Here is a 72,089-nt window from a genome sequence, read left to right as displayed (position 1 = left end):
TGGCAACTTCAAATCTCAACAAATAAATGCTCTGCCTTATATATTGACAAAAAAAATCAGAAAATAAAATGCAGGCTGAATAGTCAAGACCTTGTTGATGATCTAAACTCTGTCAAGGATCTTGGAGTACTCATCTTTAATGATCTACTGTGTTTCTCACAAAATAAGGCCGGGCCTTAGTTTTTTTTGACCCCCTCAAAATGGCTAAGCCATCTTTTCAGGGGTGACTTAATTTCCCCCCCCCCTTGCATCCTCGGGTGGGTGGGTGGCGACGGCTTGGATGTTGACCTCAGTGTTGGTGGGGCACTTTGTATCAGGAGAACTTCTGCCACCGGTGCTTTCCTTTCTCCCTGTGCTGCCGCAGGATTTAGAACAATGCCACGAGAGGGCAGCCCAACCCCACGTGGGGGGGTGAATCTCCCGGGGCTGCAGCGCAAGATCGGCCCACCCCAGGAGAAGCCCTGGTGGAATGAACAGAGGGCCCAGCAGGGAGGCGCTTGCTGCCTTGTCGAGAGCTCCGTCACTGGCCCGCCTGGCGCCCCAGGTGGAGCTCTTCATGCTCTGCCTGGCACCAGGCAGGACGGCGGCTGGACGCTTCTCCCGGGGTGGGCCGATCCTGCACTGCAGCTCCGGGAGATTCACCTCCCCATGGGGGTGGGTTGGGCTGCCCTCTCAGGCAGGGGAGGCTTTGTCATACCAGTAGTAGGGCGTCATTTTTAAAAGAATTGGCTTTATCTTTGAAGGTGAAGGGAAGGAGCACCTGAGTGTCTCCACCGGGCTCCGGTTGCAGGGAAGAGCCCTGGCTGGCCACGCGTGGCTGTGCCAAATGCCATGGCATTGCTCTAAATGCCACGGCAGCACAGGGAGAAGGGAAAGCAATGGTGGTGGAAGCTCTCCCCACATGAAGTGCCTCACCAATATCAAAGTCAATGCAGGCAGCACCAAATCCAGTATGCAACAAAAGTACTTCCTAACGGCAAGCCCCCCCACCATTCCCACCCATTTCACATATTTAATATAGACCTTAATTTCGGGGAGGGGCTTAATTTGACTTTATGCCTATAAAACATGCTGGCTCTTCCTATTGGGGGAGTCTGTACTGTTGGAGAAACACTGTAACTACATAGCCAAAAAGGCATTAAGAGTTGTTAACCTAATCCTACATAGCTTTTAATCTGGTAATATCACACTACTAACTAGAGAATAAAAAACATTTGCTAAACCAATACTCAAATACAGCTCATCAGTCTGGGACCCACATTATGTAACTGATATTAATACAGTTGAGAAAGTCCAAAAATATTTCACAAGAAGAGTTCTCCATTCCTCTACTCGTTGCAGACTACTTTATGCCACCAGACTTGAAATTCTAGACCTAGAAAACCAAGAACTATGCCGCCTTCGGTCCCATCTAAGTATATTATATTATCCGATCTAAGCATATTATATAAAATCATACATTGCAATGTCCTACCTGTCAATGAATACTTCAGCCTCAACCATAACAATACAAGAGCATACAACAGATACAAACTCAAGGTAAACCACACCAAACTTGATTGCGGGAAATACGACTTCAGCAACAGAATGGTCAATGTCTGGAATACTCTACCTGACTCTGTGGTTAGTTCCCCAAACCCCCAAAACTTTAACCTTAGACTGTCTACTATTGACCTCACCCCTTTCCTAAGAGGTCTGTAGGGGCATGCATAAGCGCACCAACATGCCTACCATCTCTGTCCTATTGTTTGTTTTTTTTCTTATATGTATCCATGTATTCATAACTATGTTTTTACTTATACCTATTATCTTATAAGCAATTGACAAACCAAATAAAATAAAATAAAAATAAATAAATAAAGGGTAATTTTCTTTCCTGTATTTAACATTTAGCACATGTTTTGTGTTTCATGCTTGAAAGGTCTTTATGAAACCCTAACCCTAATCCATTGACAAGCAAGCTCATTTAATACCACCATGCTGAATCAATATTTATGATGGGAAGTCATGGTTTTACTTGAGCTCCTAAGTCAGTCTCAAGTGAGTTATGCCTTTTGGCATTCCTTTCTTATTTGATAACTTCTCCAACCTTCACAGAAGCAGTTATTCAGAGTGATTTATCAATTGTACATTACATCAAATTATAATTAGCAAAAGCCATGATTTTCCAGTTTACTTTAATATATAGCTTCTGCTTTGAAGTTAACTGAGAGATGTTACACTAAACTAGTCTCTCCTTAATCATGGTAATAGTGTCTGAACTGTGCTATGCATAGCCTTGATAATAATTGTATTATGTCTGCCATATAAGGGCCATATACATAAATTGAATAGATTTTTATTTCCCACATCTATCAAAATATGTGCATATCTATAATCATTGTTCCATATATTCAAGAGTTTCAGCTGCTACATGGGGATCATTTTCTTTACATAGGATGCTTTTAAACATGGTCACATTGAAGTTTGAGAAATGAATGAAATGAATGAATTAACATCTGTTCATACAGTTCCAACAACTGGAATTCAATGTTTCTCTGAAAAACTTGCAAAAATGTATTTTCATGCTGCACATATCTGACACTGCACAATGCCTTATCAAGATCAGTAGCTGTTCCATGTAAAATATTCCTGAATAATTTCCAAAGCCATAGTGTGTGGCAGGGTAGCTTTGGAATAGAGGCAGAATTTGCTGTGAACTTGTTTTCAAGAGTTGCAAGCTAAAATCTTGATATATAATTAGGAGGGAACATTTTTCATAGCTACAACCAAAAGAAAAATCCATTTTCCAAACTTTAAAAAGAGTTAGGGGTGCATTTATTGCTGCCTAAATACCTTGTTCTTAGCTATGTTCAGATCTCCTGAATGCAGGAAAAGTTGAAGCTGTGGAGGGGCAGGTAAACCATACAACCATGAGATGGCTTTATGATGTGACTTAAGTAAATGGAAGAAGAGCTAGGATTACATATAAAGTCACTCAAGGCAAGAGCTCCATTTGTTTGCAGATTAAGTATCACAACAAAATATAAATAGGAAGTACTAATTAGCATAAGAAAGTTAAGCGTTTCATAGTGATTAGAAACTAAAAAAGAGGTAATCATTCAGTTGCCATTTTCTCCTCCCCCCCCTCTCCCCATCCCTCATTTTTCAGGGGAAAATGTTGGCATGGTGCCTGCATGCTGTTAGGCAAAAATGGAGTCTTGCCAAAGTTTGAGTCCTCTCACTTTTCCCTCTCTCAAGAGATGACTGTCACTGGGTTCTTTTCAAGCAATCATTGAAGCTCAGCGCTGTAGGCAACTGCACTAAAGGGAGAGTTTACCTACAAACTTACAAAACTGATGTCTCCCCCGTCACCAACACACTTTATCCCATCTATTATCCTTATTTTCCATCAACTTCTGAGGACATTCAAAAAAATTTTTTTTTTGAATTGCAATAGCTCCAGAAAAAGAGGAGCATGCAAGAAAACCAAAACCTAAACCCTCATGAAAATATGAAACCTGGATTTGGTGCAGAAAATTAAGCTTGCTGCTGTATGTTTGTTTTCCATGACTTTTTACTAAGTCATGGAAGGGAAAAAAATGGACGGTTTAGTAAAATATGTGATATTGGAAGTAAGCATCAAAAACCACAGCATCAGCCAAAGGGCAGGTAAAAAGCAAGGTAAGAATTAGGGCCAAAGATGAAAGTAATGTTCTGTTGTCTGAAGAAGTCCTTTATTCCCTTCTTATTCAGAAAATTCCAATAGTTCACCTAGGTGAGAATTTGAAGAGTTGTGTCTGTGTGTGTGTGTGTGTGTGTAAACTGCCCCTTCCTATTCAGTGTTTAGGAAGCCCCCACTCCCCAGATTAAAATATTCTTTATTCTTAATATTAAAAAGAGGCAGGATTTCCTCTAATGGAGAAAAATCTTAACAAAGGCAGAAAGCAGTGCTGGTCTTCCTGACATAGGAAAACTGCATCAAGCAGAAGTGTGAAGAGGCTGGTCTATAAAGATGTGGAGATTTTATACGCATTCAGAAAGACTGGGCCAATCTATTCATAAGCAAAGAGACTCCAAATAAGCAACACAATTAGGTAACTTAAAGCTAACAAGATTAACTCAGACAAAGACCTAGGATTTACATTTCCCCCTTTTACCTGTAGAGTCAACCTTGTCCCCTACATGACTCCATAGGAATCTGACAACAACCATTAAAATATTGAAGGACATATTCTTGCACAGGAATAGGCATCTGAATCACAAAGCCCCAAAGAATGTCTGAAGGCCCACCTATTCTCAACCCTCTTTTGTCAGCCACCCCAGAAACATGCTGTTGTTGTTGAAGTTTCTGGCTACCAACTAAACAGAGATCTTCTTTCCTGCAGCCTGCCTCCATTTTATTTCCAGAGTATTTCTCCTGGATTGGAACTGGACTGGATTTTTCTTCCAACAAGTGATTCCCAGCTTACATGATGCTTAATATTTACAAAAAGCTGTACAATATGACCAGTAGTGCCATCAGTGGTTTGCTTAATGACCATGTAAAAGTAGTTGTAAAAACAGGTCCAGTCATGTGATAGCTCACTTAATGGCCACATGGTATAGCAACAGAAATTCCTGTCCAAATTGTACTCATCAAGTCAGGGCTACTTGTAGTCCCAGTCACCTGAGTTAGAAATCTTTTCTATAGAAAAGAGAGAAAAACACATTGATATGCGGTAGTTTAAGTGCTGTGTATTGTAAGAAGAAATGAGACACTCAGAACAACAGATTATTTTAAAAAAAAACTCATTACCTTTAGAAGTGACTGCATTAAATTCTCTGATGTCTGAACAATGGAGATACTCTTGCCACTTGTCAAAAGCAATTCAGGTGTATTATAGATCAAAATCTTTTGAAGTATTTTAAAATCACACATTTTTTTGTCTGAAGGATCTCTTTTAAACAATTATTCCTAGTATCCTACATTTGTGTGTGTGTGTGTGTGTGTGCGTGAGTGCGTGCATTATTTAATTAAAATAATTAAAAACAATACATTTTATGTTCCCAGCTTGAACCCTCTAAGAATATGTATATATGTATAGGTGCAGAGAGGAGGAACAGCAGCTGTCCTGAATCCCTTCATGCTGTATCTCTGATGTTTGGATGTGTTTGCAGTGGTTAAAACATACTTCATTTTCCTTCTACTTCCAACAGTGCCTTGTTCTATCATGCAGTAATCATTAAACAACCCATGATTCATTGGGTTATCCTTTCAGAGATAGTTTCTTACCCAAACAAACAAACAGAATGATTGCTTTTGTTTTGGTTTTTAAATTAAAGAAGAAAATGTGTAGCAAGACAAATACATATGCTTTTCACTTAACACTTAACTTTTGATGATCTGCCATCGCTTAAGAATACTCTTAATGGTTTCATTTCTTTTTCCTCAGCTTACAGGGCATACAGCTGATCATGTTGGAATACTTCTTTCTGCTGATAAACTAGCACATCCCTCTGGTGCTTTGTCCTTCAGCTTTATGTATAGTGAGAGCAAAGCACGATTGTATTGGGAACTGTGTCTGCTGAAGAGAGACATCTTCAGCTTCTGAAAAATTGAGTGTAATTCTTGGAATCATGACAGTATCATTTTTGAATGCAAAATTTTTTATGAGATGCCTGATGAGTCCATGATCCACTGCAGAAGATTCAAGTCCTCATTAAAATGATGGAAGATCCTATCACTAATTCCATTTTATGTGGTGGCAATCCAAGCAGTTCAACTGAATCAAGGAGTTTTGTTGGAAAATGAGCAGTGTTAGCTCTTTTGCTGTCAGCATTGAAGGAACAATATACTTTCATCATTCTACTGAAGTATCTAATGCAGGTGGAATTAATTTTTCTCATATTTCACTGAGGGCAACCAAAATAGAGTTTTCTGAGAACAGTTCTGCAGGATTGTCGAATGCTGGGTAGATGGAATCTATACAGTTTTCTAAAGTTTTTGCTGGCAGAAACATATCTGTGGGTAATTCTATGTCATTATTTTGATTTTTCTGAATTTTGTCTTCTCTAACACCAATTAGAATTCAGAATATCTTCCTTCTCCCTCACTTAATTGCATGTTTCTTTTCAATTGAAACTTGACAAAGATTCTCTATAAGTATGGGTTTTTTATGCACAAATAGATCAGCATTATTTCTTCTTTTCTAGCTAGTAGAAACTGACAGAAATTGCCACAGAAAATGCTTAAGATTCTTCCAAAGGTCTCATTTTTGCTATTTATAGTACAAAGAGTTTAGACTGTGGCTTCAAAGTTCTCTCTCCTAGTCATAGGGCTCTCATCCCAGACAATAGCCCTTGCAATGTCAAAGCGCATTTGCAGTATGAGAGGTTTTTTGATGTTGCAAAGAACATTTCCATTTACTTTGAGGGATATCCTGAATCTTGAATGTGCTGTACCACTACCAGGCATCAATGTTGCTGTGATATCAGATGATGCTGCAACATTGTGGAATACATCCATTCCCAATTCTATACTGTCTTGAAGATCTATGAAGTAAATTTGAATAACTTTGGCTTGCTGGTTGGGCTCTGCCATTAAATGTCGAATGTAATAATGGATTTGTCCTTGAATAATCACAGAAGGATTCCATCCATTCCTCATTTGAAAGATTTCTTTGGCACCAAAGGATATCATTTGGAAGAAGCAGTTATATCATCTGATGTTCTTCCTGAACTGGTTTGGAATACGTTTGTTAGGAATATGAGTCACCTAACAGCTATTTGGGTTAGAAATATATAAACCAGGATAAACATTTTAAAACTGTATTTTTAAGAAAATGCAAAACTGTAATTAGCTGTGGTTTCTCAAATGGCCATAAGATGGAGCCAGAAACCTGGGTTGTTTAGTCTGAGTCTCAGAAGAGAGTGTGAGTAAGTCTCTCTGTTTCCTTCTGTTGGAAAATATTGCTTTTCCTCCATTTTTCCTAATTGACTGATATTCATGGATTTAATGTAAGTCTGATACTGAACTGTTTTTGACACTGGACTTTGATATTTGGATTATCCCTGGATTGAAAACTGACTGATTTAACCTGTGAATGATTTTGGATTGCTTATTTGGACTTTGCTTAGCGTTTCTGGAAGTAAGAACCTACATTTACTGTACAGTGTATCTGTGTGCTATATGTGTATTATTCAAACACCACTCTCAGATACGTCTCCCTGTACGCGCTCATTCTCCTAACAGGGAATTACCTCAACAACGTTCATCATTGCTATATAAATTGATGAATCTATTAGGTAGAAGTTGCAAATTATGTATAATGACCTTTTCCCTTATATATAGCAGAAATTGGTGGTTTCCCAGGAAATAAGAATGCAAGATGGTGAGGACAGGCTGTGGCCTTGGCACCCATATCAGTAGACACATTACATTGTGTCTATAGAGATCCTCAGTCATCCTAGAATAGAATAGAATAACAGAGTTGGAAGGGACCTTAGGCAGGAAACCCTATACTACTTCAGACAAATGGTTATCCAATCTCTTCTTAAAAACTTCCAGTGATGGAGCATTTACAACTTCTGGAGGAAAGTTGTTCCACTGATTAATTGTTCTAACTGTCAGGAAATTTCTCCTTAGTTCTAGGTTGCTTCTCACCTTGATTAGTTTCCACCCCTTGCTTCTTGTCCTGACCTCAGGTGCTTTGGAGAATAGCTTGACTCCGTCTTCTTTGTGGCAGCCCCTGAGATATGGGAACACTGCTATCATGTCACCCTTAGTCCTTCTTTTAATCAAACTAGACATACCCAGTTCTAGCAACCGTTCTTTATATGTTTTAACCCCCAGTCCCCTAATCATCTTTGTTCTTCTTCTCTGCACTCTTTCTAGAGTCTAAGCATCTTTTTTACATTGTGGCAACCAAAACTTGATCCAGTATTCCAAGTGTGGCTTTACCAAGGCATTATAAAGTGGTATTAACACTTCACGTGATCTTGATTCTATCCAGTTCATAGTTGTTCCAAAGGTGCTTTTTCAAGAGGCAACTGGATTTTCATGTTTTTCTTTGAAGAAGCTTCTTGGATGAGAAGTGAAACATCTTCAAAGAAAAATAAGAAAGTCCATTTGCCTCTTGAAAAAGCATCTTTAGGATAGGATTACATTCAAAATTAAATAGGGGAAACTAGATTTACCGGGGATTTCTGACTCCTGTCTGGTATATCTTTCTTATATGTCCAGCCATGTATCTCACCTTCTCAGCCTAGTCCTGGGGTTTCTGATTGTGAGAGAGAATCTGAGTTTACATCTCTTTGGGATAATAAAGTCACTATTATTGTAGGGAAACTTTCTGCTGTACATATGGCATCTAACTGACACATAATACCAGCTTAGAAGATAATGCAGTAGCATAAAATCTAGTTTTGTTAAGTTACAGACTATGTGGAATGCCTTAATTTAATTTTGGAAAAGCTGTTTGGGCATTTTATAATCACTTAGATAAGATTGTCATCTTGCATTATAAGAGTAACTTTTAGAGTGAGAAGAACCCCAGCTTTGGTAATTAGGCAGAAAATGAGTTCTTATAATGCTAGTGGACCAAAAATAGAAAACCAATTCATATATGAGTCTCTTTACATGCAGGTATTTATATCACCTTTGCCACCATTCTTGGCTTCTTTAAAAATTATTCAATATTAATCCTAATTGATGGGGAACTTCTGGGAATATTTAAATTCACTTTTCAGAGAATATCACAGTTATAATTTAATGGAATCGATCTAAAACAGAGTGTGAAGCATTCAATTAAATCATTACAGATTTGCACAACTGATAAATCCCACTAAACAAATAAAACATCAAAAGCGTTTATTAACTTAATTTGGATACATCATTGGTGATGTCTATAGGGGATGGGCAAAAAAAATCAGGATTATGGCTGTGACTGAGATCAAAGCTAAGTCTTGGAGTTTCAACTCACTATTGTAAGTGCCATTTGTTCATATCTCACAAACACACTGATTCATTGTGCTGATTTTGGTTCACTTCACAAGCCTCCCTTTCCCACTTTGTACAAAGAGTTTATAAACTAATAAAAAAAAATGTTTTCTCTTGCCTCTTCATTTAGAGTTCACTATTATGTTGCATACAGTATCAACTCATGATAGCTTTATTTGTATCCCAAGCCTTTCTTTTTATGCCTTTGTAAGATTATTTTTTTAAAAAAACATTTTAATTTCTTTTCATAGTTCTCTACTATTATTTCTTTTTGTAATAACATTTCATTCAATTTCCAACTTCCTTTTAAAAATGAAATTCACTGGATCATGGACTGAAAAAGTCTTCAGTGGCATCTCTACTTCATGAACATAAGAAGCCAGTTTCTTCAAAATCCAAATCATGTCTATTGAAAAAGATCTGTTCCTTTCCAACAAATAAGTATATGCTTTTGAATTCCCACTTTTGTATCTCAATAGAGTTGTAAATTGTCCATCTATTAAAATAATCTTTTAGTAATTTACCTTGTGTAGTCTTAATATTTTTCTCAGAATTCTATTTTCTTTTAAGGAAATTATTCTATTCTAGTCTGATATCAGATACCAATTTTCATTGGAAAAGTTAATTACCTGATTTTTAGGATTCTTGCGCTCATTAGTATGTGGGTTTTTTATAGATAAATGATAAATAGATAGATAGATAATAGATTAAAAAATTGGCAACCCTGTCTCAAAGGATTTCTGTATAGCATAATAATCAGTTGACACAATGAATAAAAAAGCAATATATACTGGATAGACAGATAGATTATATATACATATACATACATACATATAGATAGATATATACATACATACATACACATATACATATGTATATGTATATATAAACTTTACCAACATGTTAAGTGCCCAACCAGGGGAAAAAATATATGTGATCATATGTATTTAAATATTAAACATGCTTATAGAGAAAAACCTCTTCCCCACTTAGGACAATCAGACCATTTCACCCTGCTTTTATTACCAGTCTACACTCCTCTTAGGAAGAGAACAAAACCTAGAAGTCAAACTATTAGATGCTTGCCTGAAAATGCCCTCTCCCAGCTTCAGGATTGTTTTGCCCACACAGATTGGAGCATCTTCAAACAACAGGACTTCAAGTTATACACAGAGACTGTGCTTTTCTCCATGAAGACCTGCATAGAAAATGTCACTGTGGACAAATGCATATGGACCTTCCCAAACAGGAAACCCTGAATGACCAGCGAAGTCCAGATTCTGATCAGGGTCCATGACCTGGCTTTCAGAGCAGGTGACACCTCACAGTACAGTACTCCCAGAGCTGAGCTGAGAAGGGCCATCAAACATGCTAAGGAGATGTATAGGAGGAAGGTCGAGGGCCACTTTACTGACCCAAGGCAGATGTGGAGGGGGATACAGGCCCTGAACTCTAAATAAAGGCCAGGGCCTAACAAACAGCAAGAGCAGTAACACTCTGGCAGAGGAGCTAAACAGCTTTTTCGCATGCTTTGAGACCACCAAGAACCTGGACATACTGCCTCATGAGGACCACGACGCAGCACCTCTTTCTCTTCAGGTGCATGAGGTGAGACAAACACTGAGAGCAGTAAATCCCAGGAAAGTTGCTGGGCTTGATGGCATTCCTGGTGCAGTAGTTAAAGTGTGTGCTGACCAGTTGGCAGAAATACTTATAGAGCTGTTCAATCTATCTTTAATACATGCCATCATCCCACAATGCCTGAAGGCTGCAACCATCATCCCCGTTCCCCAAAAAACAAATATAAACACTCTCAATGATTATAGGCCCATAGCGTTAACAAGCTCCATTATGAAGGTTTTTGAGCGACTAGTTTCACAGCACATCAGAGACTGCCTCCCGCCCTCCTTTGGTCAACATCAGTTTGCTTATAGAGCAAACCGATCTACAGAGGAGGTGTTGGGTATATGGATACACCAACCAGGTTTGGGTTGAATAAATATGTAAACCTAGGTTTAATTGTTATGTAGCTTTAAGCACAAGAAACTGCAATGTCATTGTGGGTGCGGTTGCAGGCAGCCATATAGGTAGGAAGGGAAACGTAATAGATCCCGGCTTCTGGATGCACCTGGTTCTGTTCCTGGTCTGCTCCTGCTGTGCTGGAACGTCTATCTGTTTACTTTTGGAGGCTACTGTGCCAGATACCATTTCAACTGAACACAAAGACTGTTTGCTTGGTGAGCTGAGGATTCAGCGTTGTCTTTGAGATAAAGGTATCGGGAGGAGAAGATTTACAAGCAGATAAGGACATTGTATTTACTGTTAATGGACTTGATAACTGGATGGATATACTGGATAATGATATATGGACTGAATGACACTTCTTAATCTCTGTGTGCAATAAATAACTATTTTATAACTACAAACAGTGTTTTTGTCTCCAGTGTGTGTATACTCTGGGCCCACTCTCTCTCTCATTTGCCTGCCTGGCTTGACTGCTGCTGCATACTCTGCTTGGGGTTTATCCCCAAACACTAACATTGGTTTATGGGCCCAGCAGTGTGCACAGTCTAGCTAACCAGGTTATATCTGAGAGTTAGATTTTTGGGGTGAGTTGCACATTGCTGTAAAGACAAACTGTTTGTTGAATAGTTATTTTTCAGCAGAGCAATGGCACAAGTAAATTTGCCAAGTCTGTCCATGATATCCAGGTTAGATGGAACAAACTATGTTTCATGGTCAATGAAGTGTAGTTTACTTCTACGAAGAGAAGGTTTGTGGGACATAATTACAAACCCACCAGATGTATCTAATTTGGATCCTACTGTTGATGAGGATGCCAGAAAGATACAGGACTATAAACAAAAGAATGAACAAGCTTTGTGCATCATAGGACTGACTCTCTCAGACCAGCAACTGATACATATTCGTGGAGAGGATAGTGCTGCAGACTGCTGGGAGAATCTTAGGAAGATTTATGTTCGAGACAGTGTAGGAGCTCATATCAATCTTACACGGAAGCTGTTTAGAACACATCTTGAGAGAAATGGAGACATGTTAACTCATTTAAACTGTATGAAAAGCATTTTTCAAGAATTACAAGAAAAAGAGCTTATATTTAATGAGTTGCAACAAGTATACATCATATTGTCTTCTTTGGATCGAAGCTATGATGATTTTGTGACTGCATTAGAGGTATTGCCAAAAGACAGTTTATCAGTAACTGAGATAACCGGCAGGCTATTAGAAGAAGCCAGAAGAAGGAGTGAACGTGACCAGCTGAGAGCAGATAAGTCTAATGAAGAGAAATTATCTTCAAAGTTTGAGAGAAACCAGCTGTGTAAAGTAAAGCACCCGGAAGAAGAGAAGTTATCTTCGACGGCATACACAATTAAAAAGTGTTTTAATTGTGGAGGCAGAGGACATTTGGCAAGATTCTGCAAAAAAGTAAAAAGCCAGAATGTAAAGAAGCCAAAGAAATCCTTTGAACTGGCCATGTTTGGCAACTGTGATATGAAGAATGATTTATGGGTGGTGGACAGTGGTGCATCCCACTGCATCACGAGGGATAAGACAAAGTTTATAAAAATGTCTACAAGTTCTCAACATATATCACTCGCCAATGGTTGGCACCTCAAGGCCAAGGGTGAAGGTATTGCTTATTGTCCATGTTTAGACCAGAATATAAAAATGTTATATGTACCACAGTTAAAGATGAACTTACTTTCTGTAAGAGTATTAGATAAACTAGGATATGTAGTTACATTTAAGAATAATAAGTGCATACTGGAAAGAGACGGCAAAAGGGTAACTGCAGCTTTAAGTGGAGCATTATATGTCTTACATGATAGTAAGAAAGGGGAGGCACAGACTGTATTTAACAATATCAAGCCTCATGATGAATGTATCCATTTATTGCATAGGCGTTTGGGGCATGTAAATTTTAAAATGCTAAAATGTACAGTGGAGTTATCTGAAGGAATAAGGTTAAAGCCCTGTGATAAGTATTTTGCTTGTAATGTCTGTTGTGAAGATAAGAGTAAAATATTGCCTGCAAATAGGCTAAATGGTTTCAAAACTAAAGAACCTTTAGAAGTAGTATTTGCAGACATTATAGGTCCAAAGAAACCCAGTATGGGGGTGCTCGATATATACTGAGCATTATGGACCATTACTCTAGATATGGGTTTTGCTACCTAATGAAAAGCAAAACTGAAACATATCAACACTTCTTCAATTGGTTAAGGTTTGCTGAAAGAAAACCAAACGGCAAATTATAACCCTGGTGACAGATAATGGCACGGAATTTGTTAATAGCAAATTCCAGAATAGATTAAAGGCAGCTGGAATAGCTCATAAGACATCTGCACCATACAGACCACAGCACAATGCATATGTTGAAAGGCGAGGCCAAACATTGCAGGCGATGACCCGTACTATGTTAACTGATTCTGGGTTACCTGATTCTTTGTGGGGAGGCAACAATGTGTGCTAATCATTTATTAAATAATGTGGTTAACTCAACCACTGGTGAAATACCATTCACCATGTGGCATGGCAGGAAGCCTGATCTGAGTTACCTGCACACATTTGGTGCACCAGCATCCCTACACAACTCAGGCGTAAAGGGCAACATAGAGCTAAACAATTATTCTTCGTTGGTTACCAAGCTAACCATAGGGCATATAGATTTTGGGAGAAAGGCACATCTAAGGTGTTATGTAGTGCTAATGCCCAATTTCTAGAGCACGTAGGATGGGATAAGTTAGAGCAGGATAGCAATAACGAGGTGATTATTGAATCACACAGAAATCCCATTAAGTATCCCTGTAACTTTAAAAATAATGTAAAGGAAGAAGTACAGGAAGAAGTACAGCCCCTAGAGGAAGAAATAGCTGAAGATGAGGAACAGGTAGTAACTAAACCAAGCCCAGTAATACCCAGAAGGACTACACGTATTTCTAGACCGCCTGATAGATACCAGGCTAATACAGTGTGCCAGGAAAATAGAATCCCAAATACTGTGGATGAGATTAAAAGATATCCTTCTAAAGAGAAAGAAAATTGGTATGCAGCAATCAATAAAGAATTAAAATCTTTGAAGGATATGAAGGTGTATGAAAACGTGAGATTACCTAGTAATGAAAAACCCATTGGCTGCAAGTGGATTTTTAAAATAAAAACAGATAAGGATGGAAACACAATCCATAAGGCAAGGTTAGTAGCCTGGCTTTAGACAAAGTGCAAAAGACTATGATGAAGTATTTGCACCTAGTCTGAAAGCAGCAACTTTAAGGGCAGCATTAGTGTGGGCAGCAAGCAAGCAATATATAGTTAACCATTTAGATGTGGAAACTGCTTACTTGCATGCTCCACTAAGACATACTGTTTATATGAAAAGGCCTAATGGATTTAAAGGAGACAATAATAATGATTGTTGGTTATTAAAGAAGAGCCTCTATGGTCTTAAACAATCGGGCTATGAATGGAACCAGTATATTGTGAAGGAACTGACCAATATAGGGTTTAAAGCTGGTTTAGCCGACCCATGTCTATTTAAGAGGGAAAAGAATGGGAAGATATCATTATTATTGTTGTTTACTGATGATATTGCTCTGATTATTAAAACTAATGATGAAGCAAATGAAATAATAACATCATTAGCCAAGAAGGTAAAAATCAAGCAATTAGGGGAGATAAAGAGATATCTAGGTTTGAATATACTGAGAACACAGAAAGGTTTTAAGATATCTCAAGAAGATAAGATATCTAAATTGCTAATAGATTATAAGATGGAACTTTGTAAGCCTGCAAAGACTCCAATGAGTCAGGATATTTGCAAAATGGATACACAAAGTCCCAAATGTGATAAGGAACTATATCAATCCTTGGTTGGTAGCTTATCATATATTAGCAATTGGTCAAGGCCAGATATTGCTTTTAGTATTAATCAGCTGGCACGACACAATAATGATCCGCTTCAATGTCACTGGATAGCATTGAAAAGAATCTTAAGATATCTTAAAGGTACATTACACCATGCACTGTTTTTAGAACCAAAAGGTGATCTCATATTGAGTGCTTATGCAGATGCTAGTTTTGCAGCAGAAAGAGATACTAGAAAGTCAACTTCAGGAACAGCCATAATGCTGGGTAAGACATTAATTGGCTGGAAGTCTATAAGGCAACAGCATATAAGTTTGTCTACTATGGAGGCAGAATTCTCCTGTTTATCTTTATTGTGTACTGAGTTAATTATGTACAAACAAATGTTGAAGGATATGGGTATAACTGTAACTTACCCCATAATTGTACATGAAGATAATCAGGCAGCAATTCAAATGGCCACTAATATTGCAGTTAAAACGAGAAGTAAACATACAGATTTGAGGTATCTTAATGTAAGACAGTCTGTACAGAGTAAATTGATACAGCTGGAGTACTGCATGTCGGAGGACAATGTAGCTGATCATTTTACTAAAGCCCAAGGTGCTATTAAGCATCTAGAGAGTTGTGAAAAATATGGGTTTAGAATGTAAAGGCATTACATATTTATATCACCCAAAAGGGGAGAATGTTGGGTATATGGATACACCAACCAGGTTTGGGTTGAATAAATATGTAAACCTAGGTTTAATTGTTATGTAGCTTTAAGCACAAGAAACTGCAATGTCATTGTGGGTGCGGTTGCAGGCAGCCATATAGGTAGGAAGGGAAACGTAATAGATCCCGGCTTCTGGATGCACCTGGTTCTGTTCCTGGTCTGCTGCCTGCTGTGCTGGAACGTCTATCTGCTTACTTTTGGAGGCTACTGTGCCAGATACCATTTCAACTGAACACAAAGACTGTTTGCTTGGTGAGCTGAGGATTCAGCGTTGTCTTTGAGATAAAGGTATTGGGAGGAGAAGATTTACAAGCAGATAAGGACATTGTATTTACTGTTAATGGACTTGATAACTGGATGGATATACTGGATAATGATATATGGACTGAATGACACTTCTTAATCTCTGTGTGCAATAAATAACTATTTTATAACTACAAACAGTGTTTTTGTCTCCAGTGTGTGTATACTCTTGGGCCCACTCTCTCTCTCATTTGCCTGCCTGGCTTGACTGCTGCTGCATACTCTGCTTGGGGGTTTATCCCCAAACATTAACAGGAGGCTGTGGCCATCACACTTCATAGAGCGCTGAGTCATCTGGAGAACAAACAAAGCTATGTGAGGATGCTCTTTGTGGACTACAGCTCTGTGTTTAACACTATCATCCCAGATATACTAGTAACCAAACTGTATAATCTGCAGGTCCCCACACCCATGTGCTCCTGGATTAAGAACTTTTTGACAAACAGACCACACCCCACCTTTCTTCCACTATTACACTCAGCACTGGTTCCCCCCAGGGTTGTGTCTTGAGCCCCCCGTGATATGCCTTGTACACCTTTGACTACTCACCAAGCCATGCAACAAACACCATCATAAAGTTTACAGATGACACGACCATGATTGGTCTCATCTCTAGAGAGGATGAGATGGCATATAGGGCAGAAGTAGAGAACCTGTCTATCTGGTGTTCACAGAACAATCTGTCATTGAATGTCCATAAAACCAAAGAACTGATTATGGACTTCAGAAAACATGAACAGGACCACGCCCCACTCATCTCAATGGAGAATGAGTGGAAACTGTCCCTACAATCAGATTACTTGGCATCCATATTTCAGCTGATATCTCCTGGTCCCCTAATACCAAGACCATAGTGAAGAAGGCTCAGAAGTGGCTGCACTTCCTGTGGGTTCTCAGGAAGAACAATCTGGATAAGAAGCTATTGCTGGCTTTCTATAAAGCCTCTGTGGAGAGCACTTTGACATATTGTCTGGGTGTGTGATATGCAGGCTCCATGGTTGAGGACAGGAAAACTGTACAGAGGGTGATAAACACAGCTCAAAAGAGCATTGGTTGCCCTCTGCCCTCCCTGGAAGACTTAGCCAGGTCCCGCTGCCAAAGCAGAATCAAGGCCATTATAAAAGACCCCTCACACCCTCACACCACATCTTTTTGACCTGCTGCTGTCTGGACGGCGTTTTAGGTCAATAAAATCCCACACCACTAGACTAACAAATAGTTTCTTTCCCTGGGCCATCCGAACCGCAAATAAACAGAAAGTCACTACCTCATTAAGATGTGAAAAGATGTGAAATCTCAATACTCCATTCAGATGTATAATAACATATTATAGTACAATCCATCTCTTGTGTATTATACTCGGCTAAGCGTTACAGTCAGTGTTGGATGCATATTTTGTGTATATTCGTAGATATTGTACTCTCAAATTGCAAATGGAGATGTGGATACTCTATTTTTCTTATCTTCATTTTTAAGTGCTTTGGTTTTAATGTATTGTGAACAGTTGCTGGGGTGCATCCACAGTTTCGTTGTACTTGTACAATGACAATAAAGTTCTTCAAATTCAAATACACCCACATATACACACATACATACGTACATATACATACATAAAAACTTTTTGTCTGTCTGTCTGTCTGTCTGTCTGTCTGTCTGTCTGTCTGTCTCATCTATTTATCTATCATCTATCTATCTATCTATCTATCTATCTATCTATCTATCTATCTATCTATCCATATATAATGCTTTTTTATTCATTGGGTCAACTGATTACTCTGCTACACTTGAAATACTTTCAGACAGGATTGTCTTTTTTATTAATTGAAAAAATGAATAAATAGCACAAAATGTTGCCTCCAAATGGCTGGTATCCTAAATGCAGTTTTTAATAAAGGAATTTATGATCAAAGATGAATGTGCCTGCATGTTTGCCTGGGCAACTATGAATGGAATGTATGAATTAGCACACTTCTACAGCTGTCAGCTAGGAAGGACTGTGAAGTTAAATATTTAGAAGCGTCATTGTGCATTTTCAGCTCTTGAGTGCATTCTGAGCATTGATTTCAGGTGGGTTTTAAATCAGATGGGTTTTAAAATATCTAATTTATTGCATCAAATTAGCTGATCCAACATATCTTTTCTTACTTTTCTGATGAATGAAATATTTTGGGTGGGATGCAGCCTTTGAAGTTACGTTTGTTTTAAAGTTTGTTCATAGCAAAGCTGAGTGCATTCCCCATGTATAAGGAATAGAGGACTTGGAATAAGTTTTCTTAATGAGAAGAAGTGCTATTTCTTTAAAAAAGTATCTCCCATCTTTTTCAGATAGGATCCTTAATTTAAATTGCTGAATAAAAAGTAAATGCTAGTTCCCTCAGCTTTGAATTTATTTCACTACATCATTCTGAAAACAGAGAGAGAATGCAGTTTGTAGGCTTCCTGTCGATTTACAGTTTTAAAAGCCCTAAATCAGATGCAAACAAACATTTTAATTGTCCAGAAATAAGTACAATTGGTTGCAGTGGAAATATATTGAATGAAGATTATTATTAATTGGTCCCATCTCCAGACTGCCTGGATGTATTTGGTGGATCTAATTTATTTTAAGAAGTCACCTTTTATTCCAAAGTGAGGCATAAGATTGCAGCCTTCCAACTATCCATGTAGCTATGTTTACTTTATAGTAATTGGATACTTTGGCAGCAGAATTTGTCACACTCAAATCAACCTTAAGCATACAGTTTACACTGCTGCGTACAGGAACAGGCGGCAAAATATTAAAATCACATTCTTTCAAGCCGAAGATTTGGTTAGGTCTAAATGTGAGTGTGACAGTCTTTCTGATACCCAGTCTTCTTTCTTTAACACCTTTCCATTTTTTTTTAAATCATTCTGGCATTTGATCTCCAGTGCAGCAAGTTGCCAGGGAAGAAATATATGAACTCAGTACTGAAAACTCATTTTTGAAGGTAAGCCAATAGCTTTAGGCTTTGGCTTGCCATTTATGGTGTAGAAATGGAAATTGATGACAATATCTTTGGATAATCCAGGGAATTCTTGCCTTGCAACAGTTCACTTAGTGACTGTTCAAAGTTGCCACGGAACTGAAAGAAAGTGACTTATGACTGTTTTTCACACTTATGACCATTGCAGCATCCCCACGGTCACGTGATCAAAATTCAGGTGCTTGGCTCATATTTATGATGGTTGCAGTGCTTTCTTTTGCGACCTTCTGACAAGCAAAGCCAGATTCACTTAACAATCTTGTTACTAACTTAACAACTGCAGTGATTCACTTAATAATGGTAGTAAACAAGGTCATGAAATCAGGCAAAACTCACTTAACCACAGAAATTTGGGGTTCAATTGTGATCGTAAGTCAAAGAGCACCTGTACAATCTAAGACAATTTTTGCAGTCTTAACAAGTATAGTAATCCTTTGTCTTTTACAGTCATCTGCATTTATTTCTACTGATCATAATTCATTGCTTTATTGAGCTAGATCAAGGTTCCTCTAGATCTCAGGATCTAGCTAATATTGACCTTCCAGTGGTTGATGGGACTATGCAGGGTGCTGAAGAAAGAGATTCATAGTACTATCAGTTAAATTAATATTTATTAAATTATATTCATATAATAAATGTTTGGGAAAGTGAACAATCTGATACTTCTTGAAGAGATCAATGAGCTTAAGGGGACATTTGGAGACCTCTGGCTGGATTCTAAAAACATCTGTTTGTTGGCTTTATTCAACTCCAAAATAATCCGTCTTCTCTAACGGTAAGGAAAAGGTAAGGAAAAGAATCCTGAGAGAAACAGAATGGACCAAAAACTGAAAGAAGCATTCTGGTAACCAGGATCATTGGACTCCACTCAATTCTTGCCAATTCCTTTCAACTAATTTAGCCATGGCTGTGACCTCCAGATTATTGAGGAAGTTTCTCTGATTTTTTTTTACAAAGGGATTCTAGGAGGACTGAACTGAAAGAAGTTCATCACTCCATAATTTTCTTTCTGCTTCTGGTTCTCAGGGCCTGGTGTGGGAAGAAATGTCCATCTGGTTCAGTTCCAAGATGGGAGAAAGGTGCTGGAAACAAAGTGGAGGATGATTGGAAAGAAAGTTTATTGATGAACAGAACCACAGTGTGCAGTTCTGGGACAGCTGACAAAATGGAGTTGAGACTAGAGTGGATTTTTATACCATTTTTATTCCTATGGGGTCATGTGGGGGTCATGGCTGGCTCTATAGGCAAAAGGAGATATGCAAATCTTAAGTGTTTGCCTGAGGTAATCTTGTCTTGCCCAATTGCTTATCTGCTGTTTCTGTATGACCCAGTCTTTCTGAATGGATTACCAAATCTGCATTTCTAAAAGTTGATATCCTCAGTTTCTACTTTGGGCAGGGAGACTAGTGCTGGTTTCTGCCTCCCTTAAGATTTTCCTCTATCTTTTCCTTTAGAGGAAATATCCTATCCTGCCTTTTCAATATTCCCCAAAATATTTCATTCTCTAGGAGAGTGGGTGGGTGCTGACTTTCTATACTGGTGCACTGTGTTTGAACACAGTAAGTCAAAATGTATTTTAGAATAATTTTGAGAGCACTTTTTTTCTTTCTGCAGTTGAGAGATAATCAGAATTTTAAATTTCCTACGTTAAACAAAGTTCAGCAAATGCATGTAATGCTGTGAAAATTAAGCATATGTATTTATTTATTTTTTTAAATGAAACTGATTGTATATAATGTTGCTCGGAACATGAGGAACATTTTTATTTGGGGAATTATTCTCTAAATTGGATTTTTTCCTGGGGAAACATTTCGCTATTCAAAGGCTCTACCTACAGGACATATGAAACAAATTTATTGCAGTGTTACCAATTGAAAAAGCAAATTCTGGTCTCTTTGTTGTATAGCAAAGAAGTTGCTTAGGACCCACAATTACCACAGTAGGTGTCATGCAGCTGGACAATTGTACTTGCTTTCCTGGTTGTCATGGAAGAGCAATTTCACATTTTAACAAATCTATCTTCACTGGGCTGACTGAAGTGAAGTTGGAGCAGATAAAAATGTACAGTAAATAAAAGCTGAGTTTAAAACTGTTTCACGAATGTTTACTGCTCACTGCGAGTTCAATTTCAAACCGAAGAGTCCTTTATTCTCTGGGTCTATGCATGAGAATGTACAAAGTAAGAAGCCTTCTTTCTTTGAGGAGATTGAGCTATTGGCAGCAATTAAGGACAGAGCTAGAATACTTATTGAATTATAGATACTTAATAAGCCTGGAGAAGTGTAAATAGGCAGACATTCAAACAATGCATATTTGTTGCTAGATAAAGATCGCTCTTAATCGAGCTCCATCTGAGAGGCTGAATCTCTTATACTGAATATCTTCTAAGCAGAGAGGGAAGCGTCCAGTAATATTAAGGGCGTAACACAATACCAGTGAAAAGTAGGGAGGAAATTGAAGGGCAGAGGAATACAAAGGAAGACAAATATGGAGGTAGACTTCCTTTTCTAAACTCCAATGTGGCCACCAATAAGCAGGGCATTAGACATAGTACAGTGATGAAAAGAAAAAAAATGAAATGAGTAAATGAAAAGAGGCTTTTCTTCTTAAAGCTACAGCTACAAGAATAAAATAAATGCAACCTGATTTAAGAAAAAAAACCCACAGAAATATAAAATTGCCAAAATACTTGTCAAGTCTGAGTCAAAATAGCGATCCTGTATACTCCAATTTAGCTGTTGTTAATGAGGATCAATTAAACTATGTCTTTGTAATCAGTACCCATTGCTGTGGCCTGAGCTTTTAGAAATGAGTAGTGCAAGTTATGTGCTTTAATCTAATTAGATAGTTCTATTTAAAAAAGCGGAATGACATTTTGGCATTTTAAAGCTTGAGTTAATTTTCTGCTGTGAGTAACCATTGACTAATTGGTATGGTGGGAGTGTTTTGAAAGCAGCTGTAATTCTATACAGAACACCATGGGAGATAACATGGGATTGCTGTCATTGTCTCAAATCCACCCTCCAAAACCTCGTAATTTGGGGTAAAGTGTGGAAAGACAGTTAGGATTACTCCTTTCACTGATGTTAGAAGAAATGTCCATCTGGGTTCAGTTCCAAATGGGAAGAAAAACACTGGAAACATGGAGACTGTTTGGAAGGATGGTTTAATGATGGACAGGGCCACATGGTTTAAAGTCCTAGGCAAAAATGAGCACATGGGCGAGAGAGGGAGAGAGATTTATACCCTTTGTTGGGCTTTGAACTTGCTTCCTGTTCCTGTGACAAGAAATGTATCCGGATTGGTTGTCAGACTCCCATGGGGCCATACAGGGGTAACTTTGTAGGTTGTCTTGAGTCCCAGGCTTGGTTGAATCTTGCTGGGTGATGTAATGATGGGGCTTTGGGCAATTCCTATTATGGCTTAATGGCTTTGTTCTGGTTTGGATTTTGAATGAGGGTTAATCCTATCATCCTGGAGCTGAAGGTCTTTTTTGTTATAGATAAGTTGCCCCAATCTTTTGTCTTATAGATAAGCTGGCGCCAAAATATCTGCTAGGGCTGGATTTCTGTGTCCCTTAAGATTTCTGTTTCTCTTTTAGGGGAAATATTCTGCCTTTTTAATATTTCCTAGAATATTTCATTTTTCTAGGAGAAGGATAGGTGCTAACTTTCTACACTGATAAAAGTGTATTTCCTTCTACTTTGTTTGCATTGGTACAAAGGCAGCCTAACCCTGAGTGCCATAACAGCATGTGAATTAACAACAGAGATGCAATTGTTTAGTAGTCCTCGCTTATTGACTGCTTACTCAGCAACCGCATGAAGTTACAATGATACCGAAAAAGTAGGCTTATGACCAGTTCTTGAACTTGTGAGTATCATAGCATACCCCATGGTCACAGAATTTCCCATGATCATGATTTGAGTGCTTGGCAACTAGAAAGCATTTACAACGATCACAGAACCCTGAATTCAGGTGATTTTGTGTGTGTGTGTATGATTTTCACAACCCGCTTCTGATAAGCAAAGTCAATGGGGAACCTGGCAGGAAGGCACAAGTCACAGTCTCATGAGGTTATGCTCAACAACTGCAGGCAATTAGCTTAATAGCCACAACTAGAATTGATGTCATGTGTCATTCATGGTTGCATGATGTTTCACTTTACAACCATATCACTTAGTGACAGAGCTGCCAATCACAATTCTGGTTGGTAATTGTGAAGGCTACCTAAATATACTGATTATGGAACAATACGGACACTCTTTTTCATCAAATAGCCAACCTCACTAAAGAAAAGAATCTAATATTGCAAGCCTATACAGTTTGGAGCAATACTTGCTGAACGTTTTTCAAATGATAAATGAAAGTCAAAATGTTTGACTATCACAAATCTATGACATCTTAACATACAAAGTAGGCATTTTCCTCTGAAAAACAATGTATGCTATTTTGAAAAAATAAATAAAACCTATAGTGGATCCTAAAGTTCAGATAAGCCACTGTTTGCTTTAGCTAGTTGCTACTGAAGATAAAAAGAAAACATTATTTACTTCGAATTTAAGTTTTTCCCTGAAAAAATATTAAAAAGATCTCCTCCCCAGTTGTCTCTGATTCAAAGAGTTTGTATTGCTCACCATTTGGTGATGTGGGAGTAGCTTATATAACATCATGAGCAGACATTATTGTCTGTATTCAAATACCTTATGGATAAGATTTCTTGTATTATATGAATACCTGTGGGGAGGATATGAATTCTTTGTGATCATAAATTGTTGTTGCTAAGGTGACAATTTTTCTATTAGCTTCTAACCCAATATATTGGTCTGATTTCATATTTCAAAAAAAACCCAGACTAAATTGTGTTGTAAGTTCAGTTCAGTTAATATTAAAAATAAAGAGAACAATTGTAGTAATAGAGGTTGGGTTTTTAAACATAAAGAAATTAAAGCTCATATTCATTCCCCGTCTTTGTTTTCATTTACTTCTTAGAGTAAGAAAACTTAACAGGGTAGAATAAGAAAAAAAAAACACAAATATAATTGTCAGAGCTGCAATGGAAAGCTTGCATATACTTTAAAATTACAGATAAAATGAGACCTAATTGGTAAGAATATAATAGGAATTCCTGAGAATGCAGTTAAACATGCTTACTAAATGGTTTTATATAATACATGTCATTAAGAATAAATCCAGAATAAATGTTACCATCACAAATGAGGTAGAATGCACAAATATGGGTTCTTTGAAAGTCTTGTGAAGGGATGGAAGTAATAGGTCTACACCAGGGGTGTCAAACTCACGTCATCATGGCAGCGTGACGTATAGGGACTTTTCCCCCCATTTCATTAAACCAGGTGTGTTTGTGGCCAACATGTGAAGCATCCAGCCCACGGGCCAGGAATTTGACAGCCCTGGTCTACATAGGCAATATAAAGAGCAATAGCCTATAGCGCTCATAGGTCACAACATTTGGTATCATAAAGGGTGTCAGGGTCTCTAGCCAATCAAGAAAGCTTTGCTGGGGTGAGAGGATTTGAAAACAATTTTAGCACAATGCAAGCCCTGATGCTTTTTGAAGGTGTGCTGGTGGTGCACAATGTACAAAAGGGATGGGATTTGATTGCACTGACATTTTGATAAAATCAATAGATTCTGTAGTTGCCTCTACTTGCCAACCAATAGCACCATCCCAAAAATGTGCTAAAATGAGATGGGTGAGAACAATTGGAATTTTGGCTCCACCACAAAATAAAGTAAGCATATAAGGCCCATGATTTGGTATGTGTCAGGTATGCGTTGGGTGGCTACACTTCAGGGTTCATTACAACTCAGGAGACCATTTTGAGAGTTTGGCTCAGAGGTGGTATTCAGCAGGTTCTGACCAGTTCTGGAGAACTGGTAGTGGAAATTTTGAGTAGTTTGGAGAACCAGCAAATATTACCTTTGACTGTAGATTTTACAGTATCCTTCCCCTGCCACACCCACCAAGCCACGCCCACAGAACCGGTACCCACCACTGGTTTGGCTGCATGAGAACCCTAAACTCCTCCTTTCCCTCCACAATTGCTGAAATTGTTAGCCTTGTTTTCCTTTCCATATTGCAGTGTGAAGCCCACAAAAACTGGAGAAAAAGGAGAACAGCAGAACTTGGGAAAGTATGGGCCCAATACACAAGTCTGTCAAAATCCTTCTGAATATTGGGTCTATCCAGAGGTGGTATTCAGCCAGTTCGCACCTAATCAGGAGAACTGCTTGTGATAATTTGGCATGGGTTGCTGAACAGGTAGTGACTTCAGGCTGGCCACACCCCCAAACTGGTTCTCAGTCACAGCTTGCTCACTTGCCCCGCCCAACACTCACCCCGCCCAGTCACTCCTCACTCCACACTGGGTCCTCGTGGCTTAACCTGCTTTCCCACATGGTGCCTGGCCCCATGTCCCAACTGAGCAGGTCTGATCTTCCTGCTGAAAGGTAAGCCTACGAGTCATGCTAGCCTCCCCCAGCATCCCCAGAGCTTACCTTCCCCTCCCCTACCATCCCCTGAGCTTGCCAAGGGCCCCCTGTTAAGTTTGAGCAATGAGAGGCTGAACCAGAGCATGAGTGCAACAGTACTTTATTTTACAAATAAAGGGCTGACCGTGCTTACCAAGCCTGGAACTGGCTCGCAGCAATCAGCAGCCAGTTGGACCCCGCAGCCTGCTTTTATAGCTGGCTGCTGGGGAGAACTGACCAATGGGAATGGGGGAATAACGCCCACACAAAGTGAGTGGACCTGAGTGAGAACTCCTTGAGTCCTCAGGACATAACACCCTTCCCCCAGATGCGAACACGCATAGTCCTTGAGGTAGATGGGGGTTTGTGTTGGCGCCCGGAGCGGCGCAACTCGGGAACATTGTCTGACTGTTCGGTATCAGTCTGTGACGGTTGAGCTGGCATAGTGTCGCCAACACTCTCTCTGGACTGGGCATCCTCGGAAACCACCGGGTTGGTTTCTGGAGTCAAACTCTCGTGGGTTGGATCCGGTTGATCAACTCTCTGGGCGCTGTTGTCCGAGTTTGGGCTGACCGGAACGACCGCTGGCGCAGACTGGTCACTGGGTGCGGTGTGGCTGTGTGGCGGATGGGACGGTTCACCTTCGACTGGAGACTCTGGATTCTTGTTTGCGAGGTTGCTGAGGCGCCTTCTGAGTTGGTCTATGTGTCTCCTCCAGACGCGACCATCCTCCAGCCTGACTCTATATGATCTCGGCCCGGTGACGGCGATGACTTCGCCCGGAATCCAAAGTGGGTCCCCAGCGAAATTCCTTGCGAATATCGGCCCTATAACATAAAATGTCTAACCCCCGAAGTGGAAGCGAGGGGAGAGTCAGGGCAGTATTGTGGGTGCAGTCTATCTAATACAGTCCTCAGGCGCCGCCCATCAGAAGTTCCGCTGGGGACTTATTGGTGACTGCACAGGGGGTTGAGTGCTGGTTCATCAGGAACCGTGAGAGTTTGTGGTGCCAGTCATCTCTGCCAAACCTAGCGAGGGCCTCTTTGGTGGTCCTGACGGCCCTTTCAGCCAACCCATTACTCGCAGGGTGAAATGGGGCTGTGAAAATGTGGCGAATGCCTAGGTTGGCTGCAAAACGGCTGAATTCTACTGATGCGAACTGTGGGCCATTATCGGAGACCAAGGAGTCAGGTAGTCCATGGGTAACGAACAGGCGCGTTAACACGTTGGTGATTGCTAGTGTGGTGGTCGTGGATAGCTGCGCCACGTCTATCCACTTGGAATAAGCGTCCACGACCACTAGGAACATCTTTCCATGCACGGGCCGCCAGATCGATATGGATTCTAGACCAAGGGGCGCTGGCGCTCTCCCACCTGGTAGGGGTGGCGATGGGGGGAGCAGGACGGGATTCCTGGCAAATGCTGCAGGAACTTACCCAATTGACAATGTCCTCGTCTAGACCCGGCCACCACACGTAGCTGCATGCCAACGCCTTCATTCTCACAATGCCGGGTGTCCCTCGTGCAACGCCTCCAGGACTCGGGTACGCAGCGAGGTCGGAATGATCACCGAGTGCCCCACAGTAGACAACCCTGCAAACTGGACAGCTCCTGCATGCGAGTCTTAAAGGGTGCGAATTTGTTATCAACATTGCCTCCCGGCCACCCTCCTCACCCAGTCGAGCACCTGGGCGAGCGTTTGGTCTGCCTTGGTTTTGGCGGCGATGTCAAGGGCGGTGATGGGCAGGTCCAACTGGGTGATTTCAAAAATGGCATTGACAGGAGCTGGGTCTTCAGCCGGAGCGGGTAAGGGGCAGCGACTGAGTGCGTCAGCGTGGGATAGAGTTTTGCCCGGGCGGTGGATAAGTTTGTATGAGTAGGCCGCTAGGAAAAGCGTCCACCTTGTCATCCGAGGGGAGAGGACTTGAGGTGTCTGTTTGTCGCCGGCCAGTAGGCCCAGGAGGGGCTTATGGTCGGTGACCAGTTCAAGAAGTGGCCAAAAAGGAATTCGTGAAACTTTTTCACGGCTGCAACAGCTGCTAGGGCTTCCTTGTCTATTTGGCTGTAATTTCGCTCCGTGGCGAGAGCGTCCTGGAGAAAAAGGCGATGGGGGCCTCGGCGCCATTGGCGAGTCGGTGACTAAGGACCGCCCCAATTCCAAAGGGGATGCGTCTGCTGCCAGTACTAAAGGAAGGTTGGGGTCGAATTGGATGAGCACTGCCTCTGACGTAAGTAGTGATTTGACGGCGTTAAACGCCTGGTCTTCTTTGTGCCCCCAGTGCCACGGTGACTTTTGTCTAGTAATCTGTGTAGGGGTTCGCTACTGAGGCTTTATGGGGCAAAAAGGATGCATAAAAGTTTAGGAGTCCCAAGAAAGCTTGTAGCTCCGTTTTGGAGGTCGGTGTGGGAGCTTCGTGGATCGCCCTGACCTTGGACTCCAGGGGGTGAATGCCAGAGCGCCAATTTTATAACCCAGAAAGTCCACCTGTCTAGTGGCAATGGCGCATTTTTTTTTTTTTAACTTGAGGCCATGCTGTCTGAACCTCTCTAACACTGCTCGCACTCTCTGGAAGAGTTGGGGTCTGTCCCTGGCCGAGACCAAGATGTCGTCGAAGTAGGGTACTACACCAGGGAGGCCCTGTAAAATCCGCTCCATGAGGGATTGAAAAATACCCGGGCAACACTTACGCCAAATTGGAGACGCTTGCATCGGAAGGCACCCCTGTGAGTGACGATGGTCTGAAGTTCCGCTGTTTGGTTATCAACAGGGAACTGTTGATATGCTTGAGACATGTCCAATTTAGCAAAAATACTGCCCGGTTCGAATGTGTGCAATAAGTGCTGAATGACGGGCACGGGGTAGGCGCTAACTTGTAAATATTTATTGATTGTTGTCTTGTAGTCCGAGCAAATTCTCAGGCTACCATCTTTTTGAGGGTGTGACAATGGGCGTCTCCCACTTGGCGAAATCTGTTGGCTCAATGACCCCTTGTTTTAGTAGTTTATCCAATTCAGCGTCTAGTTTTGGTCGAATAGCAAATGGAACTCTACGTGGTTTTAATCTGATTGGGACTGCCTGGGGGTCAACGGTGAACGAGATGGGGTTCCATTATAACACCCCAGCTCCTCGCTGAACACATCTGCGTAGTCAGTGAATAAGGAGTCAGTGTCTGAGGTTGAGACAGCATGGACTCCTGTTAACCCTAGGCCGAGGTGGGGAAACCAATCGAGCCCCAATAAGGTGGGTAGATTGCCGTTAACTACCACTAGAGGTAGGTGGCCTTTAAAAGCTCTAAAACTGACAAAGAACTTGCCTCTGCCGATCACGGGAATGGCCTTTCCCTGGTAGTCCTTCAGACCGAACTGGCATCTCTGAAGCCGGGTAGTAGATAGGCTGGGGTGGAGTCTCTTGAGGGTGTTCCACGAGATTATTGAGAGCGCTGACCCTGTGTCAACCTCCATGTGGCACGGTTTACCTTCTAGGGAAACGGAGAGAGAAATTTTACTAACAGAGTGGCAAGTACGCCTGGCAAGGCGGTGCGTGCGACAGTTTAATACTTGCCTCTGTGGTCCCGAGTGCAGGACGGGGGTCTTTGTGCAGCGCTTTGGGGGCTTGGCAGACTCTCGCAATGTGCCCCCTCTTATGGCAGTTGTTGCAAACGGCTCCTTTAAACTTGCAGGTGGCCCTTTGATGTGATCCCCACAGGCTAGGCACAGGGTGATGTGCTTGGGTGGACCGGTGTATTCTTGTTTGGCCCCTACCTGCGACCGTCTGTCATTGGTGAGGCGATGGACATCGTTCTCATCGTTGTGGCCTTCCTCCGCTTCCACCTCTTCGGAATGGACTGGGAACGCTGCAGCTTGGCGCTTGGGCCCTGAATTTCGGTGGCTGAGTTTGTTGCTAGCTCGGCTGCTAGGGCCTCCTCTACGCTTGCCGAGGTTGAGGTCTTTTTAGCTAGCAGTCGCCTCTATAGGTTGAGATCCTTGACCCCACAAACCAATTGATCGAGGAGCATGTCCTCCAGGTATGTTCCAAACCCGCAGTGCAGGGCTGCTGTTCTGAGGGCGGCCATATATTGGCTGATGGTCTCCTTACTTGATTGCTTCCTCATTCGGAACGTGAACCTCCTGGCGATTTGTGAAGGCCTGGGAGCGTAGTGGTTTGTGAGGATCTCAAGCAACTCGACCACGGAACGTTTTTTAATTCTCTCGGCGCCACGAGTGCTGCAGCGGTATCGTAAACGGTGGCTCCACAGTAGATTAGGAAATAGGATTTTTTCCGATGCTCTCCCGCATCCGACAGGCCGACCGCATCGATGTAATGATTGAAACGGTTCTTATACGATTCCCACTTCTCTTCGTCTGGTTTAAACGCCGGGAATACTGGATTGGAACCCATGGTGCTGGAACGGCTGGGCTACCTGCGGGAGAAATCTCTCTGGGACTACGAACGCTCGTGAGTTACTAGTGATATCAGCTCTGGAGAGGTTTTTTGCTACCCTCTCTTTCTCTCTCTCTGGGTTACCACGTTGGCTGCTAGCCGTTGGAGGTGTCTTGATTCGCGCCAAAAAGTGGGCGTTAGTGACTCTCTACAGCGCTGTGCTGTGATTCTACTGGCTCGAAATTCAAATGACACCCGTTTGAATTTCGCGCCAAATGCAGAGCGGCTGCGGCTCGCAGCGCTTCACTTTCCCCCGTAGCGAGGCTAACAAGCGGCTACAGACGCTTCTAACTATTTGACTCAGACCACTTTCTCTGGCTGCGGATCTGCGTTTGCTCTTTTTGATCGCTCGTTTCGTTAGCTGACCGCTCTCTCTGGCTGCGGATCAGCGTTTCCTTGTTGCCAGCCGATCGCTCTCTCTGGGCTGTAGATCGGTGGCTAGTGACTCAGCGGTTGCAAGGTGCTTCTGGTAGCCATCCCACCCTCGTCGCCAGTGTTAAGTTTGAGCAATGAGAGGCTGAACCAGAGCATGAGTGCAACAGTACTTTATTTTACAAATAAAGGGCTGACCGTGCTTACCAAGCCTGGAACTGGCTCGCAGCATTCAGCAGCCAGTTGGACCCTGCAGCCTGCTTTTATAGCTGGCTGCTGGGGAGAACTGACCAATGGGAATGGGGGAATAACGCCCACACAAAGTGAGTGGACCTGAGTGAGAACTCCTTGAGTCCTCAGGACATAACACCCCCCCACTGTTCCCGGGCTTGCTTGGCTCACTTTGTTGCTGACGCAGCCTAGCTAGCATGTGTGTGCGCGTGCATGTGTGTGTATGTGTGTGCACGCGTGAGAGAGAGAGAGAGGGCTGGAGTGGGGGGGAGGGGGTGCTGCCCATTTCTTCCTTTTCCCCGCCCGCTGCTAACTGGAGATTGTCCCAAACCAGCCAGGTGTGTGTGTGAGTGGGGGGGAGAGAAAGAAACAAAAGATCAGAAAGAAAGAGAGAGAGAAAGAAAAAGAAAGAAAAAGAAATAGGAAGGGAGAGAAAGAGAGAAAACTCTGTCCTGTTATTTTTAATTGTTTCATTATTTATCATATGTTAATATTTTACACTGTCCCTACACTACATCTAGAGTGATTTACTGTTTTTCTTTTTCCCAGGGCTACCACATATTTTTCAGGGATTTACATCAATGTGTAGTTCAGAGCATAAATATGTGTGTGTTTATTTTGTACATCAGGTTGCATAAGTCCAGCTTAATATGCTATTCCTGGTATGTGATTTTTGTATACGTACAGAGAAAGAAGCACTCTTATGATCTTTGACCTAGGCTTGCTGTCAAACATCAGCCATAATAATTACTGTTTTGAACAATATGCAGGTTGTATTACATGAATGGCTATTTCATATGTGAAATTATGAAATAAATTTGAGTAGAGGTCTGGGGAAAGTGTCACTTAGAAGGGACCTTGGAAGAGACCCTATACCATATCAGAGAAATGGCTGTCCAGTCTTTTCTTAAAAACTTCCACTGATTGAGCACCCAGAACTTCTGGAGGCAGGCAGTTCCACGGGTTAATTGTTCTCACTCATAGGAAATTTCTCCTTAGTTTTAGGTTGCTTCTTTCTGTTCAGTTTCCATCCATCGCTTCTTGTTTGCATTCTGCTTCTTTGGAAAATACATTGTCCCCCTTTCTTTGTGGCAGCCCCTTAAAAGCCCGTTGCCTATCACACTCTTGAGTAAACCATGTGAGCCATTTCCTCCTTTCAGTGGTCCATGAAAGTACATCTATAGTATGCAGATAATAAAGTAAAAAAAAAAGGTGAATAACATTTTTACAGAACAATAGATATGTTGAGGCTGGGTGTGATAAGGAATGGCTGGGAAAGGAGGGGCCAGGTGAGGCACCCCTTGATGTGAGTGACATTGAGTTGGCCAAGCCCACCCAGTCACATGACCGCCAAGCCCACCCAGTCACATGACCACCAAGCCACTCCCACCAAATAAGCCACACCCACAGAACTGGTAGTAAAAATTTTTGAATCCCACCACCGAGTCTATCCTTCAAAATGTTACCAAGGCAGATGCAAAGAAGGAATTAAGATGTTATACTTTCTCCCTACTGCTTGTCACGTTCTTGCCACCATCTCTCATTAGTGAACCAATCATTACCTTGACTTTCTTCTTGCTTCTTGCATATTGAAAGAGGGTTTTGTGTTATTTTTTGTATACAATGCAAGTCTTAGTTAATTCTGGGCCTTACACTTGACTCTATCCTTGCAGATTTGGGTTATTTGCTGGTATTCTGTTCTAATTATATGCCCCTCTTTCAGTTTTTCATACTTGTTATTTTTTGTCCCTCCATTTGTCAGGAGGCTTTTGTGCAACCATGCTGGTTTCATCTGGTGTCTTATTTATTTATTTCTCTCTAGTATTGCTTTGAATGGTTTCTCCCTTTAGGGTTTCTATGCATGGAATCCTTCTCATTCTCTTAGTTTATTGAAGTAATCTCTCTTAAAGTCTGGAACACTGATCTGTCTTTGTTTAGTTAGCTGTGCCTGCATTATGGTGAATTCTAATATGATATGACCACTCTCCCTCAAAGTTCCTAAAATTTCCAGTCCCTTGACCATTTTATCCTTATTAGTAAGAATTAAGTCTAGTATATCTGACCCTTTAGTTGCCTCCTCCATCTCTTGCCAGAAGCCCATCCTGTAGATAATGTAAACCAATTCAGATAAGGAAGAAGCTCATGACAAAGATCCCAAGTTCAGATTCTGTGCTGCCAGACCCCAACCATGATCCTGACCTGGAAGCTTGCTTTGCCATTCCTAACTCAAACTCAGCATAAGAAAACAAGAACTACACTTAATAGAGACAGTCTATAATAACATAATCTTGCAAGTCTGTGCCATCCCTCTTTCTTACACTTAACTGAATCAGGGAGGGGTTTCCATGAGTTTCTTTTAAATATTATTTTGTTTCCCAATATTTAAATAGTGTTTCGGTCCACTTTGCCTCGCTAATGGTTTTTCCATATTTCTGTCAAGGTCACCTCTTTATTCTTTACAACAATGGACTTTTGGGGGCATCAGATCATCCACTGAAGATATTAATCAATTTCAGTTTGAACAAGTGTCCACCTAGAAAATATACATTTTAAAATTCTAGTCACCAAATGTGTCAATAGCAGCAGTAGTTTTGAAACAGGCTGCTAACCCCGATTTATTATTTCTGTATTCTTTTTGGCCCTTCTGTGCTTGTCTATAGAGCCAGATGAAGAGGACGAGAGTGGGAGAGGTGGAGAAGAAAATACTGTAGGGTGGAAGATAATAACTGATTGGTAAACAATGGCAAGGTATAGTGAAGTTTTTGTTCCATGAGATTGAGCTGTTTTTCAATGCAGATTGCATTGTTTGGTGTCCAATTATGAGCTGATAGTTGATACTGAATGACAAGAAATTTAATGTACATTTATTTGGCAATTTTAGCTGAGGTTATCATCTTGACAATCTGGTTTAAACTGCTTTGTTTTTAAACCAGAAAGATGAATTAGATGCATTCATGGTTTTTTTAAATGCTTGTAGGACTTTGAATGATCCATCTTGTCTAGGTTATAAGAACATCAAAATGCTCTCCAAAATCAGACAAGAGGTCTCTCTAGCCTCCCCAGACAAAGAATTCTCTGCAAGCAGAACACAAAGGCATTGTCTGTGTAGGAGACAGCATTATTCGACAGGTTTTTCATCTTACACAAATATTCCTGGTAACCTTGTTACTGGCATTTCTTTATGCCAGGATAATGACAGCAACTCTACTCAAGAGATTAGCTTGCTATCATGGGTTCTTTCAGGAAATAGTTAAGTCAATATCAGACCCCACAGGTATGTATCTCTGTGATATGTGATACATGTGTTTGCAAACGTGTATTGCTTACATCATAATAACTGCAGATTGGCTGGAAAACAATATATGCCAGACTTGGATGGGTGGGGAAAATCTAAATTCAAATAGCCTAAAACCAAAAAGGTAATCTACATGTCATCAGAAAAGAAGAGGAGGATAATATATAGGATATTCTTGGAGGAAAGAACCGGAAAATGCAATAAACAAATAACCATATTTTCTTTCAAAATGAATTCTGGAGCTTTATTTGTGCCTTGTCCAAGGTGGGCATATGGAGTTGCCTTCAGCATTTACTTTCTGATGCCCATTGAGGTTTGCAGGTTTATAGAAACAAAATATTGCCCCCCCCGCACACAATAATGTTGTTATTCTCAAGGTAGGTCATAAGATGAAGATGAAAAGAAGTTAAGAAGTAAAATTGAGAATAATTTAAATGCATAATTCATTTACTGAAAACAAATTACTCTAGAACATACTGGAATGGCACAGTCTAAGACAGAGGTCTGCAAACTGCGGCTCTGGAGCCAAATGAGGCTCTTTTGGCCCTCTGCTGTGGCTCCCTGTTGGCTGATCCCATCACTGGCTGGCCCCACTTCTCCCCTCCCCGTCACTCCTTGCCTGGTCTGAGAAGGTAAGGGTGATGGCGGGAGATGGAGACTCGCTCCATATTCCAGAGAAGGAGGTGACTGGGTGGGAGTGAGTGATGTCGAGTTGACCACGCCCTCCCAGTCACACCGGTTGTTAAATTATTGGCTCCTGGTATTTTCTTTTCTGTGGGAAACTGGTCCAGCTGGCACTTTGAGTGTTTAAGGTTGCAGACCTCTAGTCTAAGATAATGGTCAACCTGATATGTCATAAGCTACCGAAGGAGTTATTTTGACTGATTTCAGCATTTAGAATATTTCATGTTTGTTTTACAATCATTTGACTCCTTGTTTCCTCTTTCCTTTCACAATGAATTGTCAAAACAAACAAACCCCGATAAGGGAGTAATATTCCAGTAGTTGCATTCTTAAAATTTTATAGTAAGTTTCAGGATTAACTCCATGAAGAATCCATTGTACAGATAAAATCTCCTTCGGGTTGAGCTTGACTTTGCCAATATGCTGAAGAAATTTTTCCTGGCTACAATGTGAAAACTGGGTTTGCCACTGCCTTTTCCCAAGGTGTTTTAAAGTTTTTCTGGTCTTGATTACACTCCTGATATTTCTTCTATTATATGCATACAGCAAAGTACTAGAACAGGGGTGCCAAACTCAATTTCATTGAGGGCTGCATCAGGGTTGTGTTTTACCATGGGGGGCCAGGTGGGCACGGAAGGGTGGGAATGGAGACCTCAATGGTCACTCGTGTCAGGGGCACCTGTGAAAACTTGGAGGGCACCTGTGGAACTTGGAGGGCTGCATGAAGCCCTCCTGAGCTCTGTTTTTGCTGACAGAGGCAACATGAGCTGGTCCTTTGCTGTTTCCAGGGCGGTCCCGTGGATGAGATCTAAGCATGTGTGGGCTGGATCCAGCCCCCAGCCATGAGTTTGACACCTCTGTACTAGAAGAAAATACATACATACATACATACATACATACATACATACGTGTGTGTATATATATTATATGTTTATGTTATATATAAATACATATAAGAACATTAGCACATCATAAAATCCATTGCAAGTCACTTTTAAAGCAAAACATCTTGCAAGAAATAATTCAATAGAAGAAATAACCTTGGAGTAAGAACGTTAAGCTTTTAGACCTTGATGGCTGCATATTTAGGCTTATGCCAAATTAGCCCAAGATGTATTTTATATGTTTTTTGGAGAAGGAGGGGGTTCACCATGTGCCCATGACAATAATATTCTAATCTGCTGATAAGAGAGAGAGAGGGAGGTTGGGAAAATGGTTTTTCATGCTTGAAAACTGCAAGTGTTTAAAAGACTGACAGCTTATATTAAAGGCAGGTGGAGGGCGGAAAGTAATCATGTAAGAAATGGCAATTAACCTTTGTCAGTATGCCTGAAAATTAAAGGAATTGCAGCTGTGAGCAAACCTAGCTTTCTCCTTGAATGTCCTCCTATTGCTGTTCTTCTCCTTTGCCTCCTTCACTGCCTGCATTGAAAGCCTATCTTGCGGCTAGTTACTGGGCAGGCGTAAAGCAGTGCAATCAATTAAGAGAGGCCCATTTTCCAGCAATTGAAAACACAAATTGCCACTATTTCACCATCTTGGCAAGTGGATTGAATGGTGACATCAAGAGGAGATGAGAGTTGGACTACCTGCTACTTCATCTGGCATGCATTTCTTCCCCAAATAAGAGTGGTTGCTTTTGCAATGTCATCTTTAATTTGACATACTTCCCCAGGGCCCAAATTCTACCATTTTTAAAATCCTATGTCTTCTTGGGATTTTGGAATTCAATGGTGGGGCAGTGGTTACAGTGGCTACTTTTGCTAACTGCTGACTGCGTGCAATTTAGCAGTTCAAATCCCATCAGGCTCAAGGTTGACAGCCTTCCATCCTTCTGAGGTGGGTAAAATGAGGACCCAGAATGTTGGGGGTAATATACTGACTCTGTAAACTGCTTAGAAAGGGCTGTAAACTACTGTGAAGTGGTATATAAGTCTAAATGCTAAATGCTATTGGTTTTTTTCTTGCAAACATTTCACTACCAACCTAGGTATTATGCTCTGTGCTTTCACACAAGTTAACTTCACTCCCTTATATTTCTCCATTCCCACTCACATGTACTTTTTAAATACTCCTTTTGCATTGCACTTTTTTTCCTCCTGATATATTTGATCCTCACTTCTTATAACAAAGTGGGCATAAGCATGCTCTTATACACATACCTATTTGCTTCTTTTCATAAATATTCACTGCACAAGCCATATAATCTCACAACATGGTTACCCATCTTAACTTTTCTCCATCCATTTTCCTAACTTTAATAAGCATTGTGCCATGGTATACATATTTATCTATTGGCTCAGGTTATTTGCTACTTAGTCTAGCTTGCAATATTTCACTAAATATTTCCTGTCAAACATAACTACTTTGGTCCTTGATTTATTAATTTTCAGATCCATAGTCTGCATTGTATAATCTAATATTCATTGCAAAGCATTCAGGTCCTATGGTAAAAACTCAGCATCATCTACATACACAAATACATACATATTCATGTTTCCTACCAACCCATTTTTAATGTCACCTTGGGCATTCCTTTTTCATTTCTCCATAAGTACTTTAAACAACCAAGGGGGCAAGATCATATGCCAATTTGTGGTTTTGATTTGTGAATCTGTTTCATTGGGATGAGCCAACTGATGCTTCATTGCATCAGAGCATTTTGGTGATATGCTTGAAGACCTTTCTCAGTGTATGGAGATTGTTAAGGTCTGGATAGGAGAAGCAGAGTGAAGACCCAAATAAGGTAGAAATGCTGTCTGTTCACTGAATGTCTGTAAGCTCCTGTATTGTGTCTTGGTGGTGGCACTGTCCTGGAAAGAGCAGGTCTGTGACTTGACTTAAGTCATGGCTAGTGCTTGTGCAGCAGATTGAGGCTGTGTCCAACAGGGTCTCTGCCCAGCTCTAGCTGGTCTACAAGTATAGTCCTGTCTGAAGATGATAGATAATAATTCATGCTCTTCTCAGTGTTTGGTTGGGCTACTGGAATATACTGTACATGTTCTGCCTTTTCTTGGTACACAATGTAGTGAAGCCTTACTCTTGGTACACAATGTAGTGACTGGTACATGAGCTTGGACTTAAAGACCTTCAAGATCCCTTCCAACTCTATTATTCTGTTAGGTCCCAGAAACATATTATTCTACCATTCAGACTCTGCACTGATTGTCAATAAGTTTCTGGATACAATTTAAAGTGCTGTTCTTAACTATAAATCCCTACATGGTTTGGCAGGAACCTCTTCTTCAACCAAATTGTCCTGTCAAATACAAACTTCTCACAGGAAACTTTTAAAAAATCATTTACCACTTCCATAAAGTAGGAGAGGGCTAAAGCTAGGGGAAAATGAATTTTCCTCACTGTCCCTGTATGGGGTTATACTGTTCTGCAGGAAGTTGAGTTTTCCTGATTCTTCTGACTTCCTAGAATTTGGTCAAAATAGAGATCTTCTGGAGGCCTTTTACAAACAGTCAATCAATCAATCAACATTGAAATTGCATTCTTATTGAGGCACTATTTTAATTTCAAGTTAATATGTTTATAGCTTTATTATTTGAGTTTCATTTGTTTTATAGTGAAGATATTCTATTCTTTTTGTAAAACTAAAAATCAAGCGAAGGAAAGAAAAAATAGTCAAACTAAAAAAAATACTCATAGTAAGTCATATTAAAATTTTGGGAGAAATAGGAGAGATTAAAGGGACAACTCTCTGCCAACCTACATACAAACAGGTGGGTTGTTCAAGTGTTAAGTTACTTTGAATCTGGATTCTTTTTTACATTATTATTTTCATGCATGTGAACCAGAGGTGGTATTCAGTTCTGGAGAACCAGTAGCAGAAATTTTGAGTAGTTCGGAGAACCGGCAAATACCATCTCGGACTGGAGATTTTACAGTATCTTTCTCCTGCCATGCCCACCAAGCCATGCCCACAGACTGGTAGTAAAAAAAAAAAAAATTGAATCCCACCACTGATGTCAACAATAAGTTACATTAGCAATGGTGAGACAAAATTGGTGGTGAAATAGTATCCTTTACTCAAAGTGAACCTAATTTGAATTTGGAATAAAAATTAGAGACACAAGGACATGTCTATCAGTAGTGCACATTTGAAATATATTATTTAGAAAACAAAAGTTATGTTTCAGAATTTGTAAAAACTGAATTTGAAATTATATGAGGTGTTAATGATAAATAGGTTATTGCCAAGGTTTATAAAATGCTATTGAAGCTGAACCTGGAAAACAAAATGTTTTTAGTTATAATATATTGCTTGAGCAATGTGAAAACATGTGGATAGAACAACTGAAAATTACAATGAATTATAACTTGAAAGAGAATTTTTGGTATTAATACCTGATAAAGTATCAAAGATGTACAAAGATGTTTCAAATGTTTGCTGGAAATAGAACTGTAGAGAAGGTACTTTTTAATCACATGTGGTGGACTTGTGATAAAGCAAAGAATTATTGGGGTCAGATTAATGCTTTAGTTCAGAAGTTCCATAGAACAAAGATAAAATTGAAACCAAAGGTTTTTCTTTTAGGGCTATCAGATAAAGATTTTGAAAAAAAAATGGAACTTTGTTATTATATATATATTGCAGTGAGAATTCTACATCTGCAAAAATGGAAGGCTGTATAAATTACCAACATGGAAGAATGAATGGAAAAGGTGATGGGACTGGCAGACATGGCAAAATTAACTATCCTAATTAAGGAAAAGAAGGTGTACAGTTTTGTTTCTATTCTAGACTTTCTCCTTGAAATGAAAAAAAAGATGAAACTTTCACTTTGAGTTTTGATGATTGATTAGTTTGTTGTCATAAAAATAGCTGGGAGTTACTAATTATACAAAAGTAGAAATTTGAGTCTGTAACTTTATTTTTTAATTTACTGTACCAAAAAAAGTTGGAAATCATTGCTTTATTTTTCTGTTTGCTTCACATTTCTTTTCCCTCTCTTTTTCCCTCCATACCTTTCCCATTGTATTTATCTTCATTTGTATTTTATATTAAGATAACCTTCAGTAAAAATTATATATCCTATTTGTATCTATATGTGTACACACACAGACATACATAGGTACATATACATATATAAATGTTATATTAACAAAGTCTCTCTTATAATTCAGGCTGTGTTAGATCATGCTGACTCAATCAGACAATTACCATTATCTTGGGGTCGATATGCACTCCTATTCTGAATCTATGGAGCTGTATATAATGAAGGTCATGGCCAACTATACTGTACAGGCTTTTATTTTTGTACCTTGCATTATGAACACAGCAGAATACATCCTAAAATACATTTCTTTATGTTATTGCTGCCTATTTTTTTTCTTTATTTTGGTGTGTCACTGTCAGGGCTAGTTGGGGATAAATGTCCACCTTACCCAACTTTTAAATATCTGAAATATATCCAAAAATTTATTTTTTCTATTTCTACTAATTTTAAAACGAAATTATGGAAAAAATAATATAAAAATGTGCATGTGAGAACAAGAAGTATATTTCAGCTTGTAAACGATCTTTTCCCATTGCTGCATTGAAGTGCCCTCACCCATCATTACGTTGGCAGAAAAAAATGTACTGAAATTGCTGTTGTATCCATTGCTAATCCCCATCTTGATTTTATTGGCTGGGCAGTAACCCAACTTCCCTCCAAATGAGGACATCTAACCCTTTTTGTTCAGCTTGAGGTTGCCCTTGAATGGTGTCGGAATAAGGGAGGAAAACGTGGATGCAGCTAAGATGATTCTCACTTATAGGCTTTTGCAAGATGAGGACAAGTAGCAGACATGGCATAGAAAAGGCATTGCCAAGCTTTGGATGTGCCCTGGCTTGGGGCAAGTGGGCAAAGGGTGTGATTTCCAGTTTGAAAGGGCTGGAAATTAGCATTGACCAATGAAGATAATAGATTATGGTGCATCCAGGGCCTCATTTTAATAGGTTGAACATACATGCAGAATTGAATATTAGGGTCATATTAGCCTGGAAGCAGCAAAGGACTGGCCCATGATGCCTCTGCTAGCGAAAATAGGGCATGGTGTCTCTGCTAGCAAAAATAGCACATGGCCCATTTTCAGCTTGGATGGCCTCCTGCAGCAATTTGCCAGCCAAAATGGGGCAAGGGGATCTACATGCACCCCCTCATGGCCCATTTTGAGCCTGGACAGCTCCTGCACCCCATTTTGGCCAGCAAAGTGCTGCAGGAGGCTGTCCAGGCCAAAAATGGGCTGTGGGGGGCCATGAGTGCCCCCCTCACCCCATTTTTGGTTGGCAGGTTGCTGCAGGGAGGCATCCATCCCATCCCCCCGATCCCCCTGGCCAGCTTGCATAGGATAACTACCATGCTGATCTGTCCCTCGAAGAAATCCAGTTTGACACCCCTGGTCTAGATGTACAAGGTAAATGAAGACAATGAAGAGAATAGGGCAGAGCATGCAACCTCAGGCAATATCCATATCTGACAGGAATTTATACTCTGTACTTTGCTGAAAAAGTATTCTGTGACAGTACTTTTGCTCATAATTTTCCACCTCTTTCTATCTGATTTGCCAGTGACATCAAGTTCATTGGGAATGACCTTTTCTCCCCAAAAATGTCCCTATTGTCTCTAATATCTGTTTCTGGCTCCACATTTTATTAATCATGACAAGGGATAAGGAAAATTTAATTCTTCTTCTTCTGCATGGCACATTGGGAGAAAATTGTTGCATTTCTTTAAAAGTCTGAATCAAAGGTGCCCCCCTCCCCTTTACACTTTTAAAAGCTGCCTTATTTCTCCTATGACATCCCAAGATATCCCACTAGGTTTACATTGTTTTGGCTGCAAATCAATGGAATGGAATTATTTTCTCTGGTGGAAATGACGCTTATTTGTGAAGGTGGGAAGGTGGGAAGAAATAAATGACTCAAATATGGTATGCTCTTGAAGAGTTCCTGGGCAACTTTAATCTTTTAAAAGACCAACAAAAAACAAAACAGGTGGAGTTGGCATGGAAACTATCTTGGTTACTTGATGGATGATCACACTGGAAATAGAACCTCCACTGATGTCATTTTGGAGCCATGCATTTTTTTTTTAAATTCTCCCTACATTTTAGACTTTTGGGGGAAGAATACACACAGACACACAGACACACACACACTATATATGGATACATGCACAGAGTATTACAGACATGAATTTTGCATTTCTGAGTATTTATGTTTTCCGTTGTGTTATTCTACTTATTGAAAGTGCTTTAATTTGTAAGGTTATCTTTAAATTTCAATATTCTTTGGGAGCAGTTGCTGCTAGAGCTGAGGTCAACATATATAATGACAAATTAATCCATGTTCCTTTACCCTTGAGAATAAGTTAGTGCAAGTTTTATACATTCAGCAGCATCAGAAACTGGCTGCAGGACACCTTCAATCATCACTGGTATCTTTGTTATTGAATGTGAAGTAGTGTTTGTGCTAAAGCTTTTGCTTCCTCTTTTTGTCCCTTTTCTTATAAAATATGTTTGCTATTTGGAAATTCAATTGCATAAATTTCTGCACTGAATTATAGTGCCAAAGGGTGCAAATATTCTGTTGGAAGATTTGAAAACAAGTTTGGGGACTGATCTTCATAGAGAAAATATACCTCTGTGGCTGTAAGAGTCAATACTGATTTGATGACACAAAATCAATCAATCAATCAATCAAGCTTCCAAATTGAACCTTCCAAGCTTTAGGCATGATTCCTCTATGTGGACATTTGTGTGATATGAATGGACATCAAAGGGAAGAATGACATAATGTGTATAATTTTCAGGGTGTTGTTACTTGGCACCCTTCTATGCAAGAGACACTGCATCAGAGAAAATTAGGGGGAATCTAATACCCCCAAAGAACCCAGATATATTTCTGAAAAGTAGTAAAGCAAGTTCAAAGAATGTATAATGGAGAATAATAGAATACTATATTGAGAATATTAAGCAAACAGGAGTTAGAATAAGTTACAATATAATAAAAAGGCAAAAGTGCTCCTGAAAATGTTTGTATTTATGAGAGAATGGAGCAGAGATAAATTTATATCTATATCTGTCTATCTCTCTATCTATCTAAATTTTTTAATATAAATGTGTCTCCTGAAAATTCTAACATTGAAATCTATTTGCCAAAAACATAAATAACATTTTAAAAATAATTATTCACACATCTAGAAAAAATATAATAGAAGTTATTTCAAGACAGCAAAAGCTAAAATTGCTTTGGTTAGAGAGAACTGTAGCTATGGCAGTACATATTCTCTGGGACTGGCTGTAGTATCTTTGGATAGACAGGACAGTATTAGAAAAATTGAAGTATAGGAGATAGATGTCACACGCTATTAATGTCATAATATGTATATTTTTGTTCAGTTTTTAAAGATATAAAAGAACAATAAAGTTTATTAAAAAGAAAAAGAAAAATTGAAAAACAAGGGAGAACCCTCATTAAAAACTAGACTGAATTTGAAAATTCTATAATATAAATTTGGATCATTTGCTTCCTTCCTTCTAAATTGTTGGTAAAATATGATTCAACTTGGGTTCTGAGGGGAGAGGAGAGAGGAGAGGAGATGATGAGATGAAATTGAGATTGAGATGGGATGGGATGATCGGGGGTGGGGGATACAATAATCTCTATCTTACTCATGTTTAAAAGAAGATGATGAGAGCACTTCCAATCATAAACCTTGACTAGACAGTTGGAAAAAGCCCATTATTATTAAGTGCAGGGGCAGATGGATAAACAGTTGTTCATGTAGCTGTGATAATTGAATGGGAAGATGAAGTCAGCCCCCCCCCCCCAGTAGAAGATGGTATATAAAGAAGGAATAAGAAAGAAATAATAAAGTATTCAAGGCTCAGCTGACAGAACCCAATGTAACTCCCATTCATAATGGGAAGTATGGGAAAATGGAACCATTCCATGAAATGGTGAACATCCGGTGAGATAGGTAAGATTGAAACTACTGAAATGCCATACCAGCCAAATTACTGGTTCAGAAAGATTCAGACTGTGAGGAAGAAGGGCCCCAATTGCTGCAAATGATGTAGACACCTTCTGAATTGACCTGCCAACATTTTCCTATCTTTAGGCCACCAAACTTTGTCTATGGAGATTATCAATCATCCAGGTTATGGTTGTCCCAAAGGTCCTTTTCCAAGAGACAACTGGAAAACTCTTTGTCCCCTCTTTCATAGGAGAACATAGGAGAACAAACACATCAGGACTAGGTTCAGCAGTCCACCTACAGTTAAAAGACAAAGGCCACACTTTTGAAGACAGCAAAGTCCACATTTTGGACAGAGAGGACTGCCGGTTTGAAAGAGGGGTCAAAGAGGGCATTTAGGTCAAAATTGACCAGACTTCTCTCAACAGAGAGGGAGGGATACAATAGCAAAACATAGTCACCGAACTAGTAGTAACACCGGTTGAATCCCATCCCTGGGTGATCCTGATGGCACAGATAAACCTCCAGGTAGCCTCAATGACTTGCTAAGATAATGCAAATGACCAACTGTCTGCAAGGAATATAAATCCTTCCATTCCCCACCATCCAGTCCGAGCTGAATAGAATAGAATAGAATTCTTTTATTGGCCAAGTGTGATTGAACACTCAAGGAATTTGTCTTGGTGCAAATGCTCTCAGTATACATGAAAGATACATTCATCAAGAGTCAAGAATCATAAGTACAACACTTAATAATAGTCATAGGGTACAATAAGCAATCAAATCATACTAGGAAACAATCAATATAAATCGTAAGGATACAAGCAACAAAGTTACAGTCATAAAGTCACAAGTGGGAGGAAATGGATGATCAGGAGTGATGAGAAGATTAATAGTAATAGTAATAGTAGTGCAGACTTTGTAAATAGTTAGACAGTGTTGAGGGAATCATTTGTTTAGCAGAGTGATGGCATTTGGGGAAAAACTGTCCTTGTGTCTAGTTGTTCTGGTGTGCAGTGCTTTTGAGGGTAAGAGTTGAAACAGTTTATGGGATGTGAGGGGTCTGTAAATATTTTCACAGCCCTCTTTTTGACTCATGAAATATACAGGTCCTCGATTGAAGGCAGGTTGATAGTAATTGTTTTTTCTGCAGTCCTAATTATCTCTGGAGTCTGTGTCTGTCCTGTTGGGTTGCAGAACCAAACCAGACAGTTATAGAGGTGCAGATGATAGACTCAATAATTCCTCTGTAGAACTGGATCAGCAGCTCATTGGGTAGTTTGAGCTTTCTGAGTTGGTGCAGAAAGAACATTCTTTGTTGTGCTTTTTTGATGACTTTTTTAGGTCTTGTGATATGATAGAACCTAAAAATTTGAAGAAGCTTTTTGGATGAGAAGCAAAACATCTACAAAGAAAAACCAAAGAAAGTCCAGTTGCCTCTTGAAAAAAGTACCTTTGGAGCCACCAAACCTTTTCCCCCATCTGTTGGCATAGATGTGCTACCACTTTAAGACTTGCTGCATTTCCTGCACTGTTAAATGTTTCAGTGGGTATAGAATCTGAAAGTCAAAGGGAAGAAAATTTAGAAGGCCTCATTGTGAAAGTAAAATTGAAAAATCTGAGCAAATGTATATTAAGATGGTAATGCCAACTTGCATGCTTAGTGTGCATAGAGTTCATTCAGTTATTTTAAATGTATAGCACTTTTCTGCTTATATAAATACTTACACATTAGAGTAGAAGGCAAAGAAGTGACGGTGATAGACAGCTTTGTTTTCTATCAAAGTTCAAGAATAAAGATGGACAATGTGCTGGAGAAATAACGGTACACATTGTGTGAAGTGACATAGATTCTGTTTGACAAAGCAATTTGGTGATGGAGGCAACATGATTCACTTCACTGAAGTGGAGAGGCCACCTTATTCACCTTGATAAAGCAATTTGGGTGGCCTTGGACCATTCTGAGCCAGTGCAATGGAAAAAGGCTTCTCTCAGTTAGACAAGATCTGAAAGAGAAAGACTTTCAATATACTAAATATCAGAAAGTTAAAGAAAATATTTTCCAGGGCATTGGGATGTACTCTTATAAAAGTTCACAAAGAAACATTACGAAAAAGAAGCCAACTTCAAATTATATATTTAGAGACTATTACAAAGTGTATCATGAACCACAAGAAGAATCAGCCAATCAGTAATAGGCCCAATAGAAACTGACAGGTCCTTGACTTGATAGTTACCAAGCAGAAACACACAGCAGATGAAGAATTAGGGGGGTGGAAATGCTTCTGATTGCCAAAGCTATTGAAACTAGAAGAAAGAGATGGTGGCAAATAAGGTGGATGGATGGGTTCAAATAAACTGCTGGAATGCCCTTGAAGTTATTACTAAATCAAAGTCAATGTGGAAAGCATTGGTCATTCAGCCAGGAGGAATAAACTTGTTTTTTGGCAACTTCTATACTCTTGTCATCAAGCAACTGTATAAGGGTTAACAGGAAGGAGTGGGAAGATTAAATTTAGACAACTGAGTCAGACCTCCTGCTTGGGACATGTCTGTTCTGCATGTCAGTAATGCCAAATTGGAATGGAATATATTCTTTCAATTGCAGGATATCTTTCCAAAATGAAGAATCTGTGGAAGCTTTCTAACATTGCTGGTCTGTTCATATAAATAATTAAAGCTGAGCAGAGCTGGGGTAAGCAAGTAAAGGTATCACTTTTATAGGTCTTCAGGATGATGTTATTTAAACACCAGACTGAAAAGCTCATTTAGTCTCCTACAAGCCACTAAGTCTAGACAATGACGATCATATGCAAGAAAGATAAAGTTATAAAAAGCACCTTAATAAACAAGGATGTAAACTGAAGATTTTTTTTTTTTACTTGAGGAAATAAAATACAGTCTGATGTTTTGGCCTAACCAGCTGACATCTCTGTCTGCACAAAATCATTCTTAGAATTAATTGTTGAACCTGCTGTTTTATTTACATGCAACATAAAGCTGTCCAGTGAACAACCCAGCTCTTCTGGAAGGTAAAAAAAAAAGTACATTATCCTTTGCACACAAAAAGACCTCGGTTGAAAAGGCTGGATGTATAGCTGATTCATGATCCCTGAATACAAGGAGGAGGAAAAGTTGTTAAAATAATAATTACATGTATTGACCGACACTCTACATTTTCATTGGAGTCACATTGGTGCAATATTTGTTGAGGGCCAAAATGCAAACCTAGCAATAAACAAGTGAATAAACAGAGATTGGAATTCCAAGGCCATAAACTGCTATTGGAAAAATTAGAAATTGTTTTAGCTTGAACATAGTTGGCTCATTGATATTGGGGAAAAAAAATCAGTGCACATGTCCAAAAGCAAAATAAAACTAAACCCTTAAAAAAAAACATCTAATAAAGATAAGGCACGACAACCTCACTGTCAAAAAATGTTGTTTTCTTTGATCGGCTGCCAAGTGAGCCAGTAGGACCGGTGCTCTCACTTCCATGTAATGTGGTGTTGGCAAGATAAGTGATACTGAATTAGGTTAGGGGGAGTAGAATGTGTATCTGCTGTCCAAATGATTTCTTAAGGTTGGCTTGATATTCTCCTGCAAAAGCAGCCAGCAGCAGGAGGCATAATGATTAGATTTTTGTGGCATTGTGGGGTCAGCAGATAGAGGAATTGCAATGCTTCCCCCTGATTCACGGGAATCAATTTCATGTCTAACAAATGTAAATGGTCAAAGAAGCCATGCAAAATAGAGCAATGTGCACTACAGATACATGGCTTCTGAGTTGGGTCAAAACACAGCTGAAGCACCGGCAATGCAGTGGAAATGACTCAGTGGTGGGATTCAAATTTTTTTACTACTGGCTTGGTGGGCATGGCTTGGTGGGCGTGGCAGGGGAAGGACTGGGATCTCCATTGTCCCCTCATTCCTGGGGAAGGTTACTGCAAAATCTCCATTCCTTCCCCACCCCACTAACCTGCTTTCCAGCTCTGTCCTCCTGTGCAGGGCAACAAAAGAAGAGCCAGCTGATCAGCTGGGACTCGGGAGGCAGAGAATAGATGGGGGCAGGGCCAGTCAGAGGTGGGGTTTGCCGGTTCTCCGAACTACTCAAAATTTCCGCTACCGGTTCTCCAGAACTAGTCAGAATCTGCTGAATACCACCTCTGGAATGACTGGAAGTCTTGTGGTGAGTTTCCTGTATATTAGCTTCTCCAGGAGGCTAAGTTGAAAAGAAAGGCACTTGAGAACCTTTTTCCAATTGCTTCTGTCCTCATCAGAAAATTTTATGCCCTTGCAGAGAGAACTTGTACATAAACCAGTATAAAAATTACATATTGCTCATTACGTGGGAAGAGCAAAAGCAATTCAGCCTGTGGCCTCACCAATAACTAAAGTTGATGGAAAAAATATGCAGGGCTGAATAACCTCAGGGTTCCTCTGCCTCATTAATGTCTAGTTTGCAATAACAGGTAGATCAGGTCTTATATGTCAGGAGCTCTCAAGAGAACTTTGCTCTACGGGATAAAATGGGCAGAAAGCAGCATACTGATAGATGTAAAGTCATCCTAATTTGTCTACTATGGGTACATAGAAGAAGTGTGTGTGTGTGTAGGTGGGGAATTAAAGTACTACAGATGCAGCCTCACCTATGAGAACCAATATATTCACTGTGATTCTAATGCTGTTAGCAGGAATTGTACCTCTTATGTGTAACATATCTATTTAAATCAGATAGTAAATATACACTTAATTAATTCCTCTTTGATTTCCACGATAAAATGTATTAACTTGTATCTTCCCATTTGACTTTTTGAAAATGTCACAGTTCTTTCTTCACTAATAAACTACGCGCGTATGTTAGCGCACATAGATACACATAGTGCTTAAGGGATCTGATCAAAAATAATCATGTCAAGACTAATGTAAAATTACTTACAATGTAAGTAATGTCATCTATCCCCAGTGCCACAAACCATGATCTAAAACACTGTCTAACTCTCCCCCCGTCCCGCATCTTTTTATCCCATCAGGGTGCATCATATAATTACATAATCCTGCATTATATTTTTTTCTTATTTTGAGGGAAAAAATACACAAGGTTTAAGTATTTAAAAACTAAAGTTTGAGAATTAATCTGTCAAAGACCTATTGAAGGCCATTAATGCAACTGTATATTTAACCAAAAATTGTAATGCTGATTTTATTACAATTTAGTCTTCACTACCAGTATTAGCAAAGTTAAACAACTACACATGCAAACCTTGTGTCTGTAAGAAATTAAAATACTACCATCTATGAATAGTTGATCTACATTAAAATATAAGTCAAAGGTTAATTGTTTAGCAATTAACCACAATTTCCTAATTTAAACAGTAAAATTATGCATCTATGAAAATACAGCTGAGAAAATTAATGGTAGTATCAAGGGATTCTAATATGGCTTATAATTGATCATATAGGACCAAATCAATTGCTTCTCTTAAAGAACTAAAACTTTCACAGACCTATCCAGACAATCTGTTTGAATATTTGATAGATTCATAATATAGGATAATACAGTGATATAAAGTTGAGATAATTAGTCTAAAACCATCTGGACCAAAGTTAGAATCAGCCTTCTGTTTTAATATACCTCATGTTAATTGATGTAATTTAAATGATTGAATTTCTTACTGGACAAACATATTTTAGCTACATGCATCCTGAACCCGAGGTATGATAGAGACCTTCCTTATAAATAGTACAGTTCTAGATGATCATTTCTCAGATAGGAAAAAAAAAATCTATCCATTGTTGATTTAAAAAAAAAAAACTCTTGTTAAAATTGAGGCCTATTACCAGTTCAAGAAACAAAAATATCTGAAGTGAATTCATTTCTCCAAACCTTTATTGATTTTTAATTTGTATGGCTTTCATTTTATTTTTTTCTAGCAAAGCTGGGAAGCCTTATAATGTTTTCCTTGTTTAACTCACAGATGTTCTGGAAGGACAGATCAGTAAACTAATCTGTGTTATCAGGTTTTATCCTTTGTGCAAATCTATTTTTGCTGTGATAATGGCATCCAAAGTAACTTTCATTTCTGATGTAATCTGATCATCCTTACAAATACTGTCTTTAATCTTCGGTACAACTTATCAATACATATTAACATGCCACCTAATATTTGGTTAATAATAAGGTGGACAGCTTACTACATAAATATTAAAAAGTCTTTGTCATCTGTCATAAAAAATGTTTAATTCACATTGGTGTTTTCCAAAGTCTACACAGTAGTTCCTGAGAATATCATGTTGGTCTTTTATCTGATGAAAGTTTAAATTTTAAATGACCTGCTTAGTTCTCATGATGAACAATAGCTTGGCCCTCAAGATCTCAAGATCTCATTTAATTGTCTCCTATCTGCTGCTTGCCTCTTCCTTGCCACTACTTAAGACTATCTCTTTTTATTGTCCTCATCACTGCCCCAGAGTTTGGCTATCTAAAGTGTGGTCTATTTCCTTAAAATAACAGTGACCAGATTTGGCTACCTTGGGGATGCACAGTCTATACCAGGGCTGTCAAACTCCCAGCCCATGGGCCGGATGTATCACATGCTGGCCATGGCTATGCCCATTTATTGAACGGGAAAAATGTCCCAATACATAATGTGATGCTGCTGTGATGACTTGAGTTTTGACACCCTTGGTCTACACAAAGAGTAGAGTAGTGATAGGTCCCCCTATTCCAATTGCCACACTGGTTTTGTCCTCCTATAAGGAATGGGGCATGGCATTTGTTTCAGAAGGAACCCTCCCTAGGTTTGTAAGGTCACAACTATCCTTGGGAAAGTAATTTGAAGTTACAGTAGTATTTGTCTGATGGAAACTCATCTAACTATCAGTTTAATACATGAACATAGCCTGTTTAGAAAAAAAAAAAGGGGGAATTCAGAGCTGGAAAATGTTGGAAGATATGCAAGGCTGCAGATTAGTACTACATATTTTGGCTTTAGCAGTACCATTGCAATTTATTCTCAGACCATAAGCATATATAAAAAAAATTTTTTCAAGTTGTTTTTAATTCTCATGAATGCTTCCATGTTGTTTTCTTGTCATCTTCTGGGATTTTTTCCCTCAATCCAATGTACATCAGAATTTCCCAGTGATCTTCTAATACAAGGGTGTCACACTGGCGGCCTGTGGGCCGGATGCCTCATCACAGGCCACACCCACCCCAGCTCCACAAAGGGAAAAAACATCACAAAACATCATGTGAAGGCAATGTGATGCTGCAAGTTTGACACCTGTCAACTAGAATCAATTTTGCATAAGGCTTTCATTTCTTTTTTGCTTCCCTTTACATTTGTCACTGGCTAGTAGGTCAGGGTTGTCAAGCTCGCAGCCCGCAGACAAGATGTGTCCTGCACTGGCCACATCTATGCCCAATTTGACAACAATGTGATGATGTGAGTTTGACACCCCTGGGCTAGGTGCTGCCACTTAGCTGGGAATGTGCTTATGTAGGTAGGTTCTTACAGAACCTAGCTGAGAAAAATAAGGGTTAAAAGGCGGTTTGCTCGAGAAACAAATATTGGGCGTTGGTTGTGATGGTGATTGAGGTGATTGGGCTGGATTAATGGTCTGAACTACCAAACAGCTGATGGCCCTGTAAAGGATTTCTAGGCTCCTATCATCATTTAAATAGGTTTAAAGGAAGATTGGATGACTCATTGGCAAACTTATCCCTATTACTCTGACTAACAAAAAGAATAACCTAGGGAAAATTAATGAGTCTGACAGCATTATCTTTTGGAGATACCCTGTGGGGACATTCATCACTGCTTTACCAAGACTGTGTGATCAGCAGTACAAATGGGGAAGAGTTATGGGGAATGTCTGCACAATCTTGTTTGAAAAGGTCATTTTTGTGTGTCATTTTAATATCATTTTTGTTTCCTGATGCAATTTGAATGGTTTGAATAAGGGGTCATGGAAGGGTTTATTGAAGGTATATTGCTTTTCATCAGACTGGTATCCTTTTTCCAGCTAGACATGACCTTCAGTTTAGGAGGCTTGAATGCCAGTCTGCTGAGACAAAGCAGCACAGTAAGACTTGTATGATTGTCCTAGGTGATAGAGGCATATTTGATCTTGAACTAGGATAATGTTACACCTCCTTTCACTGCTTTCACCAAAGATAAGTTATTGGGTGTCCTCAAAAGGAAAGCTTTCTGGTGGGCAAGCACAGATCTTAGTTAAATAGCTATTTGGACTGAGAGTCTTTGGTCTTAATGTCAGTCACAATAGAATAGGATAGAATATGATGATTGGCCAAGCGTGATTGGATACAGAAGGAATTTGTCTCCGGTGCATAATCTCTCAGTGTACACACAAGCTACAAATATACCAGTAATGGAGGGGATAGAGCTCTAAGACTAAGTCCAAGGCACACTGATACCATTCCAGATAGTTTCTTCCACTATCACTGAAATGAGTTTTGAGTTGCTAGACCATGTTTTCCAAGGCTTAATTCAGCTTCCTTTCTCCATGCCACTTGGCAACTCTCTAACAGTATCACAGTTGGAGGTTGACATAGGGATGATGGCAATACTTGTGTCCCTCTTGAATTCCCTTCTTGTGAAAGGACTTTTCTAGCATATCCCATATAGGATTAAATGTGTTCTTATTCTGTTCTCTTCCTGGCTTGACTATGCCATTGCTTCTAGTTCTGTTTTCAAAGCACTAATGCAATGTTCAGTAAATAGGGAAATTCATTTTTTTTTCTTAGTGACACTTCTTGTGGCATGTGAAGTGTGCTCTTTAAAAGTACAGCCAAATAAAGTGTTTTCCTTAAATGATATTCATGTTATTAATTACAACGATCCCATCCTCTTCAACATTGGAGAGCTATTGTTATCCCATCACACTTTGTGTTTTCAAGAGAAGAGGGGGAGAGAGAAAGCACGGCTTAGCTTAACTGGTGTGCATCTGATCCAGGAACAACAGGCATTTTCAAAATTGTGTCTTAGTCAGCTAGTGTGTGATGAGATCTGTTTTTTTTTCTAATGGCTTGCTGCCTAGTCTATACATTTCCATCAACACTGTTTTTCAAAAAGCCAATTCACATCCTTTGACCTCCCTCCAGCATCATCCCCACCCCCAGCTGACAATAGGTTTGCATTCTGCACCTTCCTTCAAGGTACATATCTAAATTTCCCTTGAGGTCTTCCAGGATGACATTCTTCCATCTCTTTGTTTTTAAACTTTATGAAGTGGTCCAGTCAGAAGATCTCAAAAACCACTTACGAAAAGTTTGCACAATATTATCAATGCAGAATTATAGCTGTTCATATGGCTCCTGTTTGATGCTGTTTTCCATCTTCTGTATTCTGTTTCAGAATTAACAAAACAGAGTGCATCCTGCATTTTTATGAACATCACGTGGAAGGATGATCAAGTTTCAAATTAAAAGAATGGCATTGAAATGTAGAACTGTCACGTTCTCTCAGGTCTGATATTGGGATATGGGGTTATAGATCTTCAACTCAGGAAATAAACTATATTGCAAACTAAACTTTACTGTAGTTACATTTACTTTAGTTGAGTTATGATAATGAAGTTTTAGTAACACTAAACATTAGTTATGTTTCATTGTAAACTACAAAGAAGTATTGTTTCTGCAACAAAACGGCCAAAATATATAAGCTTACTGAACCTGGCTGCTTAAGTCCTACTGTAAGCCAGAAATTTCAACTGCAGGAGAATATAGCAGCTCATTTATGCAAAAGTCAAAAACAGTCTTTTTCAGCTTTCAGGCCAAATCTCCAAAGATGTTTCATTGGTTTACATCAGAAGTGACTTGCACCTTTGGAGAACTTCAGCCTTTACTGTTGACCCACACAATAGCCTGTATACGGTATACTGTACTTCTCAAGAAACATTCTCTTTACATGCATAGATTAATGTCAATCAATTGCTATAAAGCAGGGAGCTCATGCTGGAACATAGGTGAAGAGTGAGAAGGTGAGCTCTGTTCATTTGGTGCTTCCTAAGAATCAGTTACTGCATACTCTCGGGGATGGTCCAGAATCAAGATGACCTGCTTATCAGAAGTTGAAGTCACATCCGCATATCAGATTCTCCATTTGACGCCCAGCTTGCTCTTGAAATAGACTAAAAACAGATAAAATTCAATAGGAACTAGGGATTTCTCCATAGAATATGGATTCCTATGCAAACTTTCTATGTGACATAGATGGAAGTTGAATAAGTTAATAACTTTTAGGGCTCCAAATAGCCCAGTGCAGGACATTCCCTTTTCATCTAGTTGCAGAGAGCTTTGGAAATAGTCTTGGAGAAGGCACAATGGTTAGAATGCAGTATTGCAAGCCAACACTGCCCACAGCCTGGAGTTCAATCCTGACTGGCTCAAGGTTGATTCAGTTTTCCATCCTTCCGAAGTTGGTAAAATGAGGACCCAGATTGTTTGCGAGCAATATGATGACATTGCTCAGAGAGTGCTGTAAAACAGCATTTTACAGTATATAAGGAACAGGATATAAGTCTAAGTGCTGTTGCTGTTGCTAATCAGAAGCCATTAGTTCAACAGCAGGTACAGAAGAAGCATAACTTAAGCCAATGAGTGGGATGCGAGACTATGAGAAAGAAGTACTTTCTCAGACTCAAGTATGAATCAGATGGGGTCCCCCTTGGATCCTGGGGTTTAGGTGGGAAGACAGATCTGCTTATTCAGGAAGCAGAATTTTAGCATTCTGGTGAAGTCAGTTCCCTGATCTGGTTTACTTCATAGCTGAAACTCGATCTGTTCCTGCATGGTCATTTCTGCTTTGGCTGTCAGACAGAAAGAACCACAATTTATTTTCTTGGCTCAGAGAAATATTGACTTTATGGAACACTTTCCATGAGAATGCTATTCCTTCTGGTAACCTCTGCACAGCCTGCCTGCTTTTCTCCTCAACAACTAAGTACTCCGGCAAAGCTGCTGCGGCTGTCCAGACAGCAGAAGGCAAAGGGGAAATAGCGTCTCCTTTTTCTATTTTTATTTATTTTTATTTTTTATTTATTTGATTTGTCAATTGCTTACAAGATAATAAGTATAAGTATATACATAGTTATGAATACATAAAATGGGTACATATAAGAAAAAAAATAGGACAGGTAGGGTAGGCACGTTGGTGTGCTTATGCATGCCCCCTACAGACCTCTTAGGAAAGGGGTGAGGTCAATAGTAGACAGTCTAAGCTTAAAGTTTTTGGGGCTTGAGGAAGAAACCACAGAGTCAGGTAAAGTATTCCAGACATTGACCACTCTGTTGCTGAAGTCGCATTTCCTGCAAACAAGTTTGGCGCAGTTAACCTTGAGTTTGTACTTATTGTGTGCTCTTGTGTTGTTATGGTTGAAGCTGAAGTATTCATTGACAGGTAAGTCATTGCAATGTATGATTTTATATACCATACTTAGATCAGACTGAAGACAGAGTAATTCAAGATTTTCTAGGTCTAGAATTTCAAGTCTGGTGGCATAAGGTATTCTACAACAAGTAGAGGAGTGGAGAACTCTTCCTGTGAAATATTTCTGGACTTTCTGAACTGTATTGATATCAGATACATAATGTGGGTTCCAGACTGAGGAGCTGTATTCGAGTATTGGTCTAGCAAATATTTTGCATGTTCTAGTTAGTAGTGTGATATTACCAGAGAAAAAGCTACGTAGGATTAGGTTAACAACGCTTAATGGCTTTTTGGCTATGTAGTTACAGTGGGCTCTAGCACTTAGATCATTAGAGATGAGTATTCCAAGGTCCTTTACAGAGCTTGGATCATCAACAAGGTCTTGACTATTCAGCTTGTATTTTATTTTCTGATTTTTTTTTTGCCAATATGTAAGACAGAGCATTTATTTGTTGAGATTTGAAGTTGCCATTTGCTTAACCATTATGATACATAGTCAAGGTCTTTTTGAAGGGTAGCAGTATTGTCTGTGGTGTTGAATAGCTTTGCATCATCAGCGAAGAGAATGCAGTTGCTCTTGATATGATCACAGAGGTTATTTATGTAAAGTATGAAGAGTTGGTCCTAGAACACTGCCTTGGGGGACACCACTGTTGACAGGTACAGAATTTGATAGGATTTTGACCATTTGTTGTCTATTTGACAGGAATGCTTCTATCCAGTTATGCAGGTGTCCAGAGAAACCATAAGATTTTAGTTTTAGGAATAGTTTGTCGCGTACCACTGAATCAAAGGCTTTACAGAAGTCTATGTAGATTGCATCTATTGTTTTGCCCTGATCGAGTTATGTAATCCATATGTTTTTGCAGTGTAAGAGTTGCAGGTTACATGATAGTTTTTTTCTGAAACCAAATTGTTTATTAGAGAGTAGGTTGTTTGTCTCTAGGTGGAGGATAATGGATTGGTTAATAATTGATTCCATGACTTTACAGGTGACGCAGCATAAAGAGATTGGTCTGTAATTTTCAATTAGGCTGGGGTCTCCCTTTTTGAAGATGGGGATGACCATGGCTTGTGGCCATAGGTTAGGCAAGAAGCTGGTCCTGAAAGATTTTTCAAAGATTATGCCTAGAGGTTCTGCCATGGCAGTGGATAGCTTTTTAAAGAAGTAGGCACATATTCTGTCCGGTCCAATAGATAGAGACGGTTTTAGATTGCATAGTGCTTTTTCAACATTGTCTTCTGTAAAATTGATATGTATTAGATCATTGTAGTTTTCTGTGGTTCGGCTAGGAAATACTCGGCATGATCCATTGCTGTTTACAAATACTGAGCCAAAGAATGTGCTAAAGATTTTGGCTTTAATGGTGTTGTCGTTGCAGTCTTTACCATTAGGTCCTTTCAGGGGTGGCATGGACCTTGAAACTTTTAGTTTGTTGTTTACAAAATTGTAAAAAGCATGGGTGGAATTGGTGCGTAGAAGGTTTTCCTCTTCTTTAATGTGACAAATGGTGCATTTAGTCTTTATCTGGTGGCATAAATTTTTGTGTCGGCAAGTTGGCAACGTGACCAGATTTGTTTTTCCGCAAAGTGATCTCTTTTTGTATTGAAGCTTCCTTATTGTTATGGGTAATCTGTTTTTTGGGGGGGAGTGGTTATTGGTACATATAGTTTGATGACTCTTTTGGCTTCAAGTAAAAATATGTTGTAATGGTCTTCAACAGTATTGCATCCAGTGAATAGAGATCGCCAATCAAGGGATAAGGGATCGTCGTCTATAAGATCATAGTTGCCTTTTTTGAAGTTATAATTGGGGATTACATCATTGTGATGATTTTTGTGTGGGCGTATGTTGAGACAAAAGTCAATCATATTATGGTCACTGTTGGAAAAGGGTTCTTTAGTTTGTATTCCGTAAATTAAATTCAAACTATTGCAGAAGATGAGATCGAGGCAGTTGTTAAGTCTAGTATTGTTGGCTACTAGTTGTTCCAGTCCCAGATTTGTAACAGCATTGTAGAAGGTTGCTATCTATCCTTCATTGCTTATTCCTAGCAACAGCAGATCACTGCTATACCCAAACCAAGAATGAATCGGTTAAAATGTATTTATTTAAAAATATTTTTATAGTCATCCATATATTGGATGGTGCACAAAGGGGAATCTGAAAATTTCAATATCATTGACAGCAACAAGGGAGCTTCCAAAAAAGTCAACTTCCTTGTTAACTCAGGGAGGTTTTTCTCCATCCATGGAAATAAGCATCTGCTATATCCTTCACTGGGGGAAATCAGGATATTTTCTCTCCCCTCCAAAGCTACATGTTTCCAAAATTAGGAAACCGTGAAGATGAAGGGAGATGTGGTGACCTTCTACACTGTCATACCACTGCCATGGCTGGTGAAATGAAGATATATTGGAAGATGCTCAAAGAATAATTGCAAAGCTTAGAATGCATACAATAGTTATGCTTCACAGTATTCTCTTTGAAGCAATATTATGTTTCCTAATACTATATTTTAATGTTTAATATTATATCTCTTATGTAGAATAGGAGTACAAGTACTGAACAAAAGAAATTAAAATTAAAGGCAGGAGATAAAGAGAAAATCGAACTAAAGCATCCAGTATATTTCTCCGTACTGTATTGTATTCTTTCAAACCATTCACTGCTTTATATCTTGCCTGTTGTCTTTTAAATTTCTCACCTTTCTTTTTCAGGATCTGTAGAGAACTACAAATATGACCTTGGAGAAGAGAAGCAAAGTGCAAAAACATGAGTTAAATCCAGGAAATGAAGAAGGTGTTAAAATGATCCCATCTCAACTCTCTTTCATATCAAAAGGAGGGGAAGGAAACGTAGGACCTTTATCAATAAAGTAGAGTTCCAATATTTCTAATGCTGCCTCCTGATCTGGTCTGCCTCAAGGGACTAAGAGAATTCCATCAAGTCCAGCCCATCACAACTTTTCAGTCCTCATCTCAATCCATTCTTGTGTCCTTCAAAGATTTGTTTTGCTATTTGATCTTCCTTTATTCTCTCTACAAGTAATCTCAAGGTATTGCTTTTACACTGGTTGATCAGTTGTGTATTCAGTCCACATCCATTAGCACCTCATTCATTTGCCTGTCTTAAAATTTCTTCATTTATGTCCCCATCTTTAGCAAGCATTCCAGCAAGATACACCCATACAGCTACTAGCTCAAATTGTCATAAACATATCACTTGCAATTTCCTCCCCATTTTCTTCTCCAACACATTAAGTATAGAACTTATTAGTGCTGTACCTTCAGGCAGGAATCTGCAACATTTATAATTTTACTTGCCTTTTATGAATTAATTTTTCTCTTCTCTCTCTCTCTCTCTCTTTTAAATCTGCTATATTTTAAACTTAAAAAAACCTTTTGTGACAGGCCTAAAATACAGCAGATAAAAAGAAAGAAAAAAGAATAAAAGAAGGGGAAAAGCCATCAAATGCAGCTAAAATTTAAGTACCTTAAATGCCTGAAGTTACAGCACTAGTAAATTCTATAATTAATATATTGCTAATCCTAAAACTAGATCTCAGGCAAAAATTTCTAGTAGGTACAGACTTCTTTTTAGAAGATAACAACATGAAAACTGGCCTTTTTATAGCTGACATATTGCATCTGCCAATCAATGATTTAACCATTCAGCTTCCAAATCTATGAATTTTCACTCCCAAACCTTTTTCTTATTGTTCTAAGGAGAGATACAGGGGTGGGATTCTACCGGTTCTGTCCACTTCTGTAGAACTGGTTGCTCTGAAAAGCAGCAAACAGAGAGCATACATAGAACTGGTTCTATGTCTGCTGCTGTTGTGGTCCACCTGCTGCCGGGACTCTTACCTGACCTTTATTTTCCTGCTTTTTCAACCGCAGCTGCTTTGCGCGACACAGCTGCGGTTGAAAAAGCAGGGAAAAGGGGGCTTGCACGCAGCACTGCTCAGCTGTCTAGGCAGCTCAGCAGGTCATAAATTGCACTCACGCAACTCACACAACTTGCGTATGTGCACATGACACAAAGCAACAGAACCGGTAGTTATACCGGTCTGATCCCATCCCTGGAGAGATAGCATACACTTAGTCCTGATCATAGGACAGAGCTACTTATTTAGGTTTAAGTTAACAGATATCTGAATAGCCAAAGGATAACATGGTGGAAAGGATGACAAATGGGGCCAAAGGAGGACATACATTTTAACTTTCTTGGTATCCATAACAAAAATTACAAGTAAAATTGCAAAAAAAAAAAAAAAGCACTTAAGTCCCTATGTATATGAAATTACTTTTCCCAATATTTTTCTGCAAAGTCTTTATTTTCAAGAACATATCCTAGTAATAATATAGAAGCCATGACACTGTCTTTTTCTGATTTCACCACAGAAGGGTATGATGAGTCATGTGATCTGCAGATTATAGGAATTATAGAGTTGAAGGAGCTGGATTGAAATCGATTGCTGGAATCAGGAAATATATTAAAAAACAGACATAGGCTGCCTGTTGAGGGATAAGGAAAAAGAAGCTGACAATGTACAAGGTCATAATATATGAATGTTTCAAAGACTACTCATGTGAAAACATCCTCTCCCCCAAAATTGGGTATACTTTGGTAATAGCAGGGTACTATTTGATTTTAAGACTATGCTTGCCAGAGAACATGAGAAGGCATGATAAATCCAGTGGTGGGATTCAATTTTTCTTTACTACAGGTTCTGTGAGCATGGCTTGGTGGATGTGGCTTGGTGGGTGTGGCAGGGGAAGGTTACTGTAAAATCTCCATTCCCTCCCCACTCCACTAATCTGCTTTCAAGCTCCGTTCTCCTGTGCAGGGCAACAAAAGAAGACCCAACCAATCAGCTGGGACTCAAAAGGCAGAGAATAGATGGGGGGCGGTGCCAATCAGCAGTGGTATTTGCCAGTTCTCTGAACTACTCAAAATTTCCATTACTGGTTCTCCAGAACCCGTGAGAACCTGCTGAATACCATCTCTGGATAAATCTTTCTAGCATAGGAAGCCATCCCCCCTCCTAGAAAAATGAAATATTTTGAGGAATGTTGAAAAGGCAGGATAAAATATTTTCCCTAAAAGTGAAATAAAAAATCTTAAAGGAGACAGAAACTCGGAGCCCCAGCTCCCTGCCCCCAGCAGGTATTTTGTACCCATTAAGAAAGATTGGGCCAGCCTATCCACAAAACAAAAAATCTTCACTTCCAGGATGATGGGAATATCTTTCAGGTCATAATAGGGTTAAACCATTACTGTTATGTCCTGAGAACTCTAGGAGTTCTCACTCAGGTCCACTCACTTTGTGTGGGCGTTCTTCCCCCTTTCCTCATTGGTTGGTTCTCCCCAGCAGCCAGCTATAAAAGCAGGCTGCGGGGTCCAACCAGTTGCTGATTGCTGCGAGCCAGTTCCAGGCGTGGCAAGCACGGTCAGCCCTTTATTGCTATAATAAAGTATTGTTGCACTCATGCTCTGGTTCAGCCTCTCATTGCCCAAACTTAACACTGGCGACGAGGATGGGATGGCTACCAGAAGCACCATGCAACCGCTGAGTCACTAGCCGCCGATCCGCAGCCCAGAGGGAGCGATCGGCCGGCGATAAGAGAAACGCTGATCCGCAGCCAGAGAGAGCGGTCAGCAAACAAAAAGAGCAAACAAAAAGAGCAAACGCTGATCCGCTGACAGAGAAAGCGGCCAGCAAGCGATAAGAAGCAAGCGCTGATCCGCAGCCAGAGAGAGCGGTCAGAATCGAAAGTTAGAAGCGTCTGTAGCCGCTTGTTAGCCCAGCTACAGGGAAAGTGAAGCGCTGCGAGCCGCAGCCGCTCAGTATCAGGCGCGAAATTCAAACGGTTGTCATTTGAATTTCAAACCTAAAAGGTACAGCACAGCGCTGTAGCCAGTCACTGACGCCCACACAGGCGCGAATCCAAACGCCATCAACGGCTAACAGCCAAACGTGGTTAACCCAGAGAGAAAGAGAGGATTGCAAACAGCCTCTCCTGAGCTGAAATCACTTGCCCACCACGGGCACTAAAACATTGTCTGCTGCCCCAGAGAGATTTTTTCCACAGGTTGTTCAACCGGTCCCAGCACCATGAGTTCCAATCCAGTCTTCCCGGCGTTCAAACCAGACGAGGAGAAGTGGGAATCGTATAAGAACCACTTTAATCATTATATCGATGCAGTTGGCCTGGCGGATGCGGGAGAGCATCGGAAAAAATCGTATTTCCAAATCTACTGTGGAGCCACCGTCTACGATACTGCCACGGCACTCGTGGCTCCTCGTGAGTTGAAAAACGTTCCGTGGTCTGAGTTACTTGAAATTCTCACTAACCACTATTCCCCCAGGCCCTCACAGATTGCCAGGAGATTCACCTTCTGTATGAGGAAGCAATCGAGCAAGGAGACCATCAATCAATATATGGCCGCTCTCAGAACAGCAGCACTGCATTGTGGGTTTGGAACCTACCTGGAGGACATGCTCCTCGATCAATTAGTCTGCGGGGTCAAGGACCTCCACCTGCAAAGGCGCCTTCTCGCAAAAAGACCTCAACCTCGCACAAGCAGTCGAGGAGGCCTTGGCAGCTGAGCTGGCAACAAACTCAGCCACCGAAATCCAGGGCCCAAGTGCCAAGCTGACATCACTTCCAGTCCACTCCGAGGAGGTGGTAGCAGAGGAAACCATCAGTGATGAAAACGAAGTCCACCGCCTCTCCAACGACAGACGGCCGCAGGTAGGAGCCAAACAAGAAAACATCGGTCCACCCAAGCACATCACCCTGTGCCTAGCCTGTGGGGGATCTCATCAGAGGGCCACCTGCAAGTTTAAAGGAGCCACCTGCAATAATTGCCATAAAAGGGGACACATCGCGAGAGTCTGCCAAGCCCCCCAAAGTGCAGCACAAAGACACCCCCCCTCGCACTCGGGACCACAGAGGCAAGTATTGAACTGTCGCACGCACCACCTTGCCAAGCACACTTGCCACACTGTTAGTAAAATTTCTCTCTCCGTTTCCCTAGAAGGTAAACCGTGCCGCATGGAGGTTGACACAGGGTCAGCGCTCTCAATTATCTCGTGGAACACCCTTAAGAGGCTCCAACCAAGCCTATCCACTAGCCGGCTCCAGAGATGCCAGTTTGTCCTGAAGGACTACCAGGGGAAGACCATTCCTGTAATCGGCAGAGGCAAGTTTCTTGTCAGTTTTAAAGCTTTTAAAGGTCACCTACCTCTAGTGGTAGTTAACGGCAATCTACCCACCTTATTGGGGCTCGATTGGTTTCCCCATCTCGGCCTAGGGCTAACAGGAGTCCATGTTGTCTCAACCTCAGACACTGACTCCTTATTCGCTGATTACTCAGATGTATTCAGCGAAGAGCTGGGGTGTTATAACGGTACCCCCATCTCATTCTCAGTTGACCCCCAAGCAGTCCCAATCAGGCTAAAACCGCATAGGGTCCCATTTGCTATTCGGCCAAAACTAGATGCGGAATTGGATAAACTATTAAAACAAGGGGTCATTGAGCCAACAGATTTCGCCAAGTGGGAGACGCCCATTGTCACACCCCTCAAAAAAGACGGTAGCCTGAGAATTTGCTCGGACTACAAGACGACAATCAATAAATTTCTACAAGTTAGCGCTTATCCTGTGCCCGTCATCGAGCACTTATTACACACATTCGAACCAGGCAGCATTTTTGCTAAATTGGACATGTCTCAAGCATATCAGCAGTTCCCTGTAGATAACCAAACAGCGGAACTCCAGACAATTGTCACTCACAGGGGTGCCTTCCGATGCAAGCGTCTCCAATTTGGCGTAAGTGTTGCCCCGGTATTTTTCAATCCCTCATGGAGCGGATTTTGCAGGGCCTCCCTGGTGTAGTACCCTACTTCGACGACATCTTAGTCTCGGCCAGGGACAGACCCCAACTCTTCCAAAGAGTTCGAGCTGTGTTAGAGAGGTTCAGACAGCATGGCCTCAAGTTGAAAAAAGAAAAATGTGCCATTGCCACTAGACAGGTGGACTTTCTGCGTTATAAAATTGACGCCTCTGGCATTCACCCCCTGGAGTCCAAGGTTAAGGCAATCCACGAGGCACCCACTCCAACCTCCAAAACTGAACTACAGGCGTTCTTGGGGCTATTGAACTTTTACACATCCTTTTTGCCCCATAAAGCATCAGTAGCTGAACCCCTACACAGATTACTGGATAAAAAGTCACCGTGGCACTGGGGGCACAAAGAAGACCATGCTTTTCACGCTGTCAAATCACTACTCACGTCAGAGGCGGTACTTATTCAATTCGACCCTAACCTCCCTTTAGTACTGGCAGCAGACGCCTCCCCTTTTGGAATTGGGGCGGTACTAAGTCACAGGCTTCCCAATGGCGCCGAGGCTCCCATCGCCTTTTTTCTCAAGGACGCTCTCTGCAACGGAGCGCAATTACAGCCAGATCGATAAGGAAGCCCTAGCAGCTGTTGCAGCCGTGAAAAAATTTCACGAATTCCTCTTTGGCCATTTTTTCGAGCTGGTCACGGACCACAAACCCCTCCTGGGCCTACTAGCCGGGGACAAGCAGACCCCTCAAATCCTCTCCCCTAGGATGACAAGGTGGACTCTCTTCCTAGCAGCCTACTCCTACAGACTTATACATCGCCTGGGTAAAACACTGTCCCACGCTGACGCACTCAGTTGCTGCCCCTTGCCGGCCCCGGCTGAAGACCCTGCTCCTGTCCATGCTATTTTCGAGATCACCCAGTTGGACCTACCCATCACTGCCCTGGACATTGCTGCTAAAACCAAGGCAGACCAAATGCTCGCCCAGGTGCTCGACTGGGTGAGGAGGGGGTGGCCGGGTGGCAATGTTGATAACAAATTCACACCTTTTAAGACTCGCATGCAGGAGTTGTCCAGTCTGCAGGGCTGTCTACTATGGGGCACTCGAGTGGTCATCCCGGCCTCACTGCGTACCCGAGTTCTGGAAGCGTTGCACGAGGGACATCCTGGCATCGTGAGAATGAAGGCGTTAGCACGCAGCTACGTGTGGTGGCCGGGTCTAGACGAGGACATTGTCAATTGGGTAAGTTCCTGCAGCATTTGCCAGGAATCCCGTCCTGCTCCCCCCATTGCCACCCCTACTAGATGGGAAAGCGCCAGCGCTCCTTGGTCCAGAATTCACATCGACCTGGCCGGCCCTCTGCATGGGAAGATGTTCCTAGTGGTCGTGGACGCCTATTCCAAATGGATTGACGTAGCACAGCTATCCACGACCACCACACTAGCAATCACCAATGTGTTAACACGCCTGTTCGTAACGCACGGGCTACCCGACTCCATTGTCTCCGACAATGGCCCACAGTTCGCATCGACTGAGTTCAGCCGTTTCGCTGCCAACCTGGGTATCCACCACATTTTCACAGCCCCATTTCATCCTGCCAGTAACGGATTGGCTGAAAGGGCCGTCAGGACCACTAAAGAAGCCCTGGCAAGGTTCAACAAGGATGACTGGCACCACAAACTCTCGCGGTTCCTGATGAGCCAGCACTCAACTCCTTGTTCAGTCACCAATAAGTCCCCAGCTGAGCTCCTGATGGGCAGGCGCCTGAGGACTGTATTGGACAGACTACACCCACAATACTGCCCTGACTCTCCCCTCGCTTCCACATCGGGGGTTAGACATTTTATCTTACAGGAGCCAGTTTTCGCGAGGAACTTCTCTGGAGACCCCCTGTGGATCCCGGGCGAGATCGTAGCTATCACCGGGCCGCGGTCATATCGGGTCAGACTGGAGGATGGCCGCGTCTGGAGAAGGCACATAGACCAACTGCGTAGACGCCTCAGCACCATCGCCAGCAGGGACCCAGAGACACAAGACGAGGGGAGGCTTCATCCTCAGCCTCACATCCACATCACGCCCGGCGATCAGTTCACACCTACAGCCGGTTCCGAAAGCCCGAACACAGACAGCGGCGCCCAGACAGTTGACCAGCCCGATCCAGTCTACGGGAGCACATCCCCAGTGATCAACCCTACGAGCCCCGGGCAGGCCCGAACCGAGGGGCACACTGGTGACACTTTGCCGACTCTGCCTTCCCAGGCAGATCCCGGACGGACAGACGACGTTCCAGAGCTACGCCGTTCCGGGCGCCAACATAAACCTCCTGCCTACCTCAAAGACTATGCATGTTCACATCTGGGGGCAAGGGGTGTTATGTCCTGAGAACTCTAGGAGTTCTCACTCAGGTCCACTCACTTTGTGTGGGCGTTCTTCCCCCTTTCCTCATTGGTTGGTTCTCCCCAGCAGCCAGCTATAAAAGCAGGCTGCGGGGTCCAACCAGTTGCTGATTGCTGCGAGCCAGTTCCAGGTGTGGCAAGCACGGTCAGCCCTTTATTGTTATAATAAAGTATTGTTGCACTCATGCTCTGGTTCAGCCTCTCATTGCCCAAACTTAACAATTACCATTTAGCAGAAGACACAGAACTCACTACATTGCACAATCTTCTAAGGGTATTTCCTTCATTGTAGCAAACCTACCCCCACCAAACTTCAACCAAACAAGGGAGCTCAGACAACCTATAGAGCCAGCTATGACCCCTACAACAGCCTAAAAAATACATGTTCTTCTACAGGAACAGGAAGCTCAAATATAAAGCCCAGAGAGAGTATAAAAGCCATCCACTCTCAACTCCATGTGGTCAGGTGCACCAGAACCCATGTGATTCTGCTTCATCATTAAACCATCTTTCCAAGCAGCCTCCATGTTTCTAGTGTCTCTTTCCTGGCTTGGAATTGAACCAGATGGATATTTTTTCCTATACTAGTAGCCCTGTATTTGTTCATGGGGACTTTATAAAAACTGGCTTCAAGATACATCAAATACATGATTTGTAAAGGAAGCTTCAAATGCCCCCTCCCCCCCCCCCGCCATTTTTGGTTAATTCGGAAAGGTACTGTGAAATTAATTTGTTTTTCTTAAAGTGAGGACATCATAATGACAGCTAGAACATTTCATGCTTTGAAAATGATTTAGAAGAAATACTTTGTCTATTGTATTGAGCAGAAACACACCATCAACTTATTAAAAACTGACTTTTTTCAGGCTACAACACAAGTCTGGAAAAAAATGCTTAATAAGTTTTGTTAAGTTTAATGAGCGGATCCCTTAAATCAGCAAGAGCTTTTTCTAAGCACCCACAGAAGCTGGAAAAATATCAGGCTGTTTTAGCCATGGGTAGAAATGTGCAGTGCTCACCTTGCCAGAGCTCTGAAGCTCTTCTGTAACATCATTTCCTGAGTTTGTGCAGCCAGAAGCAAAATTTTAAACCTTGCCCTAAATCAGCATCTTGGCAATTGTCCAGTCAAAGAGCAAATCAATACATTTTTCCCTTCCTGTCCTAGGATTTAAGTTCTTCCAGCAAAGGCAAAGAGGGCATTTTTGGAATGTGGGCCAGTCTGTTTGTCTCCTGGTTCACTCACCGGCAATACTGAGGAGAAAAATAAAATTAAATAGATGGTCTTTCTGAGAAGCTGTTAAGCTTCTGAAAGCATTTTAACAGTGGCAGATGAACTTTAACAGGGATTGAGGGCAGCTTAACGTCCAGTTTCAAATGCACAGCAGGAGGTTCCCCGAGGGAGGCCAAGAATTTTCCTAAGAAAATTATTCTGAACTATTTCTGACTGGACAATCGCATTCTCATTCGAGCCCCAATCGTCAGTGCAACGACTTGGCCCTGCAAGAATTAATTGTTATTAATCGACCCTTCTTGGATAAAAAGAGAAAGAATAACAGTGCTAGCATACACACATATCGTGCAATTTATAAAGCTGTATTAAGGGATACCCTACTTTCCCTGATAAAAATATTAGCATGAGGCACCCCCATATTTAGAATTTCACTCAACATCCAGTAGTTCTTTAGTGTAAGTTATTTGGTGAGAGGGACTCATTTACAAGGGGAATTTGTGCTTTCCTACAAAATTAACCCTGAATAGTTTATTTTGTGCTTCTGTGTTCTCAAATATCATTTAGCCATTAAAGGACACTTACAGAGGCTCTGCGACAATTCAGGCGCGTCTTGGCTATTCAGTGATATAAATATAGATGGCTCAGACACATGAAGAGGGTTATTGCTTTTGTGACCTAGATTTTTGTGTGTGTGTGATTGTTTTCCTTGCCGTCCTCTCCTTTTCTTGCACTGGAAAAATCCAGAAAGAACTTTCCTTCCTGGCAAGATAATTTTAATAAAAAAAATTTCCTATGTGATACTTCTTTTATTAATAAGGCTATCTGATTAAAACAGAGGGAAATAATATTTTGTAAATGTTCTAGACCAGGGGTGTCAAACTCAATTTCATTGAGGAACACATCAAGGTTGTGTTTGACCTTGTAGGGCTGGGGTGGGTGTGGCCAGGTGGGCATGGCCAGCTTGACGTCACTCATGTCGGGGTGCCTGGGATGGCCCTAGTGCCCTGCCAACAAAAATGGGCTCCCAATCTCCGTTTTCAGCTGGGATGGTCTCCTGCAACCCTTTGCCAGCAAAAACAGAGCTCAGGAGGGCCGCATACAGCCCCCCCCCCAGCTCCATTTTTTCTGGCAGTGGCACTGCAGGCTAGTCCTTCAATATTTCCATGGTGGCCCTTTGGGCCAGATCTAAGCATCCCATGGGCTGGATTTGGCCCATGGGCCTTGAGTTTGACATCCTAGGACATTCTAGGCCGATAGAAAAGAATGTTTGTAATTCAGGGTCGAATTATGGGGTCTTTTGTGCTCTCAGAGTGTGATTGTTTTTTTGTTTTTGTTTTTGCACATGTTTCTTTACCAAACTAGGTAACATCATCAACATTAGTAGGGAATGGGGTTTGCTCTCATTTTATAATCTAGTGACTAGAAGGTTTCTAGACTTCATTGTGAAACTATGGGTAGCCAAAGGGGAAAAAATAAATCTGAAATACTAACTTCCTGCTGTTATTAAGGTTGCACGTGGATAATGTCTGAAAACTCATTATGTCTAAAACAGAGCCCCTTTTCCACTTATTGACATTTTGTAATCAGCAAAGTATTTATCTTGTAAATGCTGAACTGAATAAATATTTGAAGTTTGATTGTAAGAATTGTGAGGATCTTCTAATAGTAAGCACAAAGTCGTTTTACCTGTGGATGGCAGACAGTCATTTTGTTATGTCCCTGGAACTCTAGGAGTTCCCACTCAGGTCCGTTCACATTGCGGGGGCGGTTTTCCCCCTCGTTCATTGGTTGGTTCTCCCCAGCAGCCAGCTATAAAAGCAGGCTGCGGGGTCCAACCAGTTGCTGATCGCTGCGAGCCAGTTCCAGGCTTGGCAAGCACGGTCAGTCCTTTATTGCTATAATAAAGTATTTGTTGCACTCATGCTCTGGTTCAGCCTCTCATTACCCAAACTTAACACTGGCGACGAGGATGGGATGGCTACCAGAAGCACCATGCAACCGCTGAGTCACTAGCCGCCGATCCGCAGCCAGAGAGAGCGATCGGCCGGCGATAAGAGCAACGCTGATCCACAGCCAGAGAGAGCGGTCAGCAAGCAACGAGAGCGAACGCTGATCCGCCGACAGAGAAAGCGGTCAGCAAGCAACGAGAAGCGAACGCTGATCCGCAGCCAGAGAAAGCGGTCAGCCAGAAACGAAAGTGAGAAGCGTCTGTAGCTGCTTGTTAGCCCAGCTACAGGAAAAGTGAAGCGCTGCGAGCTGCAGCCGCTCGTTGTTTTAGGCGCGAAATTCAAACGGCTGTCATTTGAATTTCAAACCTAAAAGGTACAGCGCGGTGCTGTAAGCCAAGTCACTGACGCCTACACAGGCGCGAATTTTCAAAACGCTGCCAACGGCTGACAGCCTAACCTCGTGCTAGCCCAGAGAGAGAGAGAGGATTGTAAAAAAGCCTCTCCAGAGCTGAAATCACTTGCCTGCCACAGGCACTAGAAACCTTTTGCTGCTGCCCCAGAGAGATTTTGTCCACAGATTGTACAACCGATTTCATCACTATGAATTCCAATCCAGTCTTCCCAGCGTTCAAACCGGATGAGGAGAAGTGGGAATCATACAAGAACCGCTTTAACCATTACATCGACGCAATTGGGCTGGCTGATGCTGGGGAGCACCGGAAAAAAATCATATTTCCTGATCTACTGTGGAGCCATCGTTTTTGACACTGCCACAGCTCTCGTGGCTCCACGTGAGTTAAAAAACGTTCCATGGTCTGAACTGTTAGAAATCCTTACTAACCACTATTCTCCCAGACCTTCACAGATTGCCAGGCGATTCACCTTCCGTATGAGGAAGCAATCAGACAAAGAGACCATCAACCAGTACATGGCCGCCCTCAGGACAGCAGCACTCCATTGTGGGTTTGGAACCTACCTGGAGGACATGCTCCTCGATCAACTAGTCTGCGGGGTCAAGGATCTCCACCTCCAAAGGCGACTACTCGCTAAGAAGGACCTCAACCTCGCACAAGCCGTCGAGGAGGCCCTGGCAGCAGAACTGGCAGCACACTCAGCCACCGAAATCCATGGTCCAACTTCCAAGCTAACGACAGTCCCAGTCCACTCCGAGGAGGTGGTAGCAGAGGAAACCCCTAGTGATGAAAACGACATCCACCGCCTCACCAACGCCAGGCATCCACAGGTAGGAGCCAAGCAAGAAAACATCGGTCCACCCAAGCACATCACCCTGTGCCTATCCTGTGGTGGATCTCATCCGAGGGCCGCCTGCAAATTCAAAGGAGCCACCTGCAACACCTGCCACAAAAGGGGGCACATCGCGAGAGTCTGCCAAGCCCCTCAAAACTCAGCACAAAGGCACCCCCTTCTCACACTCTGGACCTCAGAGGCAAGTATTGAACTGTCGCACTCACCACCATGCCAAGCACACTTGCCATACCATTAGTAAAATCTCTCTCTCCGTTTTGTTAGAAGGTAAACCGTGCCGCATGGAGGTTGACACAGGGTCAGCGCTCTCAATTATCTCGTGGAGCACCCTCAAGAGGCTACAGCCCAGCCTATCGACAAGCCGGCTCCAGAAGTGCCAGTTTAGCCTGAAGGACTACCAGGGGAAGGTCATTCCTGTAATCGGCAGAGGCAAGTTCCTTGTCAATTTTAGAGCTTTCAAAGGTCACCTACCTCTAGTGGTAGTTAACGGCAATCTCCCCACACTCTTGGGCTCGATTGGTTTCCCCATCTCAGCCTGGGGCTAACAGGAGTCCATGCTGTCTCAACCTCTGACACTGACTCCTTATTCGCTGATTACTCAGATGTATTCAGCGATGAGCTGGGGTGTTATAACGGTACCCCTATCTCATTCTCAGTCGACCCCCAGGCAGTCCCAATCAGGCTAAAACCGCGTAGAGTCCCATTCGCTATTCGGCCAAAACTAGATGCAGAATTGGATAAACTATTAAAACAAGGGGTCATTGAGCCAACAGATTTCGCCAAATGAGAGACGCCCATTGTCACACCCCTCAAAAAAGACGGTAGCCTGAGAATTTGCTCGGACTACAAGACCACAATTAATAAGTTTTTACAAGTGAGCGCTTACCCAGTGCCCGTCATTCAGCATTTATTACACACTTTTGAACCTGGCAGCATCTTTGCCAAATTGGACATGTCTCAAGCGTATCAACAGTTCCCTGTTGACAGCCAAACAGTGGAACTCCAGACCATTGTCACCCACAGGGGTGCTTTCCGGTGCAAGCGTCTCCAATTTGGCGTAAGTGTTGCCCCAGGCATTTTTCAATCCCTCATGGAGCGGATTTTGCAGGGCCTCCCTGGTGTAGTACCCTACTTCGACGACATCTTAGTCTCGGCCAGGGACAGACCCCAACTCTTCCAGAGAGTTCGAGCAGTATTAGAGAGGTTCAGACAGCATGGCCTCAAATTGAAAAAAGAAAAATGTGCCATTGCCACTAGACAGGTGGACTTTCTGGGTTATAAAATTGACACCTCAGGCATTCACCCCCTGGAGTCCAAGGTTAAGGCAATTCACGAGGCACCCACTCCAACCTCCAAAACTGAACTACAGGCCTTCTTGGGGCTATTGAACTTTTACGCGTCCTTCCTGCCCCATAAAGCATCAGTGGCAGAACCCCTACACAGACTGTTGGATAAAAAATCGCCTTGGCACTGGGGTCACAAAGAAGACTCCGCCTTTCGCGCCGTCAAATCTCTACTCACGTCAGAGGCGGTACTTATTCAGTTCGACCCCAACCTTCCATTAGTGCTAGCAGCAGACGCATCCCCTTTTGGAATTGGGGCAGTATTAAGCCACAGGCTCCCCAATGGCTCTGAGGCTCCCATCGCCTTTTTCTCCAGGACGCTCTCTGCAACAGAGCGAAATTATAGCCAGATCGATAAGGAAGCTCTAGCAGCTGTTGCAGCAGTGAAGAAATTTCACGAATTTCTCTTTGGCCACTTTTTCGAGCTGGTCACGGATCACAAGCCTCTCCTGGGTCTACTAGCTGGGGACAAACAGACCCCTCAAGTCCTTTCTCCTAGAATGACGAGATGGACCCTTTTCCTAGCGGCATACTCGTATAGACTCATACACCGCCCAGGTAAAACATTGTCCCACGCTGACGCTCTCAGCCGCTGCCCCTTGCCGGCTCCAGCTGAAGACCCTGCTCCAGTCCACGCTATTTTTGAGGTCACCCAATTGGACCTCCCCATCACTGCCCTTGACATTGCTGCTAAAACCAAGGCAGACAAAACAATCGCCCAGGTACTGGACTGGGTGAGGAGGGGGTGGCCGGGCGGTGATGTTGAAAACAAATTTACACCTTTCAAGACCCGCCTGCAGGAATTATCCAGTTTGCAGGGCTGTCTGCTGTGGGGCACTCGAGTGGTCATCCCAACCTCACTGCGTACCCGAGTTCTGGAGGCGTTGCACGAGGGGCACCCTGGCATCGTCAGAATGAAGGCGTTAGCACGCAGCTACGTATGGTGGCCGGGCCTCGATGAGGACATCATCAGATGGGTAAGCTCCTGCAACCCCTGCCAGGAATCCCGTCCAGCTCCTCCTATTGCCACCCCTACTAAGTGGGAAAGCGCCAGCGCTCCGTGGTCCAGAATTCACATCGATCTAGCCGGCCCATGGCATGGGAAAATGTTCCTAGTGGTCGTGGACTCCTACTCTAAATGGATTGACGTGGCACAGCTATCCACGACCACCACACTAGCAATTAGCAAGGTGTTAACTCACCTGTTTGTAACACACGGGCTGC

The 72,089-nt window shown here is 41.3% G+C and overlaps 1 long non-coding RNA gene across 1 annotated transcript; it reads right to left on the bottom strand.

The window, feature by feature from the left end:
• Positions 1-44,604: 44,604 nt before the first annotated feature.
• On the bottom strand, positions 44,605-66,366 carry LOC148127953 (uncharacterized). Its single transcript, XR_015740724.1, has 2 exons — positions 66,096-66,366; positions 44,605-44,923 (listed from the first exon to the last, which is right to left on the bottom strand). It is a non-coding gene; the product is annotated as an uncharacterized LOC148127953 (long non-coding RNA).
• Between the last annotated feature and the right edge of the window lie 5,723 nt (positions 66,367-72,089).

Source organism: Pseudonaja textilis, chromosome 1 (genome assembly GCF_049901715.1).
Source record: "Pseudonaja textilis isolate UNSWEBS1 chromosome 1, rPseTex1.2, whole genome shotgun sequence".
Taxonomy (NCBI): domain Eukaryota; kingdom Metazoa; phylum Chordata; class Lepidosauria; order Squamata; family Elapidae; genus Pseudonaja; species Pseudonaja textilis.
Note: the sequence above shows the minus strand (reverse complement) of the source record. Positions and strands in the feature narration are given on the sequence as shown.